General features: G+C 41.4%; 1 protein-coding gene and 1 pseudogene across 12 annotated transcripts in view; both read right to left on the bottom strand.

Annotated features, from left to right (window-relative positions):
- Positions 1-30,310: 30,310 nt before the first annotated feature.
- Positions 30,311-45,874, bottom strand: LOC126512741 (glyceraldehyde-3-phosphate dehydrogenase-like; annotated as a pseudogene).
- Positions 45,875-52,371: 6,497 nt separating this feature from the next.
- Reps2 (RALBP1 associated Eps domain containing 2) overlaps positions 52,372-72,089 on the bottom strand; it is a 321,626-nt gene continuing 301,908 nt past the window's right edge. For all 12 annotated transcript variants that reach the window (XM_050160594.1, XM_050160589.1, XM_050160591.1 and 9 more), the window contains 2 exons: positions 67,598-67,703; positions 52,372-58,000 (listed from right to left, as the gene is read on the bottom strand). In XM_050160594.1, the coding sequence (XP_050016551.1) occupies positions 57,932-58,000; positions 67,598-67,703 (175 nt within the window). In that variant the 3' untranslated portion in view covers positions 52,372-57,931. The remainder of the gene's footprint in view (positions 58,001-67,597; positions 67,704-72,089) is intronic.

Raw genomic sequence — 72,089 nt, forward strand, 5'->3', positions numbered from 1 at the left:
TGGGAGAACTCAGATGAGGCTCCAGGAGACAGGAACTCTTGACACTAGACCTTTGAAGGTAGTGCCATCTGGACAGCCAAATACTGTCTTGAAATATCTCATTTCAATACATCATATAATAGCTAATATCAAAGTCCTGGAGTCAAACTATTGGAGTTCAAAATCAATCTCTGCTGAGAACTAACTGTGTGACTTTCAACCAACAAATTTTTCTTCTGTTGGTATTCATAAAACATAGCCACTAAGTATCTGCTCTACAGGTTGGTGACATGATTAGTCAATAGTAGTAAAATTCTAAAATTGTGCCTGACACATTAGTACTATGACACACAAACACACACACAGGCACACACATACATGTGCATATACACTCATGTGCACTCACTCAAACAAGACATTTCCTTGACATTTTTAAAGACTTTTTATTTATTGATTTATGTGTATATGTGAATTCACAGATGAGTGGGGGAGGAGTACATATAAGTTCAGGTTCTTATAGAAGTCAGAAGAGGGTTGGGGTCCCCTGGATTTAAAGCTGTAGGTGGTTTTGAACCACCCATCCATGCTAGGAACTAAATTTCAGTCCTCTGAAAGAGGGTATGCATTCTCTTAACCGATGAGTTGTCTCTCCAACCTCTCCTTGAGATATTTAAATGTGGAGAGTAGATAAAGGGGAAAAACAGAAAAGGAGTTATATATAGCAAAAATGTATTCCTGACTCATGTAAGCAAGATCTGCAAACTAACAAAGCTATCCATTTAATACTTCCCTGGCCTTAAAGGCAAGCATGTGAAAATAGGGCATTTTATCAGAGACACTATGTCAGGAAAGGAGTTCAAGCAATACCCAGGAGATCTCTAATTCTCTCAGAAGATGAGCAACTGAAGAAATATTTTCTCTGAGCATGAGACTATAATAATACTCATAAGGGAGCAATAATAATGAGCATAGCTTGGCTTAGCTTGTTTGAATGAATAAGCTCTTTCAAGTATAGCCCTATGGTTAGTTCTTCTGACAACCCTATAAGGAATGCAGGGGTGTGGGGTTCACTTCCATTTCATACATGACATCACAGTTGGTAAGTAACAGAGGAGAAACTTGAACTCAGAGTTTTTTCTCCCCTATATTAGTTACTTTCTTGCCGACAAAAGCAACTCAAGGAAAGAAGGGTTGGTTTTGCCTTACTTTCACTGTGTAGTCTAACATGGTGAGCAAGGCATGGCAGTTGGGCTTTGAGATGTCTGGTGGCATTGCATCCCTAGTCAGGAAGCAGAGAAAGCAAGGAATGTAGGTGGTCAGCTCACTTCTCCTTTTCATTCAGTCTAGAACCTCACCCTGTGGAATGTTTCCACTTGGTGTGGGAGAATTGTATGTATTCTGTCAATCATGTTTTAAATAAACGCTGATTGGCCAGGCAGGAAGTATAGATGGGAAAACCAGACAGGAAGTAGAAATGATGTAATGAGAACAGGAGAATTCTGGGAAAGAGGAAGTTTATTCCTCCCACTCCTGCCCAGACCACCAAAGCAGCAGGATGAGATCTGTCCCACTGAAAAAAGGTACTGAGCCACATGGCTAACATAGATCAGAAAAATGGGTTAATCAAGATGTGAGAGTTAGCCAGTGAGAAGCTAGAGCTAATGGGCCAATCAGCTTATAATTTATGGAGACCTATGTGTGATTTTCTTTGGGACTAAACAGCTGGGGAACCTGGTGGGACAGAAAACCACAACAAGCAGGCCTGGCCCCGTTCATGTTACACCCACTCACCTTTACTGTGGGTCTTCCCACTTCAGTTAACCCCATTTAGAAATTGCCTCACAGATATGCCCAGAAATGTATCTCCTAGATGATTTTAAATACTGTCGGGTTTACAACATTAACCATCACAGACACCCATCGTGGTTTACCTTAAGGCCATGTTTCCTGGAAGGCGGGAAGCATTCATTCTACCAGTGGAGTATAAAATGATATAAGCTTACCTTTTGTTTGTTTATTAGAAAAGTGGAAAACTTGGATGAACTGGTAATTTATGAGACATCCCTTGTCCATCAGTTACAAACATTCATTTATTTCAGGAAACTCTTATGCAATTAATGACACAGAAGGTCATTAATGACCTTCAAGGGACTAAAGGCAGGAGACTCTGCTGTACGTGGGTCAAAAAGGACATTTATATGTTTTAAAATATGCTATTACATACATATATATGTACATATATATTTGTATATAACTGTTGTAGGCCTGAACCTGCCACTAAAGGACAATATGATCTTGGAGCAGTTTCTGGCCAGGCCGAGCTTCAGCTTTATCCTAGGTAGAAAAAGGCTTTGAGTTGAGGTCATCTGTGGAGCCTCTCCAGCTGGAAGCTGCTCAGATAGAAGCTGCATGCTATGTCCAAGAAAGCGTGAAGGTGGGACTTTTTGTCCCCCCCCCCCACCGCCTCTCCTCCTTCTTCAGTCAGCTTTAATTTGTCTGAAACAAAGCTGATTGGAGGCTGCTGGATTCAGGGAGCATTCCTAGGTGTCAGTTGCCCTGGATCTCTTTTCTCAGGAGCCTTGAAGGAAGGTTTCTACAGCAGCTTGGATTCTGAAGTCCCCTTCCCTCTCCTTGGCTCTGCGCCCTGAACCCTGCAGCCTGTTTAGAGGGGGGAGATCGTGTCAGACGAAGAGGCAAGGAAGGGTTTCTGCAGGGTTGTTGTTATCTAAGGAGAGCACAAAAGAGATGACTTGTCAGGATTTCAGCACGGAAGGGCTTTAGGGCAGTAATAGGAATGGAATTCCTGACAGGTCGACTCTGCATGGGGTCAGGGTCAGTGTGGAAAGGTTTGTGGAAACAGCACAGCTCTCATTTGAACGTGTCTTGGATGTACTTTTGGTTGGATGTGTCAAGAGCAAGCCTCCTTCCCCTGAAGCAGGTCAGCAACCCAGAACAAAAGGGGACAAGGTCCATACACACCACAGGCTACTGAAATGATGAAGAAATCTCAGGACACTGCGACCTGCTCTGTAACCTTCAGTAATGCCTTAACTCTTCCCGTGCCTCAGCTTTCCAGTATGTGAATATAAACATAGCTATAGTTGCTTCCTAAGTTTGGAGTAGGGGCTGAATAAGATAGTACATATAAATAATAAGTCCTGGCATGGGATAAAAGCACAGGTAATGCTGATTGCTGTTGAGAATCTTGGGCTGAGACAAACATTTTTCAGAATTCTGCTGTGGTCATGTATGATTCCTATAACTTTGAGCTTCAGTAATAAAAATAGTCCATATTTCAAGAGGGGGCTCACATAAAGATCTCATCACATACTAACACAAGAAGGGTATGGAAGTGCATGCCTGCAATTCCAGGACTCAGGAGACACAGGCAGGGGGATTCTAGAAACTTCCAGGTCAACTTGACCTACTAAATGAAACCCTATCTAAAGAGAAAGAGGGGGGGAAGGGAGGGAGGGTGAGACAGACAGACAGACAGAGAGAAATAGAGAGAGAGAAGTTCCAAATTCAGAGGGCTGTGGAGCTGGTTCAGAGGGTAAAATGCTCTACAGGAATGTGAACCTGACTGTGGCTTCTCAGCACTCATATAAAAGCTGAAGGAAACAGCTTGCATATACAACCCAATGCTAGGGGAGTGGGGCTCTGATACGCAGATTCCAAGAGTTCTCCAGGCAACGGGCCTAGTTCAAGTGGGGTTCAGTGAGAAACCCTGTCTCATAAAACAAGGCAGACAGCAATAGAGTAAGACGCCTGTCATCCACCTCTAGCTTCCATGTATGGGTATACACATATGCACTTAAAATCTCCGTGTCTCTGTCTCTCTGTGTCTCTGTCTGTCTGTCTGTCTCTCTCTCTCTCTCTCTCTCTCTCACACACACACACACACACACACACACACACACACACACACACACTGAGAAAGCACTGAACAGAATGCTTCCATATTTGCCTGGCTCAGTAGTGTCCGTTGTGATAGGCATGAAGTGGTACTCCTCAAATCCTTCCTCTAGAGAAGCGCCATACTGCAGCTGTGGAGGAACACTGCCAGCAGACAGCATTTGCTGTCAGCACCTTGGGGACTGTATGTCCCTTAGTTCTCTGAAAAAGAGCTTTCCTTTTTATTTTTTTATATATCCCTAAGCTGTCTAGCACACAACACAGAAAATATAGCAGATTGGCTCTAAATGCTTGTTGAAGGACAGGCTAATATAGTGACTTGCTTCTGAACCATGGAGCAAATCTCAGTGGAGTAGACTTTGAAGCAGCCTAAGGCCAGGGGAGAGGAGCGCTCCACACAGCCTAATCCAGGTCCACAGAAGGGATGAGGCTGCCCTTGCCAAAATTGCTTGCCATCTTAACAGAGTTTTTCTTTTCTTTTTCTTTCTTTCTTTCTTTTTTTTTTTTTTGGTTTTGGATTCTTTTAAATCTTTTTTTTTTAAGATAGGATGTTGAGCCCCAGCTTTTTGGGATCCAATTTAGTTCTCGTCAAAATCCCTCCACTGTATCCCCAGACCTGGCTGGGAGGGAGAACAAGAGCATTGTGCTGCCCTCATTTCCAGTCAGAACTGCCTGTGAAAATGTAGTCTTGGCAGATGTGCCCTTTCGAGGAGATTTTTATCTTACAGAACTTGACAGATTTTCGGCCTCACTCTTTAATTTGAAGTTTCTCATATTACCCCTTCCCCTGCTGCCATTCCAGCCTGGGTCATTTTTCTCTAAAGCGACAGTTTCTCAGTTGGTGGTTGCATTCCAGAGTAGGTTAATGTGAGAGGCAGAATTACCACATCTTGAATAACTTAAGCCAAAGCGAGGACTGAATATGAGATTGACCAGAATGTAGCCCAGCCCCAGCCTTGGAGTAGTAGTTTCCAAACACGACTCCACAGAGCAGGGCCAAGATCTTGTCCCCCAAGGAGTTACGATCTGGAGAGATAGTGCTCCCATGCCGTGGTGGCCACCAACACTCTAGCTCTTCCACTGGTGAGGTAGAGTCTAGTTCTGCAGCCTTGAAGTTCAGCTGGTGTTGGGACTTTGACCAATGGAATGCAGCAAGTGACACTGTGATTCTTTAGAGCTCAGGAAGCCTTCAGGCTTCTTTACTCAATACATACTCAACACAATAGCTACCATGTGAGTATGAATCTACTAGAGGATGAGAAAACATGCAGAGAGGCCCCAGTGAGCCAACCTATCTCACAGAGACCACTATAAGACAGCCAGTCATAGCTGACCCAGCTGACAGCACAAACATGCACAGACCCTGCCATATCAGTCAAGAATCACTCAGTGGAGCCTGGACCAAAAGGACAACTCACCAAGACATGAATAATTAAGGAAGTGATGGCAAGGGCTCCAGGTTTTAGAGCAGATCATTGCATACTAAAACTAATGCCAGGGAGACTATGCAGTCTAGGAGGAGACACAAAGCAAGAAAGATACCAAATAAACGATCAAGCTAATTTATGCTGTAACATGCTCCATTCAGGTCACAAACAGGCTGAGGTGATAGACAAGGACTATGGGTGGCAAATTGAGAAAACATCTCTGAAGTGGAGCTATTTTTGCTGGGATCCAAAGGAAGGGAAGAAGCTGGTTAGGTGAAGGCTTGAGATGAAAGAAAACTATAAGCCATAGGCTGTAAAAGTGGATACATTTTAAAAAGACAGAGAACGCAGGCTAGAGCTCCGTGAGGAATGATACCATGCAATAGGAAACCCCTGGAGGGTTGCATGTGGAGCATGGGGCTCTATCCAGTGTCGACTTTGTAAGCTCACCCCAGCTGCAGGAAGGAGGAGAGATGGCCAAAGTCTGGAATTATTTTAGAGGAAAAGCCTCCCTACAACACATATGCTGGCTTGAACTCAAATTTTGTTATTTTATCCGTGTGTCTAATGAACTTCGGGTCATGGGCATTGCTTTACTCTTTAAATGCTGATTCTAAAATTTTCATTGAGGTTTTTTTAAAAAAAGTTTTGTTATATTTTCATTGGCAAATTGTAATTATATTTATTTATGGGGTATAATGGGAATGGATGGGATATAATTGCCTCCAATTTTACAAAGGTTTTATTGGTAACTAATAGGTGCACAAGGTTTTTCTCACACTTATAAAATCAGCTAAAGCATCTGATTGCATGTACAATAGAGTATTTGATTCACAATTTTTTTTCTGATTCACAATTCTTTCTTATTCACAATTCTTTTCTTTCATTCATTTTTATTTTAAGACAGGGTTGCTCTGTGTAGCTTTGGCTGTCCTGGAACTCACTATGTAGTGATGTGGGATTCCCCTCTGTATGCTGTGAATATGTTTTATAACCATTAGCTAATAAAGAAGTTGTTTTAGCCCATGGCAGGGCAGAATATAGCTAGGTGAGAAAACTAAACTGAATATAGCAAGAAAGGCAGAGTCAGGTAGATGCCATGTGGCTGTCCAAGAAGCAAGATAAGAGGTAACAAACCTTGAGCCTCGTAGTAAAATATAAAATAACAGAAATGGATTAATTTAAGATGTAAGAGCTAGCTAGGAATATGCCTGAGCCAATGGCCAGTGTTGTAATTAATATAGGTTTTTGTGTGTGATTATTCGGGTCTGGGTGGCTGAAAAAACTAAAGTACAACTTCCATTTACAATGCAGAACAGGCCTGCCTTGAACCCACAGTGACCCACTTGCCTCTGCCCCCGAAGTGCTGGGATGAAAGGCATGCGCTACCATTTCCTGGCTGATTCGCAATTCTTAATCTTACAATTTTGTGAAATTTTCCACAGTACATTTTCTAAAATCAGTCTGTACTTTGAATATTTTAACTCAATTTTTCATAATAGTGTCCCCAGACATTCACATTTGCTTTGAAATCATCTACTACTTGATGGTATTTTTCTTACACTTGAAAATATTTGTTTGGAAATGATCATGAAGGAGCATCCCCAGGCTGATTGCAGCTCAGTGGGATTCCTTGCACACAGGAATCCCTGGGCTCCATCCCCAGCAGCACAAAAGGAAGAAGGGAGGAAGAAAAGAAGGAAGAGAGGGAGGAAAGAAGGGAAAGGGGAAAGGAAGAAGGAAGAAAGGCTGCCATAAGTTCAAGGTCAGCCTGGGTGCGTGAGATCTTTCTATAAAAAAAAAAAAAACACCTGAGTGAGACCCTGCTTTAAAAAAAAAAAACAAAAACAAAAACAAAAACAAACAAACAAAAAAAAAAAAACAGAATAGAACAGGGGCTGGTGACATGGCTCAACTAGTAAAGAATTCTGCTGCCAAGCCTGACAAACTCAATGCAGTTCCCAAGACCCACATGACAGAAAGGGAAATCCTACTTCCCCAAGATGTCCTGTGTCCTTCACACATACATTGTGGCATGCGCGCGTGCGCGCGCACACACACACACACACACACACAAATAAATCATATGTAATAAAAGGAAAATAAATAACCATGCCTAGGGAGGTAGTCTGCTAGGTCTAATTCACTTGCCTGATTTTTGATATGGTATGTCTTTAATGGATAATAACACATTTCCTATATGATAGCACAATAATTAACTTACTCAGTCCAGAGTACCTAGTAGGCGTCCAGCATTAGCTATTATTAACATCTAATATGCTTAGGATGCCTGATAGCCACTGGGCTACAGAGCTCTACTTGTGTAACTGTTTGAAATGTGGAAAATATCATTTCATTTAAAATTTAATTTAAAACTTAGGACCTCAGATTTTTGCTGATACAGAATCTTCTTCCAAATGTTCTGTCTCTTTGAGTTTTGACTAGGCTTTTACTGGTCACCAGTGACTGCCTCTCATGTTCACTGTCCCTTTAGCCAGCACAGCTTTAAGTTTCTCTGTTCAAGGTTTATGTAAGGGGGAAAACGTGCTTGCTTCATGTCCGAGATTGAAGTGGGGAAACTGCCTGGTACTTCCTAAAAGGTTCTGTCCTAGTGACCTGGGTGGCTGAAGTTAGACAGGGGATAGGACTGAAGTCCTCTGTCTGCCTTATTCTTTCACAGGCCCTGTATCCTAGCTGAGAAGATACGAACAGTGTCAGATAAACAACTAGGGCTCCCTGGGCTTTCTCCACGAGTTCTCTCTATGTGGTGTCTCCCACATGGCAGCCATGGGGTAGCCAAACTTCTGACCTGACAGTAGCAGAACCTGTCCATTTGATGGAGGCAAGAAGCTGCAAACCGAAGGTACATTGCCTCTTCCTATCATTGACTGAAGTGACACAGAAGTCACAACTAAAGCTGTGCACTAACAAGACTGTCACAAAGGCTACCCCAACATTCTCAAGGAAACTATGTAAAAGTTCTGAAGGAGCATGTGGAATTAGAAATGGCATAGCCATTTTTGAAAAACATGCTTGGCCACAAACAGAAAGAACCAGTTCGGGCAAAGTGTGAAATGTGTTTGTCAGGAACATAATACATGAAGAAAATAACAGCAGTCTTACTTTAGTTTGTAGCTTTTCCAAATGGCTATGTTTTTATCAGTTTAATAAAGTTTGTGATTGCGAGGCAAAGGAAAGAGGAATACAGAAACTCACATATGCTGAACACCAATTAGGCCTTATCAACTTTATACAAAGCTACTGTCTTAGGGTTTCTATTGCTGTAAAGAGACACCATGACCATGAAAATTCTTATAAAGGAAAACATTTCGTTGGAGTGGCTTATAGTTTCAGGGCTTCAGCCCCTTGTCATCATGGCAGGACATGGTGACACGCAGGCAGACATGGTGCTGGAGAAGGAGCTGAGAGTTCTACATCTTGATCTGCAGGCAGCAGGAGACTATGTATATCATCACATGGGTGTGTATTGAGCATAAGAGACACCAAAGCCCACCTCCACAGTGACACACTTCCACCTACAAGGCCAAACCTACTCCAACAAGGCCACACCTCCTAATAGTGCCACTTCCTATGGGTCAAGCATTCAAACACATGAGTCTATGGGGGCATTCCTGTTCAAACCACCATAGCTGCCTTCCAATCAGCAACTTTATTAGACACCCGATTCTTGGGGATGGCAATCTGACTCGGATTTAGCATTTCAGTCTTTTCTGATGCATGTCTAGCCTAACTGATTAATGGGCTTAACTGTACATCATGAGTAGCAAGCTGATTAGCCAGAGGCTGGCTGGAAGTCCGCTGAAGCAGCTCAATTCTCTTCTACCTGTGTTCTCATCCACCATCAAGCTATCCCAGGCTTCACAGATGGAAGGGGTCCTAGAACACCAAGCCTCCATTATGCGGGCCCTTTTCACATCTTTTCTTAAGTCATGATTGCCATTATCCCACTGACCAAATTAAGTCACGAGGCCATATCAGATATACAAATATTGCAAGAATGTAAATGCAGGGAACGAGAGGAAACTGTGGCCACAGGTTGCCTCACCGTAGCATAAGCTGTCAAGTATTGCTAACCAACTTATCCACAAAAATGTCTTAGAGTCCAAATAGTAGAAGACCATACTGAAAACCATAGATTCCCTATTCTTCTTATAGTGGAGCAAGACACAAGGAATTTGGAGTCTTGGTGTCTTCTAATCATACCAGTGCAGGCCATGTGGTACAAAATGAGGAAGATTTTGTTCAGGAGTCTTATCTTTCCTTTAACGAAGTCAGGAGAGTTTGAAGCAAGGAAGGATTGAATGGGAAAGGGGAAAGGTAAAACCTTGAGATATTGTGGATCTGAGAAGTAGAGAAAGACTGGATTTGAAAGTCAGTGTTCCTGAATCTGGCTTATTTCACCTGCCATCCTAATTAAACCAGGACCTTTGGTGTCATTCCCAGGGCCAGCATATGCCACACTTTGACTGGCTGGCTCTTACCGTTTGTGGTGAGTCACTGATTCAGTTTCTTTGGTGCATGAGTGGAGTCATTTTTTGGGGGGGTATTTGGCTTTGGGGTATTCAAATCAACTCAAGGAACTACTGAACAGGAAGGCAACTGTGCACTAAACCACATGGGATTCAACATATCAGGCAGTGAGTTGCCTCTCTGGCTTTAAGGACAAGGGGACTGAGGAGTCTGAAACTTTTTGATGGCCTTGGCAACCAGTCCCCTTCCAGAGGAAGTCCATCAGATTCTTCTGCTCTCATTTATCACATATCCCCTACCACCAGAGCCCCAGAACTATGGTGGGGAGCGACAGCATTTCAGTTTTGCCTTGTATTCTACGCTTTGCCTCTTTTTGCCTTTTTGTTTTGACAGAATGGGACAGTTCAATATGGAGCCTGGAAGAATGATAGGTCTTGGCAGGAAAGCCATCAGTCATATAAATGAACAAGGTTCTATGGTCATACGAAGCCTCGGAGTTAAGTATGTTACCATGCAAAATAGGCACATTCGCCATTTCAGAATGTTACATTTTTAGAATTTGTCCTTGGGTTTCTTTCCTTGCTTATTTCTTCCACTTAGATCACTGACTCTGAACCTTCCTAACACTTCAACCTTTTAATACAGTTCCTCATGTTGTGGTGACCCCCCAACCATAAAATTATTTTTGTCGCTACTTCGTAACTATCATTTTGCTACTGTTATGAATGGTAATGTAAACATTTTTGGAGATAGAGGTTTGCCCAAGGGATCACAACGCACAGGTTGAGAACTGATAACTTAGATGCTTAGTGTATATACCGACACAAGCCCTGACAGTTCTTCTGTGGATGTATCTATTTTAAGGTTAATGCTTAGCTAAGGTGTGCACAATCTATCTCTAAAGAATAATTCCCATCGCCACCTTCCATCCTGTGGTCCACCCATCGCCACAGCAGGCAGTGCATTCCTGAGTGGAATTCCAGGTCCCCATTCCTCATCAGCCAACAAAATTGTGCTCATGGAGCCAGGGAAAAGGAATTCTGACTAAAAAGAAGAAGAAAGAAAGCCCAGCCCATTTTTGCCCAACAATGTGTGGGTGGAAGAAGGAGAGGATCGGGTGGAGAAGCAAACAGTCACCAATAGTACTCATGTGTTCCATCTCTCCTTTCTGGGCTGAATGCAAGCCATGCGGAGAAACAAGAGGGACCCCACAGACCTGAAGCAGCCAGCTTGACCTCAACGGGGCAGCACAGCGGGACCAAGCAGAGCAGTCTCTGGCCTTTCCAGGCTGCCTTTGGTCCCTGTGGGGACATGAATTAAGGGCTAGAGGGACAGCTACAAGTACACTTCAGAACGATATTAGCACTTTCGGTAGGCCATAACAGTCACCAAGAGGTGTCAGACACATCGGGAGCCCGAGAAAGGTGTGCTCATCCTGAGATGGCCACAGGGGCCTTGTCCAGACGCATAGAAAGGCCTCACCCCAGGTGACACCAGCCAGAGATATCAGTGTGGCACCCACAGGAGGCTGGGAAATCTGAGTCCTTTTCACCACGGAACTCAGGAAGTGCTAGAAGACAAGTGTTCATCAAAGGAGGGTCTGAATATCTTCTAAAATACTCCTTTTTATCATCACAGATGACAGTTCATTCCATTTTCCTCCAGCCATATACAGGTAGAGGCTGAGCAGACTCATTAGCAGAGCTGGCGGGTGTGAAAACTCTCAGCACCCATCACTGTAAAACCCAGCACCTCCACGGGACCTGACACAGAGCTGAGGGAAAAAAAAATACACCGAGGAGGAGAGGCGACACACAAAACCGCCTGGTCTTTCAGACTCCGAGACACGGACATTCATCATTAACCAAATAACGAGCCTAGCAAAAGTCAGTCACCTCTGCATTACTGACTCCCTGTTTTAAAGGGCTGGCATAAGATGAGACGGATACCTTTTGAGAGGCTCACCATGTGTGACCCCCAGTACTCTGCTGCACAACACTGAAGCCCTAGAAGGTGCAACCTTGGATAGAAAGACCCTAGGCCCCCGCATGATGAAATTCTCATCTCTACACAGATGTGGACTTTATGTGAACAAGAAGTAAATGTCTATTGTGTTAGGTTTCTGAGAGTCAGGGGTCTTTTAGAGCTTTAATATTACTAAATTAAGTTAGTGGAAGGAAGATGGTCCATTACAAAAGCAACCTTCAGTGTTTCGCAATTGTGCCAAAGATAGGCCCCGATGGCACCAATCCTAAGGAGAGGAAAGGGAACTAACATAAATTAGTTACTGGGATCACACCTTCCCTTTCCAATGTAAGAAGCAAGAACACAAGTACTCTTGCGGGCTGAACAGCCACGACAGGTGTTCTGGGGTTGCCATTGTTGGGTATGTGACCTCACAAGGATACTTTCTCAGTTTCTTCATCTGTCAAGAGGAAATATCCACTCATAATTCTTGAGGTATTGTCATGCTCCGAGTCAGTGAGATGATATCTACATGGAGCATGAACTCAACCTTTGGTGCATTTTTTTCTCTGCCTTTACTAGGATCTTTGCTCATCACCATTTTCCCCATGATCCCTAAGTAGTGTCTGACCTCAGGAAAATGGCAGACATACATACTTTTCCCAGTTTCCCAGTTGCCACAGAAAGGCTGAAGTTGGTGTTGGCTTTTTCTGTCACTCTGGGGCAAGCTGACTGACACTTTCATTCCATTGAGTGATCACATTCATTTTGAGCCACATTTAGCTGCTTAGAGAAATTCATCCCCAGCCTTCATGGTGAGCTGGAAGGCTGGACTGGCCCCAAAGACGCCTCAGCAAATCTGTTACACAGCTCCAGTGGCAGGCGGCCAGGCATCTGGTCCCTCTGTCTCGGTGAAGCTGACTGACAGGCAGCAGGATGCTGAAGCTGTGATGTGAGGGGAACAGGCAGCAGCAGCAGCCCTGCTTTCCAAAGGGACCTGTTGCTGCTGCTGCCGCTGCCGCCACTGCCACCACTGCCGCCGCCGCCACCACCAGAGTCACCACTGCTCTGCTGCTGGGGACCCACACAGAAGGGAAAAACAGCAGGTAATTTATGGTTTTCCGAACTAACTTTGCAGGCTGAGTTGACCCAGGAGTTGAAGGCAGGGGTTTGACTTCAGCTTGAGCCCCACAGGCCACTTCCGGCATCTCAGAGAAGACAGCAGCAACCAAATGCTGCTTCCTCAGCTCTATGCAGAAATAATTTCTCACACATGTGGGTAGTTTGGGTTGTGGGCATTCCTGGTTGTGGGCAGTTCTGATTGTAGGGATTGCCTTAGCTGTTTATTAGACTCCCCTTGGGAGCTTTAAAACTTTCTGATGCCCATCCCACAGCACAAAGCAATTATATCACAAATATCCAGAGCTAGAATCCGGGCATCTCTCATTTCGAAAGCTCCCAGACTGATTCCACTGCACAGCCAAAGGTGAGAATCACTGCTCCATCATTCCCAAGACCTTGCCCCAGTGCTGACTCCTTTGATGTGAGCAAAGCAGTGAAAGAGAAGGCACTACACTCAGATAGGAACCAGAACTTGCTTGTAGTCGTTTGCTTGATGAGAAGAGGAGCTAGTACATGGCCCAGGTCTTTCTCTGGTCAGTTGGAGAATCTTTCTCTTTACTCTCTGGCCTCAGTTTTTATAGACTGGAAAGAATGTTTGCACCTCCCTCACAGGTTTGTTGGAAGCAGAAAACAGCTTACTTTTAAACTCCATTTTTATTTTACATGTATGAGTGTTTTGCCTGCATGTATGTGTGTATACCATGTGTGTGCCTCGTGCCCAAGAAAGCCAGAAGAGGGCGTAATATTCAGTGGGACTGGAGTTACAGGCATTTGTGAGCTGCCACATGGGTGCTGGGAACTGAACCTGGGACCTCTGCAAGAGCTATTAACCACCAAGCCTCTCCCTAGCTTCCAACCTACTTTTATTTTCATTCACTTTACCTACTATATACTATATAATTACATTATATATAAGTATAGAATACATTATTGTAATGATTATAAATACATAATGTGCTGTATATAATAACCATACATTAATATACTATTATGTTAATAATTCTATATTACATTATTATATACTACTACTAATACATATATCCGTTAGCACTTGGCAAATATTAAACTGAGTTCAGTTTATTAAAAAATCTTCCTGTGTCCCACATACCATTGCTGCTACTTGCCTTTAAAATGCCTGAACTTTTGACCCAGCAACTGTTTCTTATCATTCAGGAAAGTGAATCAAGGGCCTGTAAGAAGATGAAAGCACAAGGGTAACAGCTATGGTCCTGATGCTGACTGCCCACCACATGCTCATCTGATTGTAAGGCCCTCATCCCTGGGGTAGCACTGCGGGCAGTGGGATAAGCCTTCAGGAAGTGGGGCTTAGTGGAACTCCGCAAGTTACTATTGAGCTCACCTGCAAGAGATTGTGGGATCCTAGCCCCTTCCTCTCTTTCTGTTTCCTGAGCATGAAGAAAGGGGGCTTGCTCTGGCAGAATTTCTTGCCTTACCGAAGGCCTAACCCAACATGGCCAAGTGATCATGGAAAAGCTCTGAAAAGTTAACCAAAATACGTGTAATATTCTTAAGGTTTTCTTAAGTATTTTATTATATTGGCAGACTGCTTACTAATACAGTGATCACTGCTATTTTATTAGTAAATACAAAAACATGGGAAGGTTAAGGTTTCTTTAGAGAGGTAATAGTATGAGTTTTTAAAGTCAAAAAGGCATATTTCAGTTTAAAATAGTATATGGAAATTAGACCTTTGACTTACCTACCTGTATAATGAATGATCTCCTTTTCTTGAGCGTGAGTGGGACCTGGCACTTGATTCTAGCAAACAGAATATAACAAAGGTATTAGAGCTTTGTTCCTATACCAGATGGAACTAGAGAAAGAATGCTTTAATTGAGCACACTATCATGCTGGGAATCATACATGGAGAGGGGCTCATGACAGTGAACTGTAAGTAACCTCTACAGCAATGGTTATCACTTCCTAATGCTGCAATCCTTTGATACAGTTTCTCGTGTTGTGATGACCCCAACCATAAAATTATTTTCGTTACAACTTCTTAACTGTAATTTTACTACCGTTAATATTTTTAAAGACAGAGGTTTTTCAAAGGGGTACTGACGCACAGGTTGAGAACCGCTGCTCTAGGGTCTCATGATAACTCTCAGCCCCTAGTCAGTCTATATTTTGTCAATAACCTGGATGAACTTAAACATGGCTTAAACCTTCAGAGAGAACAGACCCTAGTTGACATCATGATGGCATCCTTGTGAGACCCTGGGCAGAGAATTAAGCTAAAGTGGTTGTGAACCCTCCTGACCTATGGGAACTGTAAGATAATGAATATGTGTTATTTTAAGCCACTATTTTTTTTTAGCAATTTGATACACTGAAATGGAAAACTAACAGACACATCATGGAAGGCTATGCTTTTAGATGAAAGGCATTTATAAAACATTATCAAATAACAAAAGCTCAGATTAGAAAGCAGTATGACATACACACAAACACACATGAAGAGACTATTGGAAATTCAACAATGAGTAGAATTGAGAATGACAGTCATTTCTTCTTTTCATTTTCTGTACTTTCTAAAATTAGTTTTAGTGTTAATGAAATGTTCGGTGTGGAAAATGCTAAATAAAATATTCAGGTGTTAACAATGGTTATCCCTGGGTGGTAAAATTATGGCTGGATTTGTATTCTAGAAGTCTAGGAGGTTATTTTAATTATTCCTTTTTGAAGAGTTGACACAGACTGTTATAATTAAGAAGAATAAATAAATTGATCCCTGTGGTACTTTTCAATTATCAAAGAAAATTCTACCACCGTTTCTCCCAGACTGGATTAAGGTAGGGGGAGGAAGCCCCGTCTTCCACACACTGAGATATAAAGTGATAACAGCACAAACCCATGCTTGGGACTCTAAAGTGCTCCACCTAGTGTTGTATTTTCTGAAATTTAGCAAATTATCTCACCTTTGGAACTCTGGATCCTTGCATATAAAATGGGATGATATAATATCTTCCAGGGCTGAAGTATGATAGGGACTCAGTAAGCTCCTGCATCATGTATTTTTTAATGAGCCCAAACATATAAGAAGTACTCGCTCAATAAATGTTGCTTAGTGTTACTCTCCTTATCACTATCATTACCATCACCGCCACCATTATCAACCAAGCTCCCATTATAAGAGTGGCCAATAGTTCAGACTTGGTGTTGTTCTTAGATTCAGCTCTTTAAGAAAGTACTTAAGAAAAAAAAATGTAAGAATTTTAAAATATACCACATTAATTCAGATATTAGAAGGAATCTCACATCCCTTGAAAGATCTCATGTGAATGCTGTGGGACACTGAAGACACATTTCTCCCTTTTACATGCTAAAAAGATGCTCTTAAAATTAACACTAGGCTTGCTAGGGACTTGTGGATTGGTTAGAACTGGCCCTTTAAGAATCTGAGTCAAGCTGGTTTGAGGTTTATTGCATGCTATAATAAGCGTGTTAGTTATGGTGTGAGGTGAGCCAGGTCTAGGTCAAAGCTCGCTTGCTCTTTCTCTCTCTCTCTCTCTCTCTCTCTCTCTCTCTCTCTCTCTCTCTCTCTCCATTCCAGGGCCTCCGGGAGCTGGGTGAGAGATGGAAGCACTCCAAGGCCACCATGAAGCACTGCTGAAGAAGTACAGCTGCCCTTAATCTGGGCTTCAGGGTCAAGGGCACTTGAAAAAAAAAACAGGCTGTAGCAAGGGAGGAGCCAATACTAGAAGAACTGTTGACTGAGTGTTTTCTGGTGTGGCCACAGGCAATAAGCAAATACCCAGACAGGCAGGCAGCTGGAGTCAGAGACGTTTCAGAAAGCTTTCATTGTCTTGGACTGAAATAGTCTTGGACCCTGTCATCATGGTGGGAAGAGATATGGCTAAAACAATTAAGATACAAAGAAGCCAAGGTCCTGGTAGCAGTATGACAACTGTGAGATGCCACGGATGGCTCATCACCCCGTGAGTCAATTCTAAGTTTCTTGTCTCTTTCAGGAGCATGTACATTCAAAAAAATGCCATAGACATCTTTAGAATTACTCCCAGAGTAAAAACAACTGAAATCTATCTAAACCATCCCTAAGAAAAGTCCCTAAAAGATCTCCCTGGTTTCCGCAGGAGTATCTATGTCCACACAAAGGAGAATGAAACAGAGGGATGACAGCAACTATTTTGTTTCATTTAGGGTCTCAGCACTGCATGGGAGAAAGAAACAAGTGTCCCAGTTTCAAAGAAGGGTCAATATCTATCTCGTTGATCAGATATTCTTATCATTATTGTTGTTATTATCATCATTACTCATTAAAAATCTAACTGTTTGGGGGCTGACGAGACAACCCAGCAAGTAAAAGCATTTGCTACCAAGCCTGACAACTTGAGTTCAATCCCCAAGTTCCACATGATGGAAGGAGGGAATGATTCCTGCAAGTGGGCAAGGCATGTGTTTGCCCACATATATGCATGCACACACACAATGAAATAAGTGCAATAATTCTTAAAATGAAATGATTACTTGAAGATGTGCTTAAAGAACTAACTATGTTTTTAATATTCAAATCCCGATGGGGACAAGAGGATAGAGAAAAGGAGGGGCAAGAGGAAAAACAACCAAAACTAAGAATGTCTGAAGAAGGTTTATGAAACTCCACTGGCTTGTAAACCAATTAAACATATTAAGGTGGGGCAGTGGTGGCACACACTTTTAATCAGAGGCAGAGGCAGGCAGATCTCTGAGTTTGAAGCCAGCCTGATCTACAGAACAACAGCCAGCCAGAGCTACACAGAGAGACCCTGTATCAAAAACAAAACAACAACAAAACACCCACAATTGAAAGAAAGGGAAGTTTGAACAGAAGTACCCGTGAATGGGTAAATAATGCTGCTTCCTGAAGACATGGGTCATTAAACAAGAATCTCAGTGGAAGGCAGGGGTTACCTCCCTACTGGTCAGGGAGGTCCCAGAGGCACCTAAAACAATATAGGTTATTGCTATTGGTGGCCCACTGTAGATACTACACACTTCAGTTACATAAAGCACTCTTGCGATGACCAGGAACCCCTATTCCTGCTAGCTAACTTCCATCGTGCTTTCAGGTGCTTTGAAGGCTGATGAGGGAGAAAAACCATCAAAAGTTGTACTCAGCACTGCAACTTGCATGCTACAATAGTAACCAGCAGGCAACACATGCCCACTAATGCAATAATGGCAAAACAGATTCTGAGAGAAACCAACCACTCTGTTCATTGAATCTAAGGTCCGATCCACAGAAGGGAATTCATGACTGGTATTGTAAACATGGTCCTAGGCACAAGAGGAGAACTTATTGACCCCCTTCTGCTAAAATGTTAAGTTGCCAAGCTGCTTCCTAAATGTCCATTCTTACATTCACAGATTTGTGCTATTTTCCATCTTGATCACTGAAGCTACTTACTGCAGTGGGTAGAGGTTAATGCGGAGATTCATCACTGTTCAAAGTGATAAGAATAAGTTACTGAGAGTGTTCAGCTCTAGGTCTGACACATACATCAACTCTCCCCTCCCTCGAGGCTCAGGGAACATTGCAGAAGATGGGACAGGAAGAATATAAGAACCAAAAAATGAGGAATGCTGTGAAATACTGTCTATCCTCTGGACATTACATGGCTGTTACATACATTAACTGACAACAGCTGTGGTTACTTGCACAAGACACATACAAGACCAAGCCAGTGAAAATTCTAGCATGGGACATGGAACAGATGGGGATGGAAAGCCACAAATGAGTATCTTCCTAGCCTGGGATCCCAATCATGGTATACCAGATGTCTCTGAGGATAGTATGATTTAAAAACATTAAAGATGCTCTAATGTTTTACTCTGACTTTTAAGATTGTAGTTGGCAATGGGGAAAAAAATCACGAAGCTTTTTTTTTTCAGATTAAATGTGTCTGTTTGCACATTTGCTGCCTTGAAAATGGGTTGCAGAAAAAGAGAGGATTGTTGACCAATCATGATTCCTAGATAGTAAGATAGAACTATATCATTAACAGGAAAATAACCAAAGTTTTATGGCAATTATCATACTGACAATGGTGAAAATAGTAATAATTGCATGAAACTTAAATGTGTTTGGCTATATAGGGTCTAGAAATCTAGACACTACATATAATATAATTAACTGTTGAATACAGTTTATTATATTAGATCAAACTGGAAATCTATGGTAAACTTTTATATCTTGTGTTTCCTTTCCCTGATAATTTATAATAGCTTATCACAATTCTTTTATGGAGTTTTAGAATGTAACCAGAATTCTCTTATAGCCTTTTGGAAGGCCAAGATGACTGAATCAGTGATAAATATTGCCTTATACTTTAAAATGAAACCTTTCATTCAAGAATTTGCTTTTTTCATTTCATTAGCAAACTATTTGGAAGAAAGAGAAATAAGAACATGGGTAGCCTTTGCTTTGAATAATGCTATATTAGCTTTGAATTTACAACTATGCTCTTATCTTTCATGATGGACACCTGCATGTGTTTCAGCTAATCCAGCACTAGCAATATTGAAACTCAGTACACCTTGTTCCATGATGTTAGACTTCTTTCTCCCCTGTTGCCTTCTAGTTCATATCTTATGTTTGATTTGATAATCTTACAAGTCTAATATTTAATAATGGTACAATATTTCCTTGCAACTGCTATTATTAGCACCATCATTAATCAGTGTGCCATCCTCATTGTATTGAAAGTAAGAGTTAAAATAATTATACTAAACCATAAAAAAAGCTAGCATAGGTAGGGGAGGGGCTCCTGAAACCCTCCCCTACCTATGCTAACTGATGAACTTTTGGAAGTAGATGGCTGCTGGGGGAAAGAGGACCAATCTTTGAGGGGTGAATACTGGTAGGTTGCCCATGACTCAGTGGGCAGCTCCACACTCATGGGCATATGGACAGCAGCACTGGACTAGATGGGTTATTGTTTTAAAATGAGGACATGAAGTTGGGAGGGAGATATATTAGGAGGGCCCAGGGGAGTTGGAAAGGGGAAGTAGGGAATGCATCACATATATGATTAGTATACATTGTATACACGTATGAAATTCTCAAAGAATAAAATAAATCAAATCCTGTAGGTTTGGAGGTGGTTTTCTAACTCAAAAATCAAACAGGTGTAAGGGAATAAACTCAGGACTAAATATGTTCTTCATTAATATTCTAAGTTAGCAGGCCAAGTAATGAGAGCCACTGTGACATTTTTCATACATATTTGTCATTAGACTTTGCTCTTATTAGTTGCCCTCCCCTCCATCCTGCCTGTCTTAGGGTTTCTGTTGCTGTGATGAAACACAGTGGCCAAAGCAATGTGGAGAGAAAGGGGGCTGTCTATCCAGCTTTTACTTCCACATCACAGTTCATCAATGAAGGAAATCAGGAAAAAAATTCAAGCAGGATGGGAACCTGGAGTCAAGAGCTGATGCAGAGGCCATGGAGGAGTGCTGTTTACTGGCCTACTCTCCATGGCTTGTTGACCCTGCTTTCTTATAGAACACAGGACACGGGACTACTACCCCAGGGGTGGCACCACCCACAATGGCTTGCCTCCTATCAATCACTAATTAAGAAAACGCTCAACAGGCTTGTCTACAACCTGATCTTTTAATTTTTTTTTACTTATTGCACTTTGAGCTTTTATATATTTTTATTAGATTAAAAAATACCAATCTAAATTCCCACTCCCTCATCTCCTCCCATTCCCTCCACACACCCTCCTACACCACCCCCTCCAATTCTAAGAGAGGGCAAGACACCTTGCTCTGTGGAAGGTCCAAGGCCTTCCCCACTACATCCAGGCTGAGCAAGGTATCCATCCAAAGAGAAAAGGATCTAAAAAAGCCAGTACATTCAGCAGAGACAAATCCCAGTGCCACAGCCAGTGGCCCCTCAGTCTGCCCCAGCCACACAACTGTCAACCATATTCAGAGGGACTAGTTTGGTCCTATGCTTGTTCCTTCCCAGTCCCACTGGAGTTGGTGAGCTCCCATTAGCTCAGGTAGACTGATTCAGTGGATGAACCCTTCATGGTCATATTCTCATTTCTTCTACACTTCAACTGGACCTTGGGAGCTCAGTCCAGTGCTCCAATGTGGGACTCTGCCTCTGTTTCCATCTGTTGTTGGATGAAGGTTCTATGGTGATATTTAAGATAACAATCAGTCTGAATACAGGGCAAGGCCAGTTTGGGCATCCTCTCCTCTATTGCCTAGGGTCTTAGCTGGGGCCATCCTTGTGGATTCCTGGGAATTTCTCTAGAGCCAGGCTTCTTGCCAACCCCATAATGGCTCCCCCAATCAAGGTATTTCTCTCCTTGCTCTCATATCTATCCTTCCTCCATCCCATTCCCTCAAGTGCTTCACAACCCTCCCCTTCTCCCCTTCTCTTTCCCCTTTCCCCCTCTGTCTACCCCCCAACTCCCATGCTCCCAATCCTATCAGGTGACCCTGTCTGTCTCCAACCCCCAGGTGAGTCCATATATGTTTTTCTTTGGGTTCACTTTATTACTTAGCTTCTCTAGGATCATGAACTATAGGCTCAATGTCCTTTGTTTATGGCTAGAATCCACTTATGAGTGAGTCCATACCATATTCATCTTTTTGGGTCTGAGTTACCTCACTCAGGATGGTGTTTTCTAATTCCATCCATTTGCATGCAAAATTCAAAATGTCATTGGTTTTTATACCGCTGAGTAGTACTCTAAGGTGTAAATGTTCCATATTTGCTTTATCCATTCTTCAGCTGAAGGCCATCTAGGTACAACCCGATATTATGGTTGCATTTTCTTAATTGATGTTCCCTCCTCTCAGATGACTCTAGCTTAAGTCCAGTTGACAAAACCAGCCAATACACAGATCCCTCTTTCTGGCCATCCCTCCCCCACAAAAAGCACCCCCTTCTACTTTCACATCGCATATATTCCATTACCTTCTCCGCGTGTCTGTCTCTGTCTCTCTCACACACACATCACTAAAATGGAAGTGTCTACTTTGGAAGGACTACCTACTTTGGTGTTTTCCTGGTCTGTTGTTGTTAATGACCTATCCAGATCATTGTCTCCTTAGTTAAGTTTCCCACTTACTTACTCTCTGAGGAGAAACTCATGAAACCAAGTAGTATCCAACTTGAGGCCCCCATCCTGTGTGTTCAGGGTTGCCTGGATAGTATGGATATACTAGAAGGGGCAGAAGAAAAACATGAGGAATTCAATACCTAATATCTAATCATCTCAGCCTCAAGTTTACACACAACTCCGCGCACGCATCCCCTTGGAGAGAAGTTGGCAAGTTCAAGTAGCGCTGTGAAATCGTTTGTGGCTAGGGATTGAGTCCAGGTCCTCCGCAAAGGGCAGTAAGTGCTCTTAATAATGGAGCCATCTTTCTAGCTCCAGTCCCACATCTTGAAAAAATATTTTTAAAGTCTTCACACACGTATCTGTTGTACTTTGAGCATGTTTCCCATGTACTTCCACTCTTATTTTAATCTCCCTTTTGTTAGCCCCCTCTGTTCCTCAAGACAGTTTCACCTTTACTTCCATGTCATCCATATAAATATGATTTTATGTATCTATAAAAATCTAGGAGCCACAAATCGGTTAAAACATACATTACATTTATATATCTGGGACTGTCATTTAATTTGCTTAATATGATGACCTTCAGTTGCATCCATTTTTCTACAAATGATGCAACATCATTTTCTACACATGATGTTAACTCTTCAGGATGAAAAAGTTCCGTTGTGTTTATGCAGTACATTTTCTTTAGCTGTGTTTCTGATGTTGGTCACCTGAGCTGCTTCCCTACCTTAGAGATTGTGAATCAGTAAACATGATTGTGCAAGTATCTGTGAGCTGGAGAGATCGCTCGGTGGTTAAGAGCACAGAATGATCTTGCAGAGGACCCAAGTTCAGCTCTCGGTACCCATGTCAGGCAGCTCACAAGCATCCATAACTCCGGCACCAAGGAAGCTGACTCCATCTTCAGGCCTCGGAGGGTATCTGCACACACATGCACATACATACCCACACACAGTTATATATGTAATTTAAAATAAAATAAAATTTTTTAAGAAAGAAAGTGTCTCTGTGAGAGGTTGAGTTAGAATTTTTTTGAGGTCCCACATCTTGATAGGAGGAATTCAATACTATCACACACTCCATGCCTTCCTTACAATATGCCCCTATCTAAACCTGCCCCTTTCTTCTATGGCCATGGACAAAGCCTAGTTTGACTATCTTTTAATTAATAATGGCTTCTGCCTTCATTTAGTTTCTCACAAAAACAGAGTCTAGGTACATGATTACAGACACTGACTAAAGGGGCGAAACCACAGAGGAAAAGCTAAGATAAGGGAGCTTTCCTGAGAATATTGTCATAGACAAGAAGAACCCAAACCATGAGGATGCCAAAGAAGCTAAAGGATAGCTACCAGAACTGTCAGTCCATCAAAGAACTGTAGGCCAGAGCTCTGAGCCACCAGTTCCCACCTCCATTGCTTGGCAGTTGTTCCCAGGGGCAGTATGCTCTCCACACTTTCAGACTGCTGTTGTGTGTTACTGAAGCCACTTCCCACAGCACTAGAGAACTCTCTGAGGTGGAAAGACACATGTGCTGACTTGAGGTGGGATTCTGGAACTATCTACGGCAGCTGGATCTGAAATCAGGAGACTAGGGGATGTTTCGTGAAGTACCAAAAATGTCATCTATAATTTCCCTGATTTGTTATTGGAAGCAAATGCTCCTTCCTCAGGGATCCTGGGCTCTGAAGTTCCCATCATCCTTACAAACCCATCATACATTTCCTTGCAGACATTCATATATGTGTATAACACCACCAACCCCCGCCAGACTACAAGATCTTGGAAGACAATGGTTACACTGACCAAACTTTTAGACTTCTTTCTTGGCCTCTAATGCAAAGCCTGATCAGATTTTTTTTGGCTGAATAAGGGAAGAAACTTGTAGAGCTAAGACATTAGCAATATGATCTTCTACATATCCACTACATACAGAACTAACTATAACTGTCTACAGTGTGCAGTGTCATAAGAGTTGTGCCTTAGCCATTATTCTATTGCTGGAAAAGGCACCATGGCCAAGGCAACTCCTATGAAGGGAGCACTTAGTTGGGGGCTGGCTTATAGTTTCAGAGGGTTAGCCTATTAACATCCCGGTGGGAAGCAAGGCAGCAGGCAGGCAGGCACCATGCTGGAGTTGGAGCTGAGAGCTTTACTTCCTGATCCTTAGGCAGCAGACAGAGCAAAATCTTCATTATTCCTCATCCTTTATATAGGCTGCCATCAGAAGGTGTAGCCCAGATTAAAAGTGGGTCTTGTGACTTCAAGTGATATGAGTTTAAGGTGGGGTCAAATATATGAGCGTATGGGGGCTATTCTCATTCAAACCACCCCAAGTTGTTAAAAAAAAAAAAAGCAGATCCATACTTGTCAATCTTGAGACTTTTTAATCCACTTGTAATTATAAACTACACATGCGCGCACACACGCAGACTCATGCACATCAGAATGTTTCAAGAGATCCAATGTAAGTAAGCATATCTAAAGCAGTTTCACAGACCTCACAGTGGTCAGAAGAGTCAGTAGTCAAATAGAGAACATTTCATAGAGATTTGTTATGTTAGTCTGGCTACCATATGGGTCTACCTGAATAAAGAGACAATGTGGGGCTGGGGGAATAGTTCATGTCTTAGTTTTATTTCTGTTGCTATGACAAAATGCCATGGGAAGAAGAATCCCCAAAAGAAAGCAAATACTGTATAAGAACCTCAGAGCTGAGACCACAATGAAGGTCTCCTACCCTCAAGCCAGTCTATGATGTTGTTGCCTCTATTTACCGTATTTACATCTCCTCTCACTCCATGGATAGTTGTGAACCCAGACTTCAGAAACTTATATTTGGTGCTAAAAGCTTCCTACTTGAGTAGGTACACATGAACCTGTCTGTCTCCCTATGGCCCCTCACAGGCTCACATATTTAAACGCTTGGCCCCTCGTTGGTGGAACTGCATGGGCGAATGATTAGAAGATGTGACTTTGTTGGATAAGATATGTCATCGGAGATGGATTTTGAGCTTTCAAAACACCAAACTCAGTCTCCTGCTTCTACCTCTACCTTTAGGATCGGTCATAAGCTCTCACTATTGCTCCAGCAACATGCCTGCCAAGCTTCCCACAGTGATGGTCCTGGACTCACCCTCTGAAACAATAAGCAAGCCCCAATTAAATGCTTTCCTTTAGAAGTTGCCTTTCACAATGGGCTTTTGATCCTACTGTACCTATTGGTTTTGTGGGAGCCTAGGCAGTTTGGATGCCCACCTTACTAGACCTGGATGGAGGTGGGTGGTCCTTGGACTTCCCACAGGGCAGGGAACCCTGATTGCTCTTTGGGCTGACGAGGGAGGGGGACTTGATTGGGGGAGGGGGAGGGAAAGGGGAGGCGGAGGAGGGGAAGAGACAGAAATCTTTAATTAATAAAGAAATAAATAAATTAAAGAAGTTGCCTTTCAGAGCAATAGAAGAGTAACTAAGACACGACCTGTGTAGTTAATGACTACCAGTGAGAGAATTAAAGAAGGCAACAGAAATGAGATTCCCCACACAGGACTAGAGTGTACATTTATGTGTGGAGAGGGTCAAAGGAGAAATCTTAGCATGGCTTCCATATGTCCTCAAGTATAGCAGCTCATGCTGAAACAGAAAACTAACTTTTTAGCCAGGACAGTGATTCTGCCAGGTTGCCTCTGTGTCTGGGTGTGTTCCTTTTTCTATAAACTTTATGGTCCTTTGCAAGAAACGACTACAAAAATACTGCAGATGTTGAAGGCTCTAGCTCTAAGCAGATGTTGATGGCTGTAAAAATCTCAGGGAAATTATACCTCAGCATTTTAAGTCAATGAGCTAAAACCTAACGTAACATTCTGGGCTCGTTTATGATTTTCACCTATACCTACAGGCTGTGGGTTAGGAGAAATGAAGCAACCGTGCTTCCTGGGAAACACTGGAGTCAGAGATGCAGCCAACCTTCCCCTGTGTTAACCATGATGATGAGATTTCTTCTAGGCTTGACTGACAACACAGCCTTCCCACCACTGCCTGAGAAGAGAGGTCTGACTTGGGGACTCTGTAGATAGCAACAAAAGCAACATTTCTCCCATCTTCTTCCCACAGCAACTTCCAACCCCTGTACCACCATCTTCACCCATGTTAGAGAAGGAGAATCAGAGCATCGAAAGAGAGGTTTATTCACTCTCCCCTTTGTATTAATCCCAAGAACGTTTTATACTAAGTATGCATGGGAACCATGAAGGCCTAAAAGAATTTTAGACATAGTGCTTTTGAAAGAGCCACAACTTGCTCCTCTTTCCCCACTTTTCCCCTCTACACCCCCTTTCTTTTCTCCCTTTCTTTTTCAGTTCTCCCTCTTATTTGAGTCTCTTTCTTCTGTCCCTCTCCTACTTCCCTCTTCCCTGCTCTTCTTTCCTCAACTCTTCTCGCCCCTCCTTTTCTCCTCCTCTCTGTTCTTGTAAATGCAAGAATATCTTATGTTCACATATATCTCAGCACCAAATACACTTTTGGGGATGGGGTCAGGTTATTTGCATAAATATATATATATAAAATACACACAGGGAGAGAGGGAGAGAGAGAGAGAGAGAGAGAGAGAGAGAGAGAGAGAGAGAGAGAGAGAGAGAGAGGAGAGAGAGAGAGAGAGCTACTCTTTAAGAATAAGGACAGGAGAGGAAAGAAAGAAGAGGATAAAGTGCTTCCTGCATAAGCATGGGGACCTGAATTAGCATCCCCAGAAACTATGGAAAAGCCAGGTGTCTGTAATCCCACCACAGGGGACAGAAACAGGGGGACCTCTGGGACTTACTGCCCAGGGAGCTCCAGCTTCAGTGAGTTCTTGTCTCAAAACCACAAGGTGGAACGATAGAGAAAGACATCTGATGCTGACCTCTGACCTCCTCTGCATGTGCATGCACATGAATATAGACAGTGAGAGGTAGAAGGAGGGAGGGGGAGGGAGATGAGGAGGAGAAGGGAGGGGGACGAGAAAGGGGGGAGGGAAAGAATATGAAGATATGAAGATGGGACACAACAATTATGGTGGGCTGACCGGGCTGTCATTTTATTGTCCTTCCTTCAATCTCTCCTTCCGTAATGCTTCTCATATGTCTCATGGGTGGAAATAAGTGAGTAATGAGTAACAGTGTGCCTGCCATGGGACTTCAACATTAGGCTAGGGCAGTCCCCAAACCAGACTCCAAGTCACTTCCAAAAGCAGTCTGCTCAGCATCACCCTGGTCCTCCCTCGGACAGCTAATTACAATGCGGACTACTTCACAATCAGACTCCTCATAAGTGCCTCTGAAACCAGAACCAGGGGACACCACATGAAAATGCTGGATCCCGGGTACTTGAGGAGTCCTGGGGGAAGGAAGGGAAGGAGAGAAATAATGCCATTCTATTTTAGTTAAAATGTATTAAAAGAAAAAAATACTTTTTTTTCCCTTTAAAATGGTATTTCTTTAAATACCAGTTTAAATGCCCAAGGGAAGAACAAGGCTCTGGGAAAATCCAGCATTGACAGGAATCTCTTTCCAGTCAACAGATAGGTGCTTTATCACCAAGTGCACACTAAAAATACCCTGGTTCTGCCTGGTGATGGAGAAAGGTCCATGTTCCCTTATTTTATCCAAAAAGGTTTGCCTATCACTCATTCAAATGTGCAGTCTGCTTCTAAAACTTAGATCTCACAGACTCGCTCCTCAGATATGGAATGAACTGCAACTGTTTTGTTCAGTGTGGTGGCCTTAGGTTGAAGAATTTCCTGTATGACGGGTTCTGCTTTCTCTATGAAGACAACATGCCCATTTTCTATGCATTCAGAGCAGAGGGGTTTGTGTGAGAGAGGACTAACAGGGGTGGTCTCATTTAGACACATCCTTGTGTATGGGATAAAGTAGGGGGCAACGTTAAAGAGAATTGAGGTTAGAAATACTCCCTCTAGAAGAAGATATCTTAATTTAATGGAGCCATTTTGGGGTTGGCAAGAGGTTTGGCTCTAGAGGAGTTCTCAGGTATCCACGGGGATGTCCCCAGCTAGGACCCTGGGCAGTGGAGGAGAGGGTGCCTGAACTGGCCTTGTCCCATAGTCAGACTGATAACTATCTTGAATATCACCATGAAACCTTTCTCCAGCAACTGATGGAGATAGAGACAGAGACCCACATCAGAGTACTGGACTGAGCTCCCAAAGTCCAGTTAAAGAGTGGAAGGAGGGAGAATATGAGCAAGGAAGTCAGGACCGCAAGGGGTTGGTCCACCCACTGAGACAGTGTTCCTGATCTAATGGGAGCTCACCAAAGCCAGCTGGACCAGGACTGAGCGAGTATGGGATCAAACCAGACTCTCTGAATGTGGCTGACAATTGGGGCAGACTGAGAAGCCAGTATGATAATGGCACTGGGATTTATCTCTACTGCATGTACTGGCTTTATGAGATCCTAGTCTATTTGGATGCTCACCTTCCTAGGCCTGGATGGAGGAGGGAGGGCCTTGGACTTCCCGCAGGGCAGGGTACCCTGCCCTCTCTTAGGACTGGATGGGGAGGGGGAGGGAGGGAGCAGGAGGGAAATGGGAGGAGGGGAGGAAGTGGAAATTTTGAATAGTATTATTTATAAAGCAATAAAAAAAAATACTCCCTCTAGAAAAATGGAGAAAGTAAGCTAAGGATGTAAAAAGTAACCAATTGTTTATAACACACCACAGAATTGGTTCAATAATGGCTGATCAAATTTTTGAAATCTTTTCTAAGACTTGGATGTTGATTTCATTGATATTTGTTTGTTTTCTATTTCCTTCATTACCATTCTTGTCTTTACATCTTTGCTACTTTCCTAGCTCCTCTTACCTTACTGTAGTTAGTTTGGTGGTTTGTTTTTTTTCACATTGTGACTTTTTATTTTTAAAATGTTTTTAATTGAAATAGAATTACATCACTTTCCCTGCCTTCTTTCTTCCCTTCAGTCCTTTCCAGTTACCCTTTCTTTAATCCTCCCATGTCCCCCCATTTTCTTTGATATTCTTTTTCATTATTGTTACATATGTATGTATACATGAATATGCATATATGCTTATATGTTTACATGTATATATGCAAATACATTATACACAAACAACCTGCTGCCTCTGTTTTTCTTGTTTGTGAGTATACGGTTTCAAGGCTGATCACTCTACATTGGGCAATCAATAAAGGGGCTCATCCCTGGGAGAGGCTAATTTTCCTTCTCTAAACTGTCATTCATTGCCTGTCGTTTGTTGACTTGGGTGGAACCCTGAAAAAAATCCCCCTTCTATGTTAATGCACCCATTGATAGCGCCACCATTCCTAAGGAGCCGTTTCTAGGAGAGAGACTGCTTCGTAGGAGATTTCCTCGTATTCTTGCCCTTAAAATCGTTGTGGCCCCTCTTCTGTGATCTTCCCTGCCCCAGAGATGCACGAGCTGTGATACAGATGTATCTGTTGAGGATGAGCCCCTGGCAATCTGTTGATCTCTGCATCATAGCCAGCTGTGGCTTTCTGTGATTGTCTCCGTTTGCTGAAAATAGAGGCTTCTTTGATGAGAGATGGTAGCTACAGTTATCTGTGGGTATAAGTATAGATTTGGAATATTGGAATAAAGAACTATGCTGGTCTAAAAAAACAGTGGTAGTAGATTCTTTTCTGAGGTTCATGTCCTCCTTAAGCTCAGAAAGCTGACTAGGTTTCCAGTAGCAGGCAAGCTTTCCCTCCTGTGGAGGGGGCCTTAAGTCTAAGAGGACAGCTGCTGGTTATGGAAATGAGAACAACCTAAATTTCTCTCAATGGATGGATGTATAGTGTAACTTAGTACATATCCACTATGGAATACTATAAAGCTGTAAAGAAAAGTGAAATCATGAAATTTTCAGGTCAATGGATGGACCTAGAAAAGGTTATATTGAGTGAAGTAACCCAGACCCAGAAAGGCAAACATGGTATGTTCTCTCTTATCTGTGGTTCCTAGTTCCACATCCTCAAATATGGGCATACAACGATGGAATTTTTTGTTTTAGTTTGGCTTAGTGTTTTCTTTTTGTCTTAGGACAAGGTTTCCTTATGTATCATATACTGCTCTCAAACTCTTGATTCTCCTACTTCAGCCTCCAGGGTCCTTGAGATTTCAGATGTGTGTCACCATACCTGGCTCTGTTACTTCCTAACTTCTCTCTGTAATTTAGTTTCCTCTTGCTTTCCTAAGTTGATGAAGGTGGAAATTTAGACTATGAATGAGAAAGCTTTCTTTGTAATGAAAGCACTTGCAGCTATAATTTGCACTATAAGCACTGCTTTAACTGTGTTCTATAAATGTTACCCATGCCTTCCTTCAATTCTGTTAGCTTTTGCTTTATATATTTTGGCATTATTTTGTTAAGTGAACATATTATATGGTTATATTTTCCTAAGGAAATGATTGGTTTTTTTGAGGGGTGCAATGAATTTTATTGATGGTATTCAAGAGAGTAGGGCTCCCTAAGCCCCCTCCTGCTATTCTGGGAGTCTGGGATGGAAACTGTGAGGGAGATGCTCAGTGTCAAGGGTTAGTTAGGACAGGGACTGCTCAGCAGCTGAGGGCCTCTCTCTTGCTGTGTCCTTGCTGGGATGGGTAGTCCAGGGTGGGCTTCTTACTCCTTGGAGGTCATGTAGGCCATGAGGTCCACCACTCTGTTGCTGTAGCCGAATTCATTGTCATACCAGGAAATGAGCTTTACAAAGTTGTCACTGAGAGCAATGCCAGCCCCAGCATCGAAGGTGGAAGAGTGGGAGTCACTGTTAAAGTCACAGGAGACAACCTGGTCCTCAGTGTCGCCCAGGATGCCCTTTAGTGGGCCCTCGGATGCCTGTTTCACCACCTTCTTGATGTCGTCATACTTGGCAGCTTTCTCCAGGTGGCATGTCAGATCGACGACGGACACATTGGTGGTAGGAACACGGAAGGCCATGCCCGTGAGCTTCCTGTTCAGCTTTGGGATGACTTTACCCACAGCCTTGGCAGCGCCAGTGGACGCAGGGATGATGTTCTGGGCAGTGCCACGGCCATCTCGCCACAGCTTCCCAGAGGGGCCATCCACAGTCTTCTGGGTGGCCGTGATGGCATGGACTGTGGTCATGAGTCCTTCCAAGATGCCAAAGTTGTCATGGATGACCTTGGCCAAGGGGGCTAAGCAGTTGGTGGTGCAGGAAGCGTTGCTGACAATCTTGAGGGAATTGTCATAATTGTCATGGTTCACACCCATCACAAACATGGGGGCATCGGCAGAAGGGGCGGAGATGATGACCCTATTGGCCCCACCCTTCAAGTGGGCCCCAGCCTTCTCCATGGTGGTGAAGACACCGGTCGACTCCACAACATACTCGGTGCCAGCATCTCCCCCATTTGATGTTGGTGGGATCTCGCTCCTGGAAGATGGTGATGGCCTTCCCGTTGATGACAAGCTTCCCATTCTCAGCCTTAACTGTGCCTTTGAACTTGCCATGGGTGGAGTCATACTGGAACATGTAGACCATGTAGTTGAGGTCGATGAAAGGGTCATTGATGGCAACAACATCCACTTTGCCAGAAGTGAAGGCAGCCCTGGTAACCAGGCGTCCAATACGGCCAAATTCGTTCACTCTGACCTTCACCATTGTGTCTCTGGAATGAGGCTGGCACTGCACAAAAAGAAGCAGCTGTCTCTAGAAGAGGGAGGAGCAGAGAGCCAGGAAATGATTGTTTTAACACTGTAAAATGCCCTTTTGTCTCTAGTAATAATTTCTGTTTTAGAGTCTTTATTGTTAAATATTAGTAGCATAATCACACTCAAGTTCCCTTTGCATGTATGAGTACCTGTGTGTATGTGTGCATGTTATATGTTCACACGTGTGTATGTGGGTGTTGGAGGCCGCAGAAGGGTGCCAAGTGTCCTCTGTCACTCTCCTCTCATTCCTTTGGGGGCAAACTCTCTCCCAAGACCTGGAGTGCATGTGGGTTTTGTTTCTCTCCAGTTAGGCTGTAGACCAACAAACCCTAGAGATCTTTTTGTCTCTCCACCCCTCGGTGCTAGAGTTACTTACAGAATTGTGAGGGATGCTCCACTTGATGTGTGGCTATTCCATTCCTCAGTCCTCCCTCATTTTTGAGACAGGTTCCTACAAGGCAGCCCATTCTGGCCTCAAACACTCATTATTACCATTTTCTATGTGATGACACACAGTCTCCTTTGGTCTCGAAGATATGGCTTCTTTTAGCTCTTTGTGTGTAAAATAGCTCATTTAAAGTATTTGTGCAGTAACTCTGCCATCTTGGTTTCCTTGAGAACTGTTTCTATTTATCACTTTTGCTCTTAGATCCGTGTGCCATACATTTGTGGCTTTGCATTGAAAGACCACCATACTTGAAAGACCCCCGTGCCCACCTACTATGTTAAACTCTGCTGAAAATTTAGCTGGGCCCCCAGACTCAGCCAATGCAAAAACTGGATATCTATGGGTTGCAGACTCACTGACTAGGCTAAGGAGAGAGATATTCCACCACCACCCCCCCAAGACAGCTATCTAAATTGTCAACTTGCTGCAGGGTGTTTTATCTGTCTTTATGGTTTTTCAGGGAAATTCGAGAATAGACATGGGGCCATTCCCAGAATGAGCTAAGCCCACCAATTTGAGAGCCAATGAAATGCTTGTACTATACTACCCTCTTATGTAATCATTTTCCCCTATAAATATGGCTGTTTGAATTTGCCCGGTGTGGGCAGTTGGCATAAGCTGCTGTTGTACCCTCAGGCGCCTGTGTAATCAATAAAGACACCTCTTGCTGATTGCATCTGTTGGCCTGAATTATTGAGACTGGGGGATTTCTCCCACCGCCCTTGAAAACGAGGGTTTTTCAGCATATCTTGTAGGTTTTCTTTTCACTAGACATTTCTGTGGTGCTGGGATTGAACCCAAAGCCTCCTATTACCCAGGCAGGTTCTTTACCACCAAGCTACACTCCTTACTTAGCCCTTGAACTGAACACTTTATGTAACACACTCTGCAAGTCTGGAAACTGAAGTCCTCCTTGTGGACTTTTTTGCCTTTGTTATTATAGCTCATTGCCTTAATGGCATTCCTAAACTAATGGGGTAAAGTCAGTATTCCTTGTAGCCACTGGCCTCTACTTAGTAAAATTAGTAGTCAGCTAATGATCTAACAGACATTTCCTTCCATGACTGGAACCAATAAGCTTCCGAGTCTTGCTGAGGGCTTCCACGTGCATGTGGGAATATCCATTAACAGTCAATTGGAATTGCCTCGCTGGTTGCTCATCTATAGCCAGCCCTTTGTCTTTTATGTAATTTTTCTTCTTTTTCTTTTTTTAAAATTAAATTTATTCATTTGTTTTACATCCTGATCTCAGTTTTCCCTCCCTCTTCTTCCATCTCTCCACACACCTCTCCCACCCCAATCCACTCCTCTGCTTCTGTTCAGAAAGGGGCAGGCCTGCCATGGGTGTCAACAAAACATGGCCTATCAAGTTGAGGTAGGACTTGATAAGGCAACCCAGTAGGAGGACTAGGTTCCCAAAAGCCTGCCAAAGTATCAGGGACAGGCCCCATTCCCACTGCTATGAGTCCCGCAAGTAGACCAAGCTATAATACTGTCTCATATATGTATAGGCCTAGGTCAGTCCCATGCAGGCTTCTCAGCTGTCAGTCCAGTGTCTGTGAGCACCTATGAGCCCAGGTTAGTGGTCTCTGTGGGTCCCCTTGTGATGCCCTTGATCTCCCCTCAGTCATTTCTTTAGAGCTGTTATAAACTGTTGATTAATTTACAGAACAAGATTAGAATTCTGCCCCAGCTTTCCCTTTACGCTTGTACAGAAACCTAAAGCTGGCCAGAAGAGCGAGCTTAGGGCATTGGTTCTCTTTCGGTATATACGCACCCCTGAGGATGAACTCAGCCCTTCTTGGATAGCCTTCTAGAACTCTAAAAATAGGCCACATCCTTTCAAAACACCTACGAACATCTCATACTCGTGTTTTTTCCATTCAAGTTTTGTACTTCGCTTGTTGTTTGTCCCAGCCTTTGGGCTGCCTCGGGCAGCTGGGCTATTAAACAATTGCTCCTGATTGTTTTTGACAAATGCCCTTGAGGAGAAGGCTTTTCACATGGGTGAGCTCCCAGTCAAGTCAAATAAAGACAAGTCTTGTGACTGGGATTTCTAAGGAACTGTAAAATAGGTCAGATAATGACAATTCTCTGAAAATGGGGTCTGGAAAGAGCCCCAACTCTCGTCTGACCCATTCTGCAGCTGCTAGGCTGCTGGCTGTCCCCACAATTGCAAGCACTTTTCAAGGCTACCACAGAATTGAAAAAGAGGAAGATGCGACCAAGGGAAGATAAAAGACTTTAAAAGGCTGTTATTACTAATATTTAGTCATTTTAAAAAATCCCTCCAGATTGTTGTAAGCTTTTGGTTGACTTCTGGAGCTCAAAACAGTCTGTTTGGACCACAGTTGCCAAGGCTTTTTCAGTTTTTTTGAAAAGAGGATTTTTGGCACTCCCAATGACATTACTCCCATATAGTTGTATCTTGTCTTGGGCAGGAATAAGATGGATTAGCTACTAGTGAAGGCATATGGCATTTGCTCCTCAGTAGGTATTGACCTATTGTTTCCTCTTAATCACCCATCCTGTTAGCCATGTCTTTTGTCTTGTGGCGCTGGAGCTCTTTCATACAGAAGTTCACTGAAGAGGTTTCTTGGCCAAGTGACTTTCCTTGACCAAGTAGAGTATGGAAAAATTGGTGTGTCAGTTCTGAACTTGGGCCTTAAAATAGTTGGTATTTCTGCAAGTCTCTTTGTCTTGATGCCACTGACATGAGAACATGGCTAGTCAGTCTACAGTTCCAGAAGGGGAGAGAGTCACAAGGGGCCTATCTAATTCCAACCTATGGTCTACAGCTAAGTTTAGCTGACTTCAAGTAGTAGCATCCAAATGTCAGCCAAATCATGGGTATAGAAGGTGTATAAAAATGATTTAAGCAACTGGGCTTTGAGGTTGCTTCTCACAGGCTATACTGTGCTTATGAACGATACAACACATGCTATTTGATTGCTCTTACAGAGTCTGCCTTTTCTAGAGCCCAACCCTCAAATGATTGTACCAGGCATTCGTGTTACAGCTACTTCCTTCTCTGCCTCTTAACACATGAAAGATTCGGTCTTTCTATCGCTGCACTTTAGAATGTCACTTTAGAATTTCATCAGTAATAGGACAAATAACTGATATCCGAAGCAACCAATATACTATTAACTGAACACACCCAAGCCAGTAGCTCCCAGTTGAGGAAGTATCGAGCAAATTATAAATCAGACAGCAAAAATTCAAGGTCAAATGACCAGGTGTTTTTTCTTTAAAAGACAAATGATCTGTCTTCTCCTGAAGGAACCAGCTTACAACATGGAAAGCTATAGTGGAAATTGTGATTTTCATTTTAAGGATTCTCCTCCAGAAAACCAAGTGTTTCTTCCCAGGCAGTTTAAGATCTCACTCTTGTGATTTTATGACTCGATTTGTAGAAAATATTCATACCTCAATATCTTTTTGGTCAAAATTCTCTCAACTGTTTGTCAGTTATTGGAATTCAAAACTGGTAAACTATGGGTGTGCTAAGTGAGAGAGAAGGTGTGGAGTTATATGAGAGCCAAAGTTATGTTTTAAGTTTTAATTACCATGCCTAAGAGATCCGTGAAACAAAAATGTCTCTAACCTATAAGCCCCTTGCCCAAGGACAGATACTCACTGCAATGCTGGAGGCTGTTGTTCATATAAGACAACATGTTTCCACTCACCTAAACAAGTTTGCTTGACTCAACTGCACCAGACATATTGATCACATATGGGCAGGAGGTATGTGAGCAGAAAGTATGTCATGATATATATGCTTGCCCCTGATTGGATCTGATGGAAAATATTGTGCCTTATGGCTTACCTCAGCAAACAAATCACCATTTCCTGAAAACCCCAGAATGGACCCGACCAGAGCCCATCACACCTGGCCAGTATTTAATTAAACCTTGCTTCAAATTTGGCTCAAAATTGTGGTAGTGGTCTTATTTCCAATCAGTAGGATTCATAGTCACTTGGTAAACTTTACAAATATTTTAAAGTATTCCTAGCTCTTATTCACCATGTTTGCATGCCCATGCTTCAACCCCAACTTTTGGTTACCACTGAGGCTTTGGAGTGCACCAAGACTTTGGGGCCCAAGCCAGATTGCCCTACAAGGTCAGAGAGTCAGTCAGGAGCCTAACCCCACACCCAGTCTCCACCCAGCTCTCAGTTTTCCTCTATAACTTCTCCTTATTTATATAAGACCCAGGGTCAAGTAACAGGTCAACTCCATCCCTCACTGCTCAGCTCTTTTGTTTCCTCTTTGTTTTTGTTTGCTTGCTTGTTGAGACAGGGTTTCTCTGTTCCACCTGGCTATCGTGGATCTCATTCCATAGATCAGACTGACCTGGGAGTCAGAGATTTGCTTGCCTCTGTCTCCTGAGTACTGGGACTAAATTCATGCACTACCACCTCCTGGCTCTTTTCCCCCTCTTATATACATATCCTATGTATATCCTCTTACCTCTTTGAGAGCTCGCAGGCTGCTCTAGTTTAGAGTCTCTGTACTCACCGTCCCGAAAGAAGAGACTGCCCTATATTGTGTCAGTGTGTGCCTTACTTCTCAATCCACTATTAACTAAAACCCTTTATCCCCCCAAATTTTTCCTATGTGTAATCACCCTCTTCTGCTTACTATCTAGCAACCTAATACTAGTCACTAATCACCAGTGTGATTTCTTCTTTCTTTTTATTTTCTCTACTCATATGCACCATAACTAACACACTACTACATACAGTAATATTACTATTCCTTTATCCCCTCCCCCCAAACAATTGGTTTTTAAGTTATGACTATTTTGTAGTAAACTGGTATTCTATTTTCCGAGAGGGTTTACTGCTGGGCAATGGCTATAGTTGCAGACAGTATTTTATTTGCAGTGGAGGCCTGAAGATAGAAGCTGCCCTGAACAACAGTCTAAAAGAGGAAAACTGCACCCGAACCCTAGTGCAAGCTAGTCTTTCTTGAACACCACAGATACTTCCACTAAAAGTAGAAAGGTGACCTGAATTCTAAAAGCGACAAAAATCTTCACCAACAATCTAATCCCAATTAAGTGGTCCCCAGTACAAAACCATCAGGAGCATGAAAAACGAAGACAATTTATTTCCTCCAAAAATTACCAATTCTACAGTAATGGCTCCCAATGAAGATTACCCAAACAAAATTCCAGGCACACAACTAAAAAAATTATAAATATACTTAACCAACTCGAAGAGGACACAAATACATTTAAAGGGAAGCACAAAAAAACTGGAGGAAATAAGGAAGTCGGTTTCAAGTATGAAAATCGAATTCAACAAGAAGAAATACTGAAGAAAAATCCAACTGAAATGATGATGGTAATGAGAAACCTAATGAGTCAAATAAAAAGTTTCATGCAAAGTCCCACCCAGAAGAATGGACTGTATGGAAGGGAAGTCATTTTCTTCAGTGGTGTAACTGCCAATAAGTTGCTCTTGCTTCAAAAATAACCTCCAACTTATACCTGGGCAAGGAATTCTAAATTTATGGGGCCATACACAAAAAGAAGATATGAAATTGTGAGAGGAATTTATTGAGGTTTCCAGTAGAAGATGGAGGAGAGTGACAAAGAAAAATGGGGGCTGAAGACATGACAATTCATTCTCCAAATATATGAAACTGTCAAAATGTTTTTAACTGTACTTTATTGCTGACTCTGGTTTTGCTAATTTACTGGCGACGTTAATCATGCTTTATCATAATTCACTGATCATTGGACTAAAGTCAGCATTTTAGGATTATTTCATTCTTTTCTAGGCATAGGGTTGTGCTGTGAGTTGTTGAAGAAACACACATGTGTAAAAGTACAAACCCACAACTTCTCCATCTGATGCCCAGGTCCTCAATCTTGAAACATGTGTTACTTATACAACCCCCTTCGAATGAGGCTTATGCATATCAAAGAGTTGCTGATTCTAGTGAAAGAGAAGCATACCTTTCTGAGTACTAAAGAGTAAAGCAAGCACAAATGTTTGCTTGGCAGACAGAAGTAGACGGCCCAACTTCACTCAGATGCCAACTGTATTTGCCTGAAGGATTTCTCTAATTGCTAAAGCCCACGTTGCATATTTATTTTTCAAGGAACAAGGGCCAGAGGATTGATGCCCCCCGGAAGAACTGCTATCAACCAACAAGCAGCTGCTGGAAGTCGACTGGTGAATAAATACCCCAGGTTCTTCCCACCTTTATTCAGGTAACTATGAAACATGCGGTCTCTACTCTTTCCAGTGGGATTGTGCCCTTCAGTTGTCCTCTGAGCTAAATAGGCCAATAATGTGCTCATTGCTGGCTTCTTTTACATCCACTTCTCACAGCTTTGCTGGTATTTCTGTTATTTCAAAAATACACTACTTGTACTTGACTCCTTGGCCCAGAGTTGGCTTCTAGGGAAGCCTAAGACAAAGCTATAGTGGGCACCTTCAGTGAGGAAAATGAGCATCTCTTAGAAAACCTGTTGCTAAGAAACATACTCCCCTCAGGTAGAAAATGACCAAAGATTTCAAGAACTTAATCATTTGTTTTTTAATCATCTGTTCGGTTACACTACTGTCTATAAAACCAGTAACACAAACAAGCAAAAAGGGCTGGGGAGCATGCTCAGCGGCTAAGAGCACTTCCTTCTCGTCCAAGTAACCCACATCCTGAGGCTCACAAGTGCTCTAACTCCAGATCTAAGGGATCTGATGTGCTTTCTGGCCTCTGCAGGCACCTGCATTCACTTGGCACAGATGCAGAGACACCCACACATACACGTAAATAAAAATAAATATGGGCTGAGGATATGGCTCAGCAGTTAAGAGCACTTGTTGCTCTTGCAGAGAACCTGGGTTTGGCTCCCAGTGCTAACAACCATCAGAGACTCCAGTTCCAGGGGATCTAATGCCTTCTGACCTTCAGGGAAACAAGGCACAAAAATGGTGTACAGACATACACGTAGATCAAACATTGATACACATTTTAAATATAAAGAAATGTAAAAGTAAATAAAAGTAAACAACAATCACTTGACTGACTTGGAACTTATTTGTATTTAATTTCTGATGGGGAATCCAGACAACTGACTCCCTGTAGTCTCAGCCTAACAGTAGGTGTCTATTTGTCAGTGTACAGCAACTCCCCATCCCTGGAGTTTTGGGTTTTGCTACCCCTTCTTTGTTTTCACATCTGACAAGAAGGGAGAATGGCAAGCTCATTGCACAAAATTGCAGCTTTATTAGGTAATTATTTGTCTTAATGAGAGGGGATGCTGAGCTCAAGAATTGAACACAATAAGTTGACAATGAACGATTTGGGTCACATAAACATAGCAATTAAAACCTATAAGAAATCTAGATATTGGGAATAAAATGACTCTGAAAATAGCATCAGTTGACACGGCTACTTATCACCTCCATGAAAAGTGCTACTGTGATAGATTGCAAAAACTGCCCCAATTCTTTACTTCTCCCTGTAACCACAACCCACTCACCGTGTACCTTTGCAGTGTCCCTCTGCCCCCCTGGACTCAGCCATGTGGCTTGTTTTAGCACAGAAAGTGACAGACGAAAACAAACGCAGAGGTTTGAAAGGTGCTTCTATGCTTACACTGGATCATTCTCGCCTTCTGCCATCCCCATAACAACAGGTTTAAAATGGTCTGATAAAGGGAAAAACAAAACAACAACAACAAAAAAGACTGGTGAGGCAGAGCCAAGTCACCGCACTCAGTTTAGGCCACAATACCCTAGGCCAGCTGCCATGGAGAGCCACTACCACATGTGTGAATGAACCTGGGAGAGTGGGGACAACTTACGTTACTGTCCAGCTGAGCTCAGCTTAAATCATCACCTCACAGGCACATTCGCTAAATTCATACTGACCATCGCAAGCCACTGGGTTTTGTAGTTGTTGGTTACACAGCATTCCAGTGGGGTCAAATAGAATCATCGGGAATGTTGCAGAATAGAGCGTTGCTATAGCTACGGATTTAACCTCCAGAAAGGACAGAGACTGTAAATACAGTTGTTCAGTCTTGGTTTGGTCATTTCTTCAGTGTCCAGTGCCAAGCCTGAGGTCAGAGAGGCATGAAATGGATGAGAACTAGGGACAACTACAACCTGGTACAAGTTGGAACTTGAGTTGCCCTCCCATCTCCCGGCCTCCAACTCTGCTGCTTTTGTCCTAAAGCCACACTCACACTCAGTCTAGGATTCGGAGGTAAAGAAACAAATCTTGTATGAACTCAAACTCTAAGCCTGACTGGTGGTTTACCAAAAGAATTAACAGCAGTCCCTTAAACTGTGCATAAGCTATAACAAAGACTGGTCTACCCTGATCTCCTGAGAGTAACTTGACTCCTGACTGCTTTACTCCTAACTCAACCCTCTGGTCATCTCTCCTGTGACGAGTCTAAAGTAAAACATAGACGGGAACCGTGGCAAACATACCAGCCGAAACATTACACATCGCCTTTTCTTGGCGCTTATTTGAATGCCTGAAAACAGATAGGAATTGGAGAGTAGCTCTCATATACTAAACTTTACCTTTCTGGATGAAGACTCTAGAAGACAGCAGTGCCAAAAGGTGGAAGTCGCCTAGATTCGAAACAGGTTGTTGAGCCATTTTGTTAAATTGAATACAAGCCAAGCTTCGTAAGTTTCATTGTATTAAGGATTAAGCCCAGGGCCTTGCACGTGTTAAGCCACATATTATGCCCCACCTCCAGCCGTGTTTGTTTTGTGGGATAAGAAATATCTTATTAAGAAGTCTTAGAGAAGGATGGTTCATCAAATGCTTTTTTTATTTTCTTTTTATCTATTTTTACTTCTTGGAACCTTTCAGGCTTTTTCGAATTTCTCTCAGTGATTCCAGGTAGTCTTCTAAAAAATTTCAAGCACCATAACCTTTAAAATAAATTCCTACCAGTCAGAGGGGATGGAGGACACCAGGAGAACATGATCCACCAAATCAACTAAGCAGGTCACATAGGGTCTCACAGAGACTGAAATGGATATCAGTCATGGAGCCTGCATGGGTCTGACCTATCTCCTCTGCATATTATGTTATGGCTGTTTGCTTGGTGTTTTGGGGAAACTCCTAACAGTGAGATGAGGGGTGTCTCTGATTCTTTTGCCTGGTCTTGGTACTCTTTCCCTCTTATTGGGTTGCCTTGTCCAGCTTCAGCTGTGAGGGCTTTTGCCTTGTCTTATCTATCTTGTTTTGCCCTGTTTGGTTGACATCTCTTGGAGGCCTGCTCTTTTCTGAAGAGGAAATGGAGGGGGAGTGGATCTGGGGGAGATAGAAAGTGTGGGAGCTAGGAGGAGTAGAGTGCGGGGTAATTGGTTGGGGTATGTTATATGAGAGAAGAATCTATTTTCAATAAAAATATGAATAATTTAAAAACATTAAAATACAACACAAAGCTAAAAACCTACCTACTTAGCAGAGAAAAGACGAGTATCACTCTTGATGTTATCAAAGCTGGGCTCTGTGAATCTTTGTGTTTGCAGGGACTAAATTTTCCAGGTCTTCCATAAATGAACAAGAGAAAAAAAAGCTACATTCTCTCCACATCTTATTTATGATCCATATGTCCTTGAGATCCCACAATCAGAAGGGACCTGACTCTCAATGGAATGGAGCTCTGTAGTTGATGTTTCTCTGCATGTTTTTGGAAGTCTTTTCTCACCCGACCACCACATGTAGGGCATGTGAAGATGCATACTCATAAGCATGCACACACATATGCACCTGTATGCCTTGCAACATGTTCTTAAACGGCCTGTTTCTTTTCATGGTAAAAATCATTCTGACATCTTAATGCCCTAAATTACTCAACATAATCATACCCCAGCCTTCTCTGATGCATCTTCCAGAAAAACTACCTTGAAGGACATGGGAAGGAGGCAGGAAAGCAGTGAACCACATCCAGCTCCTCCTGAATGCTACAGCTATGAAGGTGGTGGAAATCCCTGGGAACACTTGATCCATGGTTGAGACCAGGGGATCCATGTGAGCAACCACACATGCTGTCCAGCAAGAGCCAAGACAAGGTCTCTCCTTTGCATTCTTGAAGGTATTCTGTATGAAGAATTCAGTAACTATTGGCTGATTTCATGTGTACTAGGCATAACAAATTCCAGCTACGACTTAAGGGATGCTGCACAGTCGGCGAGATGCCTCGATGTATAGCCTATTATTGAATTAGAGTTGTAATTCCTCAATATGGGTCTTCTCCTTATCCACCCTTAACGATAGGATGCCAAGGAGAAGAGGAGTGATGTTCACAGAGCCACAGCTGAGAAAGCAGCACCCAGGACTGGAGTCCAGGCCTTCTCAACCCAGATCAATTGCTCTTATCTTTCTGGTCTGTTGTGGCCATCTGGGGCCCAGCTGACAGCACTTAGCCTTCCTGCTCCTCCTCTAAAGAACTCTCTACTCCACCCCCACACTCACAAGCCAGGCTGGCTCTCTCCTTTTCCTAACCTCATCAGTATAGCATCTCGCTGTAAGTGTTCTACAAAGGTGGCTTTCATGACTAGGCTCATAAACTGGGAAGGAAAGAATTGCCTTGCGGGATGGATAGAGCAAAGGACAGAATGTCCTCTACAAACCCACCAGAAGCACTCATTGTACCTCTTTGACGGTTCCATTTTCCAAAAGACAATCTTTCATGAAAGTGAGGCATGCTCACAGAGGTCAGAAAAGGCCTTTCTTCTGGCCTTTCCCCCGCCCCTTCCTACTCCAGCCCCAGCAAATTTTTGGTAGACACAATGTTGGAAACTGAAACTTTCTATTAGTTGATTAATTTTCTATTGCTGTTATAACAAACTACACCAACAGAGAGACTTATTAAACAATAGAAATTTCATCTTAAAAGTTTCAGATGTGAAACAATTGCCTTCCTTCTTCAGGTTTTCTCAAAAAGAAAAACAAGCAAACAAACAACAGCGAAGATCAAGATGTTGACAAGGACACAACCCCTTCTGGAGGCTTCAGGGTGAACCCGCTTGCATGCAGTTAACAATGAGGTGATCGACAGAACTCAGTTGTTTGTGGCCACTGGGCTCAGGTCCCCCTTTCCTTTCTTGCTGTCAGCTAGATTCTCTCCATGCTTTACGGCTGCTCTGCAGCCCTCATCACATCGCCTTCCTATCTTCTCAGGCTCCCATCCTTCCCATCTCTCTCTTTTAAAGGCTTATGCAATGCGATTATACTAATAACCCAGGATAATCGGCCAATTTTAAGTCATCACTAACTTCAATTGCATCTCTGAAGTCCCTTTGCCACAATATAAGATTTATGATTCCAGTCCATCCCACAGTACAGCATATTTACCCCATCCTAAGGTTCACAGAGACCTCATTCCCTTTATACAAAAAAAAAAAAAAAAAAAAATCCAGGAGTCTCTTTTGAATCTCATTGTACCACGTCTTCTCATTTGTATCATCTAAATCAGGTAGGGCTAAGGTTCAACTTCAGGATGTAATTCTTCTCCATCTGCGGATCTGGAGAACCTAAAGAATCACATCCCCTGTTTTCAATACACGATGGAAGGACAGGCAAAGCATGAAGTCTGTGGACAATTATGCTTCAAAAAAATAGAGGAGTGAACAGTCAAAAGTGAATCATCATTCCAAAACATTTTAAAACTCAGCCAAATTCCATTATGTTTCAAGGTTTTGAAGGAGGCCTCAGCTGGCTTTCAACTTACCTTCCGGGCTCTCTCTGGATTCTTGGGTCCCTTATGTCATCCTTCCTTTTTCAGGAACACTGGCCCATGCTTGGGCCATCAGCTTGGTTCCTGCCCATGGAACTTGAAGAATCTAACAGCCTTTTTCTTTTCAGTGTCTGTGCTGATGTTAGAGGCCAAGTACACAAACATTTTCATCTAGGCTCTTTTCCATGTTCGGCCTCTGCTAATGGCTGAGGAACAGTGCCCTTCCTCTTTCTGAAAGGTCCCTGTGAATCACGCCCTTCATCTCTTCAGAGCCTTTGAGTGAGGGCACTGACCTCGGCAGTCTAGAAGAGGTTAGAATTTCCCATGTCATTGAGTTCCTTTTTCATTACTGATTCTTCCCTCAATTTCCACCGGCCCCCTCACATTTTACTATTAAGGAAGAAGAAAGCAAGCTGTACTTTCAACTTTGTATTTGGAAATCTCCTCGACTAAATATCCAAGTTGATCTCCCAGAAGTCCGGCTTTCCACATCGTCCACCACAGTTCTTCCAGGTTGTCTACCACCCCTTTACTCATTGCTAAAAATAGCAGAAACTCCCGAGAAGAGATCTCTTCTGCTTCTTCATGTATTCAGACTTTTTTCCGAGGTGATTTATAATTCTCCCCGATCTTTATGAGCCCTAATTTAATGAGTTTTTTTAATCATACAGCCATGGCATGAGTAAATTAGTTCACTTCTTGGGTATCACGGTTTCCTCATCAACACTGTAACCCTAGGTTCAACTTTTAAGAGAATATACTCTCCCCAAATGATTTTAATCTTCTGAGTGGCTTGGATTTTAGCCATGACCATGTTCTATAAGAAGGCCATCAATCCAGCCAGCAGCCCCACGTTAGCCAGTTCAAAGAAAGAGAAGGGTTATTTTGGTAAAGTTGTTTGCCTCTCTTGAAATCAAGAGTGGGCTGGTGGTCTCTGAGACAAGGGCCGCTTTGTATCCTGTTTCCCAAGGCTTGGCACCAAAACAAGACCTGACAGACTACGAGCCAACAGTCAATTTTCACTTTAGTGAACAAGTTTAGCAATTGCTTGGCACTATTGCAACCGGTACACATACACTATTATTAGTGACTTATAGATGAGGGATTGTGGCAGAGAGAAGAACTTGCCCAAGACTGCAAGAGATTAAAAGCAGGATTTAAATCCATGAATTCGAAATCGAGCTCCTACACTTTTACTAATGTGCAATGCTAAGAACATGCCATCCATCCATCAAGCCAACTCCTGGTACTCAAAGGTGTTGGAAGATGACAAGAGGAAAGCATCCCCTACCTCTCTAACCTCTGGTAGAATTAAGGGAGAGTAGTGCTGGAAAGAAGGAAGGAGAATGGAAATCATGGTTGAGAGTAGAAAGTAAAGAAGTTGGACACTAATGGGCTCAGAACGCTCAAAGTTTAACCTCAGTCTCTTCCATCTTTTCTGTCTCACTGTAGCATCAAGCTGACTTTCCAGTTCCCAAACTTACCATGCATGGATGCTGAGAATTCGAGAGTCCCAGAAAATAAGGAGACAAGGAAACCAGCTGTAGTTTCCATAAAGCTAATGAAGAAACGGTGATTCATGTCATGTTTTCTTTCTTTGCTGTGTCTATCGGCTGCAAGCTGCTGTTTATTTAACCCCTAAATCTAGCACAGCTCTTCTGCCATCCAATGGGAAAGAAACTCTTACTGCTGAGAACTAGATGTCTTCATTGTTTCTTCCCCTTCCGAGAGGCTCCTCAAGGAAAGAATACGAAAAGATGGAAAAGGGAAAGCATCTTCCTTCTCCAGCGCTGCTGACGGTGAGGCGGCAAACGAGCAATGTGTGTGCCAGAGCTGCCTCCCAGGCTTATTTTGTTTGGCCTGCATAATGTCAGCTGCACAGAGCTTTCTCTCCCCTCAATGTTTTAAATTAGGATGAGTTGCCAACACAGAAAAAAATAAGCAAGTATCCTTTGACAGAAGTATTGCAAAGAAGTTCTACTGTTTCGCAGCTTGCCAAAACTCTCTTAGTCATGGATTCTGATAAACAAAAGTCCTTAGCTTGAATGAAGTCTAATTTATCAATCTTTTCCTTCGTGGGCAGTACACTTTGTGAACTATTTTTATTAAGTCCCTTTATAAATTCATGAAGATATTATCTTATACTTTCTTCTAGAGATTTGTTTGGCTGTCTATATTTAGACCCATTCTACATATTGAATTAAATTGTGGGCATGGCACAGGGGCTGCACCAGGGTGCACCAGGCTGCACCAGGTCCTGGGAGCTTCAATTATGACTCCAGTTTAGTGTTTTTCTGGGACTCCTGAGTGTGTAAATGAGTGGTCTCTGATTCTTGTTCCTTCTCTTGGGATCTTTCCCTCTGCTTGTCTTGTCCAACTTTGATGTGATAGTTTTATTTTATCTTATTATATTTATTTTGTTAGTTTTAAAAAAAATGAATGAATGAATGAATGAATGAATGAAAACCTAGCCACTAGAGTAAAGGTTAAAAATTGAACTGTCATTTATACCTTCTGGGAGAATGTAAATTAGATTTCTCCAATCTCTGGAGTGGTGCTGAGTATATATATCAACCACTCCAGGGCAGGCCTCATGTTCAGGAGTGGTTGTCCAACATATAATGAACTCCACAGCTCTGTGTGCGCGTGTGTGTGTGTGTGCGCGTGCGCGCACACGCGCACGCGCTTTAATTTGGTTATAGTTTGGTGGGGTTTTTGTTGTTGTTTCTTTTCTTTTTCTGGTGGGGTGTTTCATTTTGGCTTCTTGGTTTGGGGGTTGATGTTATACTGGGATTTTGTTTGTTGAAAAGAAAAAAAGCTGGGTAGGTATGGCAGGGAGAGAATCCATCTGAATTATCTTGGGGAAGGGTAAGAATATGTTCAAAATATATTTAAATTTAAAAGTATTCTAAATAATAAAAATATAATTAAGTTGTGTATATGATAGGGATTCTTTTTTCTCATCTGCATATTCAATTGTTCTACCACCATTTATTGAAAAGAATTTTTTTTACATCACTGAATTATGATGGCTGGAGGTCTGTATTCTTTCCATTAATCTGCTTATCATTCCAACCATGTGTGTATCACTACCTTATTTGCTGTAGTTTATAGGAAATATTAAAGTCAGATAATCTAAATTCTCCAACATCTAGTCTTCACGATTACCCTGATTCACTGGGCTCAACACTTAAAATGTGTGCATATAAGTTACAACTCATCAAAAAAAATAAATTAACACAAAAAGGGCTTGCTAGGGGCTAAAGGAGATGCAGTATTGAATCTCTTCAGAAATCAGAAATGTAGTGACATGGCCACCTGTATGGCAATAAATAACATTGGTGCTGTCTGCAGAGTAGACAGCTGTGCCACCTCTGTCCCCACCACTTCCTGTTGTTTGCCGACACTGAAACAGATGGACCAGCGCTGCTTTTCATTTCATCTGAAGCATTTTATTCCTTTATGTTTGCATTAATGAGCTAAATGAACATAGCCTTTTGATGTAACTTTGGCGGTCTGAGGGAGTATCCATGGCAGTGGTGAGGAAGGGGTGAATTTGTTCTAGGTAATAGTGTGAAACCGAGAGAAGCCCAGTGGGCTCCTCTGATCATGACTGCCCTGTTTCAGCAATGCTGATATTCGAGACCAGGTCATTCTTTTTTTTGTTGGTGGCGGGTATCTTGTACATTGCAGGATGTTTACCAATCCTCACAGTATATCCACTACATGTCAGTAGCACCCCTCAGTTATGACAACTAAAACCATCCCTATACACATTGCCAAATGTTCTCCAGGTGGGAGCCAGAGGCAGAATTACATCCCATTGAGAACTATTAGACTAGACAGAGAAACAGGGCGGTGAAGAAGACCTGTTCAGGGGTAGAGGTACTGGTTCAGAAGCGCTGGCAAGACAACAAAGTTGTCACCTCCCCACCTCCCCTCAACCAGCAGTATCAAAACAGCAAATCTACAGAAAGGGAAATGGGGCACAGTTTGGTAAGGGTGAGAGTGGCCTATGCAGCATGGAGGTGTGTAGAAGCCTGTAGGAACCTTGAAGTCAGCACAAGACACCCCAGGACCATGTTCTCAGCACAAAGGAGATTTATTTGCCCCAGAGGGACAAAGGACAGGGAATAAGAGACAAAGGCTGGTGATAGAAGATGAGGGAGAAGGAGGAAGGAGCAGGGGAGATATTAGTCGCTGCCCTGCTTCTATGTCTATTCTAATAGTTCTCAATGGGGTGCATTTCTGCCTCTGGCTCCCCCTGGGAACATCTGGCAATGTCTAGAGATAGTTTTAGTTGTTAGAACCAATGGAGGCTACCAGCATATAATGTGAGAATTTGTTAAACATCCTACAAAGGACTAAAGAGGGACAAAGGACTGCCTTTGGATAAACAAGAGATAGATGTGGCCCATAGGCAAATGTCAGTTTATATATGTAAAAGGGGAAATCCTGTGTAAGGATGTGGTGGCATATTGTAATTGAACAGGCTAATTAGGTGAGCCAAAAGGGAGCTTCTGTTTGCTGGACTTCAATACTTTGATAGTTGGACCTTGGTAGTCAGCCTCAGGAGGAGGAAGTAGTCAAGTAAGTGAACAGATCTTGGTGAATAGCTTTAGGAATTTAATGTATAGTTTTTAGCAAGGCAGAGTGAATAGGGGAGAAGGGCGAGATCTTCCAGAGCCATGTTTGCCAAACTCAGGCCTACTAGAGTCTCTTCAAAGCCCAGTGCACACGAACTCTAAGGGGTATCTTTCATATAGACTAAAGCATGAGCAATGTCTGCTGGAGTTGGACAGTATGATGAGCCTGCACGTGAGCTAGTTCCAAGTTCTTATGACCCAAAATAGTCTAATGCTGCCTCTTTTCTCCTTTGCCTCATCCTCCATGTGCTTACTAATTCCTGGTGTATGTCGTGTGCGGGCTGAAGGTAGATGCTCAATCTATGAAACTAATTTCTAGGATGCCACTAAGAGCCAGAAGCAACAAGGATAAAAACAGTAAAAACAGTAATCTCTCCACCATCACCTGGGTCTCAGAAACTCCAGGGAGACCAGCACACAGGCTCTCAACACACGTGGCATGTAGTTCAAGCCAATTTCATTTGAATATCAAAGGCTCTGAGTCACAGTTCTCTGTGTCTGCATTTAATTTGTTTGCTTTCTTTTATTCCATTCCATGAGCATTATCTTTCTTCCCCTTGGCTGTCCTTCAGCCTTGTAGTTTTGATTAAGTCCAATACAAGAGTGAAGGCATATAGTCTGTTTCATAATGCCGTACCAAAGATGGAAGTAGTCAGCCCAAGATATGGGAATAAGAGTGACATTTTCTCTAGAAAACTTAAAAGCAATGAAACGGACTTAAAAGCCAGCTGTTGTTATCAACATGAAGTCTTTAATGCTTCCAAACATCAATGATCACACACTCCTCTCCCAAACATTCTTGCTGGCCTAGGCTGTAAACAACTTCTCTGGCAGCCTCTGCACATGTGTATATATAATTTGTAACTTCTACTGATTATGCCACATAATCCTCGCAGCTGAGTATGCAACAGTTTCCAGTTTCTGTGCCAATTCCTTCTGCCCAATCTGCTAAGAGAACTTCAGGGAAGGCAAAGGAAGGTCTGCATGGGGTATAATTTCATACTGATCCTTCTGGGTCTAAAAGGAAAATGCTATGAGGGAAACATCCCTCAGCTGCCTGAAAATCCCACCGTCCCCACTCCTAGACCATCCCACAGTTGGAAAACAATATGACTGTGCTCTTGGATCATGGAGACGACCTAGGGGCAGCAGTTTCTGGGACAGGCTTGGGGATTTCTTCCAATTGTGAAATAAACTCACTAAGCACTCCTATTCAAATTTCAACAATATTTCAACCCAATACTTTATTTCTGCAGGTTAATAATCTTTTTGACAAAAAGAGAGCTCTACAGTCCTCAATCATCACAGGCCCTCATACCACCACCTTCTTAAAGGGGTTGGGGATGAACCAAAATAAACCTTGCATTGCCCCATACGATTTCTGCCTAAAATTCTCTTGTGTCTTAGACTATGGTACTTTTCCTGAACACACACTAGAATGTATATAATGAATTAAACTGTCAGGTTTAGGTCATGTTAGAAACACTAGTTTGCAGTCATTGAGTAAAGTCTTTATAGAGAGCAGGAAATGGGGGAATCACAAATCACTGCAGTGATGAGGCGAGCAGGCCTGCTTTTTGTCCTGCTCAGCTCCCACACAGCTAGCTTTACACCCAAAATAACAACACACAATTGTATTCATTTAAACACTGCCTGGCCCATTATATCTAGCCTCTTCTTGACTAATTCTCACATATTGATTAACCCATTTCTAATAATGTGTGTAGCACCATGAGGTGGTGACTTACCATGAGAGATTCAGCATGCCTGACCTGGCAGCTGGCTCCATTGCATCTGCCCAGAGAGGAGAGGCATGGCGATTGCCTCACTTCCCTCTTCCTCCAGCATTGTGTTCTGTCTACTCCACCCACCTAAGGGCTGGCCTATCAAATGGCCAAGGCAGTTTCTTTATTAACCAATGAAATCAACACAAAACTGAAGACCCTCCCACATCAAATCACTCCCTGAATCCTAGCTCTCCTTAACTATAGTTCTCTATTCTAATGATCTGCAAGCTTCTTAAACAACAGGTTTGTAATATTGGTCTTATTTGCAGCCCCTGAGCCAGTACTTGGTTGTACAATAAGGGCATAGTAAATGGTCTAGAGGAGGTAGGTCAGCCCACAGAACAAATTCATGGACATTGTCGTAGAGCTTTGTCACTATGACAAAAATCACATTACAGCAACAGAAGAAAGATTTGGACCAACGGTTATAGACATTTCAGAGCTTCGTGGAAAGGAGAATGTGATAAATCAGTTCACATTATGACAAGTAGAAAACAGGGAGAAAGAGAATTGTCTGGAACTGGTTACAGTCCTGTGGTGGTTTGAATGAAAATGTTCTCATAGGTTCATAGGGACTGGCACTATTGGGAGGCGTGGCCTTGGATTAGGTGTGGAGTTGTTGGAGGAAGTGTGTCACTGAGGGTAGGCTTTGAGGTCTCAGTTTCTTCCTGCTGCATGTAGATCCACATGTAGAACTCTCAGCTCCTTCTCCAGCATCATGTCTGCCTGTATGCCGCCATGCTTCCCATTATGACGATAATGGACTACACCTCTGAACTGTAAGTCAGCTCCAATTAAACATTTTCTTTTATAAGAATTGCCATGGTCATGGTACCTCTTCACATAACAGAAACCCTAAGACAAGCTCTAAGGGACATGCCCTTCCTAAAGTCCTCTGAATCTTCCAAAATGATACCAATGGCCTTGGATCGAGCCTTTAATACATGCTCAAACCATAACAGATGGATACTATAACACAGCAGAAAATCCAGTCAATGGGAAACTTGCATCTCCTAAAATTATATACATTTTTAAAGTAAGAAGTTGCAACTGAGAAGTTGGTCAGGATTTGGGGACAACTGTTTCTCATTATTCTCCATCACTCCTGTGATAGTATTGCTAACTTGACAAAACCTAGATTCACCTGGGAGATGGGCCTCTAAGCATATTTAGGGAATTATCTTGATTACATCAGTTGCGGTGGGAAGACTCCTCCACTGTGGATGGCAGCACTCCCTGGATGCCATCCTGTACGTGTGGATGGAGAAAGGGACCTGAGCATGCATTCACCTGTGGATGCAATGTGACCAAGAGCCAGAACAAACCCTTTCTCTCTTAAATTGCTTTTGTCAAGGTATTTTATCACAGTAAAACAGAAAAGTCATTAAGGACACCATGATGGGAACACTCCTGGTTGTCATTGATTTTTTTTTTGTTTTTTTTTTTATATCCTTCAACATGTTTTTATTTTTATTTAATTTTTTTTACTTTACATATCAATCCCAGTTCCTTTTCCCTCCCCCACCTCCCCGATCCCAACCCCCATTTATTCCTTAGAGGGGGCAAGGCCTCCTTTGGGGCATCAACAAAGTCTGGCATACTGGTTTTGTTTTTGAGACATGGTTTCACTATATAGCCTACACTGTCCTTTAACTCACTATGTATCTCAGCCTGGTCAATAATGTGTGATCTTCCTGCCTCAGCCTCTAAAGTGGTGGCATTACAGGAATAACCCAGTTTAGGAATATTTGCCAACTAAAAGAAAACTGAGGAGATAAAGCAAGTAACCTGGCCCCAGATTGAGTCCACTTTCCAGTCAGTAGATCTTCAAAGTTCACATGGAGTCTGCCCTGATGTCCCATGACTGCTAAGTGTTTACTGTTTACAGATATTAAAGAACCTATTGCAAATCACCAGGAAGTAAAACAACTAAACCTCAAACTTTGATTTCAAAGGAAAGACCCTCCCACTCGTTTCACATTGCCTGATTTAAGTGCACACAAGACCAAATAGAAACCAGAAAATACTGACATTAGGACGCCATAAAAACCATTTAGTTATCATATTTATTTTTAACATAGCACCCCAGTTTCACATCGTGTACATTTTCCAAGTTGGAAATCCTTAACTTACTATGTTCTTCACAGATTTTTCAACAAGTGTGAAAAAGAGGCAGTAAAGTTAGCATGAGTCTACAAATCACAATCCAAATATAGGGCACTCTCGGGGATTTATTTATGCTTAAGGTAAATACACAGAATGTTCCCAATGCTTAGCAAATAAACAAGACTCTGGCTGAGTTAAATATTAGCACAACTTGTTAGCACAAGATCATGAAAAGACAGAAAGCATCAAATATATACTTTTCTGTTACACTGTTTACTGTTACATGTACCTGCAGTGAAAAAATATAATATACATTTTTACCTTCAAGGTTAAAATAGACAGTCAGCTCATTATCTCTCTTAGCCAATAACTATGAAGGCTAAAATGGCTCTTTTTGCCTCTGGCTCACTTACATACCTTACTTGTGTTGAAGATGAAAAGAATGGCAATTCTAGTTCTAAAGAAGAGGGTATTCTTGCTTCCCAAGATAGGCTCAGTGGAAGCTGATACATAAGTTAACTTGAAACAAAAACTACAACTTAGTTGATCAAAGTGGCATATGATAGGTTCTGTGTTCAGTCTCATGACAGAGCTCCCTGAAAGAACTTTAGGATCTAGCCCTATTAGCCCAGACTGCTATGAACCTGGTACCTGAGGGTTTTCTTACTCTAGTCCTCAAACCCCTTTAAGCCCTCTTAAAGCCTGCTGTCCTCTGGTCTTCAGAGTCATAAACCTAGTGTCACTAACTTCCCACAGCCATGATATCAACTAGGAGCAAGACAGGACAAATCACAAGACATGCAAACTAAGCATTCTCCAATAGTCGCCAGGAAAGTTAGGCTTCTGCAGACAGAGCGGGTACCAGCAATGGCAACAGGCAAAGATGTCCATGTGTCCTTTACCACCATGTGTGTTTAGTCAAAGTAGACAGTAATCCCACAAGCCTAAAACTAACTACCCGAGCTGCCCAGCTCATAAGCACACAGTGGCTGCTTCAAACATATTAATAAGATGTCCTCTGAAAGCCTGTTTGGGGCTGAGCATCAGCTCTCAGAATCTGCATGCTTTGTTTTTAAAGTCTGGTCCTCCTTGTCTGCTACTCTTGAGAGATTCGTATAATTAGATGCATTTCTCTTCAGAAACAAGTGAAGCAGAATGGTCCACTGTAATATTCATTCAAATTGCCATCAGTGACCAACCTGTCTATGCTAGTGGGCTGTCTCCATAAGCCCATGATGAAAGAGAAGCAAGATGTGCAAGCTGAAAATTGCACACATCCAGATCATCACTTCTTCCTAGGAACTTCAATCACACTGAGTCATGACACAAAAAACTATAACACTCATAACTGGAGTGGAAAGTCAACTGATCTGTTGAAGCCTGAGTTTTAAGGGAACACTTGAAATAGAATTAATCAGCTGGAAAGAGAAAAGAAAGCCACTCGTGTTGTATTTAGTGAGAGGGGGAGATTTCTTTAGCCACTACTTCTTTTTCTTCACACCCACAATGCTCAAACCACAACCCAATGAGCCTCTTTGTCAGTCATACAGGACAATCTATTTATGATAAGATGGTAAATTGTTTTTACATTTGTAAGACCTCATTTCCTTGGTGACATCTAGTCAGAGGTGTGACTGTAGTTTATGTTGAACAAATGTTTTAGCTTTAAGGTGTTAATACTATAATTGAGCTTAAAAAAGACATTTTCAAATGTCTTTCTTGATTGCAAGAATCACATCAATTCCAGATATTTTCTAAGTGATATTCCAATTATGTATCTATTATGTCCACGGCTATGTGACCATTCAGGATACAGACAAATGTTCAGAAATACTATACAATTAAACACAGCAAAAAAAACTATTTTACAATAGTTAAGACATCAGTAGGAAGTCAAAAGAAAAGTTCATGGTTTTTGATTACTTATCTCTAAAATGTGCTAAAATGGAACATTTGTGACCCAAGCGACCAAAGATATACTGGAGAAAACTAGAAGCTACTACATATCGAGTTCACTTTTACCATAGTAGTATATTTTAGAAAGTAAATGCCCACAGAAATATGGGACTGGAATCTATTCAAAGCAATAGCTGTCGGAAGTTCTGCCAAGATTTAAAGCAACGTACTACATCATCAAAGGTGAGGCATTAGAGTAGTTTCATAATATTATTTTCCCTCAAATTTTAATTTTATTTAACTTTGAGAGAAATGTCTAGACCTAAAACTCCCTAGAAGACACGTTTATACTTAAAGACTAATTTTAAGTCAATAAAATTCAACATGATAAATAGAAAAGGCTTCCTAATCTACTTTTAGGATAGCGGACTAAGTTGGAATCTATAAAATCAGGCTAGCATCCCAACTCTACCACTAGCTAAATATTTCTGTGAATTCCTGGGCCAAAAGCTCCCAGTTCTTAGGGCTGTAATTTTCAAATGCTAGCTATAGGAGAGAAACACTGGCCCTGCCTAGCTCTAACAGTCACACGGGCACAGCTTCCACTTAGCGGACTCCTTTCTCAATTAGTACCAAACATTTGTTTGATACGTATAAAGTGCTTAGATCTTTTCAACTAGAACAAATATCTGCCTTGATTATCACATTACACATCCATTTTTGCTATTTACCATTTGGTTTTTGCTTTAGGTCTATGGATAGAAAGGTGGCCACATGCTGTTCACCACTGACAAGAGATGCTAAAGACCCCAATAAGCCCACAATCAGTTACTACTGTCTTTCATCTGTAGAACTGGAGAATCCCCATGCAGTAAGACCATTGAGCAACAAGGCAATTAAACCCCCATGAATGGAGACAGTGTTAGCCTTCATTCTGTAGAATCTGCATCTCTCATCCCTCATCAGAGAAGCTTCTTTTTGTAACAGATGGCAACTAATTCCAGAGCAGTTTTATAGGTGATTTCAATGTATTTGCCTTCCTATATCATGTTAAAGACTCTAAAGAGCAGTATCAGGTATGGTAACCCTAAAAGTGCACATTCTAAGAAAACACAGAAAAAGGGATGAATACTAGTCATATAATAATATGTATTTAGATAGAAACAAAATATTTCATTATAAAAATCTATTTCTAAGCAACTAATAAACTGATGATGAAAGTTAAGTCCAGCTAAGAATACTCTGTGGGGTGTGTGTGTGTGTGTGTGTGTGTGTGTGTTATTTATTGGTGAGTGTTTTAGTGCAATGCCAAAATTGAAATATTGGTGATGGGCTGAATTTGTCCAGAATGGATGCTGTTCGGGTTTGATCCCCAGAGTCACAGCATTACTGGTGAGGCTGTGAAACTCAGAGGGCCTTGATTGTCCAATGCAAGTTTTATCCTTTAAGGAAAACAATGCCAACTAAATAAAATTCCAATCTCTTCACCCAGTGTCATTTACTTCATGGGGAAACAGCAAGTCAGCGTTTTTAAATTCACAGTATAGACTAGCATCCCTTAGATTGCATCTGGTTGGTAGCTATGAAGTGCTATCCCGATGAGGGCATATGCACCGGAAGATTCTGAGATAAGGTGCATGTTAGTCTTTCCTGTATTGAATGCACCAAATGGCAAACGTGCTGTGGAACATCTGCAGTCAGAACCCTGTTGGAAATCTGTCACAGCCCCCACGTCCCAGCACATAAAAAAAAAAGAAGTCACCTAGGAATTTGCACTGACCCATTCATAATCTTAGAGGGGGTTAAACTCAATCCCAAGCCCTCCCCACAAGAACAACAACAAAAAAGGCAGCCAAAGGAGAAAAGGAAATGCAGAAATAGTTCAAGTTTTAAGACTTCCCAAATCAAATCAGTTTCAAATCCTTAAATATGCATGGAAGAGATTCAACAATTTTTCCTTGTAAAAACATCATCTGTTTGAATCCTTCTCTTCTGTTGTTAAGCTACTGATAAAGCTTGCCAAAGGAACAGGGAAGTATTAAATAAATTTCTATTTTTACTAAACACTCTCAGTTCTATTGAAATTAATAGCTTAATCTTACATATTGTAAATTTATCCAAAACCATTTCAAAAAGTACCCTGTGCACACCACATCCCACTATCCAAAGAACGAGTAAGTTGGCAAAATGCACAAGAGACAGCAGGCCATGCTATCAAAGTGATGCTAACATTGGAGTGCCCTGTTGACTGGTGAACCAGGAACCCTGTGACCCTAAATGTCAGTCACTTCCTACTTTCAGTTGGGCTATACTACTAAATTTCTACAGGATACTGACTTTCAACAATTTTAACTTGCTTTATAACACTTCCATTAGAGTCAGCTGAGATCTTCTGAACTGTGTATAAAACCAATACTTCCCACGGGCACACTTTACAGAGAACAAATAGTCATGAAGCCAGTGGGAAGATTACATTCCTTCATGATGTCTCCAGGTCCAACACATTTGAAATCCAGGTTAACATAAAGACAACAAACAATCAGGGATTGTTGGAGAGTTGGTAGCCATTACCCTTCCCTTCTCAGCCTGGATACCTGGGTACAACAACAAATAGGTAGCAATCTGCTACTCATATTCGATGGGTAGTTTCCAAGCTCAGGCATTTATAGAAATGTTATCCCATGCAGGATAAAAGTAGTGATCTGGAAACTAATTTGATCAGGCAAGGCAATTAAAGTAAACTGTGCTTGCCCCAAAATTTACATGAAAAGGATTGAATTATCTAAGTTGATGGCCTAGATTGGCCAAGTTGAATAGTTCATTATCAAAATCTCCACTCCACAGAGGTATAAAGACCCATTCTGATATTTAATAAAAAGCAATAGTCATGTATTATTTATAGCTGATATATCAAAATGGCACTAGAGAAGTGTTTTTTGACATACAGTGGTAGAGGGTACAGTGTCAGTATAAATCTGATGCTTTAATTGCATTTCAGCTTTTGTTTTTATTATTATCATTCCTAAGACTATCCAGTTGGAGCCAACCTACTGTATATAACATACATCCAAGAATAAAATGAACAGCCTGGTAGTATATTATTAAGTTCTGTAAAAATTATAAATTCTTTAAATAATTCTCTGAACTATCTGATAGAAGACCAATTTTAATAAGGAGAAATATTTAAAAGTGGTTAAATGGGAGATAAACTCTACTGATAATTATAGCTTTTAAATGATACTTAGGATTAAACTGGGGGTTTTCTGTACTCTACCACTGAACTATATCCCTAGCTCTCTTTTTATATTTTATTTAAGACAGTGTCTCAATAAGCTTTTCAATATGGCCTTGAACTTGTGACCCTCCTGCTTCAGCCTCCTATGTAGCTGATAATTAAGATTTTAATTGCAATAATCAGTTGATGACATTTTTACTAGCACTGTAAAATATATAAGAGAAGTGCAAAAGAGAAAATCATACAGATTATATTGTGCTGCTCACAGCTTTTGACATTCAGACATCTATGACAAGTAGCTGGGCTCAAACACTCAAAAGAAAGATCTTGGCAGACAAGGTCACCCACTGTCACTCAAGCCTTGAGGATGTCACAACACTGTAACTGGACGAAGTTGTTCCAATTGGTTTTCCAATGCGATCCGTTCTTGATGGACCTCCTAAAATGTAAGAAACAGAGGAAAGAAAAAGAAAACACATTTCTTAGGTTCATCTCTATTTCTTTATACAGTCAAAAGAAATGCAGAACTGGACCCACAAACACTCAGGGATGTGGCCTGGAAGGCACCATTTTCAATGCTGGTGATTAGACAAAGAGATTCACAATCACTAACCTATCAATGCCTTTCTGAAGATGATGAATGCAATGGATCAACTTTTCTTTGCAAGCCTGCCTTAGCCTCACTCTGTTTTGATGGGCTCAGAAGGCAGCAGAGAAAGACATTGAACAGTAAAAAGCCAATGGGGGAGAACTAAAAGTAAAACAGACTCCCAATGAGCCACCTCAACTAAATTTCTAGTTGCGATCTCTGGCTTCTTTTCTGGCACAATAATACTTAAGTAGGGATGAAAGATAAGAAGAGACACTGGTCATCCTTCCACCAAAGTCTTTTGTCCGGGCTCTTGCACATAATACAGACAGCTTAAAGTTATTTCTGGGAAAGAGGAAGAAGAGAGGGATAGTAATCTATTTGGAAATTCAAATTGTATCTTTTTCCTTTTACTAAATTTATTTATTTATTTTACATTCTGACTGAGGTGTCCCCTCCCTCCTCTCCTCTCTTTCCCTCTGTCCCCCACCCCATTTCTGTCCTCCTGTTTCTGTTCATAAAGGAAAGGCCTCCCTCCCATGGGTGTCAACAAAACATGGTCTATCAAGTTGATGTAGGACTAAGCTCCTCCCCTCATATTAAGACTGGGCAAGGTAACCCAATATGAGAAATAGGTTCCCACAGCCAGTCAGAGTGTTAGGATTAGATCCTGCTCACAACAAACTTTGAGGCTTAAAACAGAGTTTTCAGAGGGAAAAAAAGGATACATAAAGGCACTCAAATAGAATTGGCCAAGGTGGAAAAGAATTCTTTTTTTTGTTTTGTTTTGTTTTTTCGAGACAGGGTTTCTCTGTGGCTTTGGAGCCTGTCCTAGAACTAGCTCTGTAGACCAGGCTGGTCTCGAACTCACAGAGATCCGCCTGCCTCTGCCTCCCGAGTGCTGGGATTAAAGGCGTGCGCCACCATCACCTGGCTTGGAAAAGAATTCTTATGTAAAGGCTCAATTCTCAGATGTTTCAGAAAGCCAGCATACACTGGAAACCCAATGTACAGAACTCAATGAGTGTTCATTCAGTCACACTCCTGGCAACCCATCTGATATATCATATGCTACTCTCGCTATGATGGTATCAGCAAAACCCAAGGAAGAGCAGGCCAGTGCCCTTATAGGGCTTCTATTCCAATGGATGGCATTTAATTGAAGAAGACAGATTTCAGTGCATTATTTAAGATAATTCACTGGAGAGCAACAGAGTGGGTTTGGGGAGAAGAAAGTATGACTAAGGAAGGTTGCTTAGAGGCATTGTAACTTGAGCAGAGACATGAATGAAGCTGGAAGGAATCTACTTAAACACGTGGGGTGAAGATATATATGGGTGACTAAATGACAACAACAGAGGCTCCAAAGAGGCAACTGAGTTTTGTCAATGTGATACACAAAAAGGATGGAGTTCAGTTGGTAGAATGCTTGCCTTAAAGGGTTCCATCCCCAGCACACAAACAGGCCATGGTGCCATGTGCTTGGAATGCCAGCACTCAAGTGGTAAAAGAAGGATAATTAAAAGGAATACATTAGTGAATCTAATGTCAGCCAGAGCTACATAAAATCCTGTCTCAATAAAACAAAACTGAAAAGAAACGAAAAAACAATGAATGAATGTTTTTGATCTGCCCAAAAAACAGAAGGAGCAATGAGGGGATAAAGCCAACTAAAATAAAAAATGAAGCAAAATGATATAAAAATGCTTATCAGTTCCAAAGATTACTGAATGTCTTTCCAGGGTGAGGGTACCATTTTGTAGTCGTACCATCCATGCATGATGCTCCAGCTGCCTTCCATTGACGGTGTCATTTTCTGTTTCAGCAGTTCTATAAGTGTACAGCAGTCTGTAATCCTAGCTTATATTGTCATTTTCCAAGTAGCTAATAATGCAGAATCCCATGTTATATGTATATATGTCATCCTTATACCCTCCTTGGTGAAATATCTGTTCTAGTCCTTTGCCAATTTTTAAATTGAGATATTTGGGGTTTTATAGTTCTTATTTTTAAAAATTTTATTTAAATTTTTCATACAATATATTTTGATCATATTCCTTACACTCCCCAAACTCATTCCAGATCCTCCCCCACTTCCCAACTCACCCAACTTCATGTTCTTTCTCACTCTCTCAAAAAGAAAACAACAGAAAAAAGAACAAAAAGCGAAAGTCAAAACAGATAAACATGTGGAAAGAAAGAAAATCAATAAGACAAAAATACCAAAAGCAAACAAAAGGAACGCACGCACACACAAGTCGTTTGTATTGGCTAAGTACTCCATGGGACCTTCCCTGGAGTGTGGTTAATATACCCACTGAGGCTCCATTAGAGAAAGCTCATTTTCACTTTCCCAGCAGGAATCAATTGCAAATAGCTTCTTAATTAGAGGTGAAAGTTTGTGACCATTTCCCCTTCTCCATGTTGGGATTTTTGTCTGGCTTGGACTTGTACAGTCCCTGTGCATGCTGTCAAAGTGTCTGTGAGTTCAGGTGTGCATCAGTCTTGTTACATCTGGAAAATGCTGTTTCTATGGCGTTATCCTCCACCACTAGCTCTTATAATTTTCCCACCTCTTCTACATGGATTCCAGAGTCCTGGAGGGGAGGAGCATGATGAAGACATTCTATTTAAGATTGAGTGCTCCAAAGTCTCGCACTTTCTGTATATTGTCTACTTGTGGGTCTCTGTTAGTTCCCATCCACTGCAAGAAGCTTCTCTGACGAGGGCTGAGCGAGACCTTGATCTATGGGGTATAGCAGTATGTCATTATTAGTCATTTTCTTGCTGAGTTCCTTTAGTAGAATGATAGTTGTAGGTTTTCCCCCAGACTTATTTTTGAGTTTTAAAAGTAATTTTTTTTAAATTAGAGCACAAGTTCTCTTTCAAATTTGTAGTTCTGGAATATCTCCTCCCCGTCTGTAATTTGTCTGTTAATTCTCTAGAGTCTTTGGAAAGCTACTATACTAAGTAATTTTCTTATAGATTATGTTTTTAGTCATTCCTAAAATACTAAGATCACATCTAACTTCAAATCATGAGGGCTTTTCCCCTGCTTCCTCCTAAAACTTTTATAGCTTTGTGTTTTCTATTTACATGGACAAGCCATTTTTAGTTGATCTTTGAAGAAGGGGTGAGACTTAGATCAAAACTCCCTATTTGTTACATATAGATGATCAACTGTTAACCACGTTGTTGGGAGACTAACTTTTGATTAGGTTGTCTTTTAGCAAATGGCTTTATCTGTGTGACCTATTTCAGGATTCTGATCTATGCACTCACAGCACCATACTGTCTTGATTACAGCAACCTGACAATCATTTCTTCATTTGTTCTTCCTTTTCACATTGGTTTAGCAATTCCAAGTTCCTCAGCCCTCACGTACAAATTTTTGGATCAGCTTGTTTGTATTCATAAAAAATTCCTGCTGGGATTTTAATTAGTATTGTCATGAATCTAAAGATCACTGGGGAGAAAAATGACAACTCTATTTTATTGAATCTTCCAAAATATACAAAGAAAGCATATCTGTACCTTTAGGTCTCCCTGGATTCCTCTCAACAGCATTTTTTAGTTTCCAGCATACAAATCTTATGTGTGTTCTGATAGATTTTTACCAAAGAATTCATTTGGAGGAGGAGGCCAGCTACCATAAAGTGGCACTTTAAGAAAATTCCATTACCGATTATTTATGACTTATACGTAGAAATATTGGTTGTATATCCTGGGACTGTCACAAATTCAACTGAACAACAGAATTGTTTTAAATCCAATTTGCAATAGTGTCACAAAAATTTTGGACAATTTGTCAAAAGATATACAAAACTTATATACTCAAATCTCAAAACCACTCAGGAGAAATTTAGAAGAGAAATAGTTGTAGAAACTCCTATACTTTCAGATTACCAAAATCAACATGGTAAACATGTCAGCTCTCCTTAAATTGGTTGACAGATTCAACGCAAATATAATCGTAATCCTAACAAGTTTGTATTTTATGATACCTTCCTACCAATTCTCAATTTTGCATGAGACAATGCAAATATTCAAAGGAATCATGAAAATGAACATGTTGAAATCTTTATATTACCACATTTCAAGACAGTATAAGGCAGCAGCAATCAGGACAGTGTGAGAGTAGCAGAAGGATCCACAGAAAGACTAATGAAACAGAGTAAGAAGTCAGAATGGAACCCACAATTATAAGCCATTAGATTTAGGATAATGGCACCAAAGTGACCCAAGGGAGGAAAAGCCTTTTCATCAAATGGTACTGGATTAAGGAAATACTAAAAGGGGGGAAATGAACCTTAATCCTAATGTCACATCATGTACAAATTTAATTTTAAAATTTAAAAGAAGGAACAATAAAGCTGTTAGAAGAAAATATGTGAGAAGTATTTTATAACCTAGAGGTGTATATATATATATACACATACACATATATATATAGAGAGAGAGTTTCTGTACATAAAGTAATAAGCTTAAGAAAAAATTGACAAATTTGAATTCTATCAAAATTTGAAGTATTTGCACATAAAAATATATAGTTATTACATAAACAGGTGATATAAACACTAGAAGGAAATACTGACAAACATTATCTAACAAATTATTAACAACCAAAATGTGCACAAAGTTATCTGCCCACGGCTCAACGGCAGTCAGGGTAGATGAAATCTCAATTTAAAAACTCGCCCCAAAAAAGACAGATGTAGGGGCACATACATGAAATCCCAACACTCAAGAGGATGAGATAGGAGGATTCTGAGTTCAAGGCCAGCCTAGATTACACATGGAGACCTTCTCAAAAACAAATAACAAAAATAACAAAAAGTCCTCTAGTTTGAAAATATACTTTACATATAAAGTAAATGACATACTTAGTCATCAAGGAAAAAAATTACCTTATCCTAGTCCAGGTTAAAATCAACAAAAATAAAACCAATTGTTGGAAAAGATTTAAAATTCTCACACATTAATGAGTAGAGTATAAAATGTGATAACCACATGTTTTAAAGGTACATCTATTTCTAATAAAGTCAGTCACACATACTTACTCTGGTAGTCTGAATAGGAATGCCCCCCTATAGGCTCATATATTTGAGTCTCCAGTTGGTAGGGACTACTTGGGAAGGAACAGGTGTGGCCTTGTTGGAGGAAGTGTGTCACTGGGAGGCAGGCTTTGAGCTTTCAAAAGTCCACCCAAACCCAATCCCTCTCTCTGCCTGAAACTTGCAGATGAGATGTAGGCTCTCAGCTACCATTCCAGCACTCTGCCTCTCTGCCTGCCGCCATGCTCCCCACCATAATGTTCATGGATTCACACTCTGAAGCTGCAAATAAACCCATGCTATTCACGGCTTTCTTTTCTAAGTTGCCTGGGTCATGGTATCTCTTCACAGCAATATAAAAGTAACGAAGACACCATATTTTCAACTAATCCTGTTTCTAGGATAAATGAGAATATATTTCTATTCAAAAACATGTCTAAAGTTTCTAGGGAGCACTCTGTCAGAAATGGAACAAATACATAAAGTCTCCCTGCATAGCTCATGAAACATTTTTTGGAGAGGAAGCAAAAAGAATATAAGAGCCACAGGTTATAAGGAGGACTAGGGCAAAATAGTGTTTTCTGAACATGATAGAGGCATTGCACTCACGAACCCGCAGAAGTTACAATCGCCTGCACAAGATCAAGTCAGTGAAACCCAATTATAAAATGGGGCACTGAGCTGAACAGAGAAATCTCAACAGAAGAAGTTCAAATGGCCAAAAGACACTTAAGGTCATGCTCAACTTCCTTAGCAATCAGGGAAATGCAAATCAAGGCAACTTTAAGATATCATCTTACACCTGTCAGAATGGCTAAAATAAAAAACATCAATGATAGCCTTTGCAGGAGAGGTTGTGGAGAAAGGGGTACACTCATCCATTGCTGGTGGGAATGCAAACTTGTGCAACCACTTTGGAAAGTAGTGTGGCGGTTTCTCAGGAAATTCGGGATCAAACTACCCCTGGACCCAGCAATACCACTCTTGGGAATATACCCAAGAGAAGCCATATCATACAACAAAAGTATATGCTCAACTATGTTCATAGCAGCATTGTTTGTAATAGCCAGATCCTGGAAACAACCTAGATGCCCTTCAATTGAAGAATGGATGAAGAAAGTATGGAATATATACATATTAGAGTACTACTCAGCAGTAAAAAACAGGGACTTCTTGAATTTTGCATGCAAATGGACGAAATAGAAAACACTATCCTGAGTGAGGTACGCTAGACCCAAAAAGAGGAACACGGGATGTACTCACTCATATTTGGTTTCTAGCCATAAATAAAGGACATTGAGCCTATAATTTGTGATCCTAGAGAACCTAAATAAGAAGGTGGACCCAAAGAAAAACATATAGGCACCCTCCTGAATATTAACCTTCATCAGGAGATGAAAGGAGACAGAGACAGAGACCCACATTGGAACACCGGACTGAAATCTCAAGGTCCAAATCAGGAGCACCAGGAGAGAGAGCACAAGCAAGGAACTCAGGACCACGAGGGGTGCACCCACACACTGAGACAATGGGGATTTTCTATCGGGAACTCACCAAGGCCAGCTGGCCTGGATCTGAAAAAGCCTGGAATAAAACCGGACTCGCTGATCATAGCGGACAATGAGGACTACTGAGAACTCAAGAACAATGGCAATGGGTTTCTGATCCTACTGCACGTACTGGCTTTGGGGGAGCCTAGGCAGTTTGGATGCTCACTTTACTAGACCTGGATGGAGGTGGGTGGTCCTTAGACTTCCCACAGGGCAGGGAACCCTGATTGCGCTTCAGGCTGATGAGGGAGGGGGACTTGACCAGGGGAGGGGGAGGGAAATGGGAGGTGGTGGCAGGGAGGAGGCAGAAATCTTTAATAAATAAATAAATAAATAAATAAATAAATAAATAAATAAATAGAGTGTGTAATATCAAAAAAAGAGATCAAGTCAGTGAACATTCAAACATGGATGACAAGGGCCCAGAAGCCCCACCAGCAGGCAGAAAAACTATTGGCAAATGATGGTTGCTACCCAAGGGAAAGTCAGTTTTCTTTAGGGGTGTGGTGCCTTGTAGGTTGACCAGCTAACTGCAGTAGATGGTCCCACACCCACAAATATAGAGGCATCACAAGTTTGACTCAGTGGGGTATTAAAAAAAGATATGAGGGAGAAGGGTGAAAGGATCAAAACACATAGCATGAAATTCTCAGAGTAAGTACAAATATGTTATTAAAGAAACATGTTCGATGATGCAGCTTTATTCACAATGTTCTAAAACTGTCAACAGCTCAAGTTTTCATCAAGAGACCTGATAATGAAACCGCGGCATATTCACTCAGTGGGGTATTAAGCAGTAACGAAAGGAGCAAATTCTTCATGCATACAAAAAAAATAAATGAATCTCAAAGACTTTATACAAAAGTATTTGTTGTAGGATACCATCATATACAGTTGCAGAACAGACAATACTGTGGTAGAAAATAATCAGAATGGTGGCTGCCCAGTAGCAGGGGAGAAGTAAAATGGGAGGGAAAGTGAGGAAACTTCTTATCGTGATGGCACTGGCCCCTTGATCCATAGATCTGGCTTCTAAAGAATATACATTTGCCAGAAGATCCGAAAGTGTACAGTTAAGATTTGTGTGTGTTAAATTTCACATCATAAGAAAAATCTGTAAAAGAAATGAACTCTATGAATCTAGTCTGTTCTGCATACATAGTGAATTCCAGGACAGAAGGGACTATTTAAAGAGACCCAGTCTCAAAGAAAAACTTGAACTCCAGTTAACAATATGCATGCTGAAGTATTTAGAGAATGTTTAGAGATGTTGGTAATTTATTTAAATAAACTGGTGACTAGAGGAGATAGACAAACTGACATGCATATAATAAAATAAGTATAATAAAATTTTAGCAACAGAACTGAAGAAGTGGTTGTACAAATATTCACTGTACAATGCTTCCAAATTTCCTATGTTTTTAAAAGTTCTGTAATAAAATGTCTTGTCAGAGGTGTGAGGCACAGAAAAGAAAGTCATGGATGAAAGGAACTAAAGAATTCTAAAGCAGCACCCATAGAGGAGAAGACAAAGGAGAAAAGCACAGTATCTCAATCACAAACACTCTTTTCAGATGGGCACAGTGATACAGACCTGTCATCCCAGAGCTCGGGAAGATGAGGCAGGAGGATTTTGAGTTCTAGAACAGCCTGAGCCACACATCAAGGCCCCATCTTTAAAAAAAAAAGTAATTTATAGGAAAGGATGGCCATTTATGTAGATTCCTCTAAGACGTTGGTTAATTAATTAACTAACTAATTAAACAAATGGAAGCTCATTGTATTTGGTCATAAGAAGAATGTTGAAAGGCAGCAAGACCACACTAAGATGGGAGAGAGAGAAAACCGTGAGAAAGTAAAAACAGTGAGTGAGAATAATTTCTAAAAAAATGCATATGAAGGAGACCAGAGAAATGAAGCAGTAATTAGGGAAGCACTAATGCTGGAGCTGTGTAAGTATACGGTGAGAATGACCCTATAAGATCATACATCCCACCAAAACATGTTCAAGCCCTAAGTCCCAGGACCTGTAAACATGGATTTACACGCAAACAGAATCATGTGAGGATGACATCATGCTATATTATATTGGGCCCTAATCTGGCGGCTGGTGCCCTTAATCAGAAAGATACAATAAGAACAGATAACAGACAAGACACCAGAAGAATGCCATGTGACAATAGATACAGATAGTGAAGCTTTTTATGTACAGGTCAAGGAATGGCAAGGATTACCAGGAATTCCCTGGAGTTGGGAAGTTGTTAAAAAAAAAAAAAAAAAAGGTATCATCTCTAAAGCCTTCAAAGACAGCAGAGCTCTGATGACACCTTGATTTCAAACTCCAGAGCCATGAGAAAATAAAGCACTATTGTCTTAAAGTCACTGCATTTGTGGTACATAGTTAGAGCAGCCTGAGAAACTGATAGAGAAAAACAAGAGAGAAAAACAGGGCTAATGTCCTTGAGAAAGTGAAATGGACCTATTTCCAAGATACCAGAAAAGGGGTTAACCCAGGCTTCCTATTTCCACAAAAGTGTAGCATCATTCATAGAAGTTCTAAACAATTATGATGTATGATGTTACTCAGAAGTTTGGGGCAACAAAGAATACAGAGTTTGTCAGTGGCTTTGTTTCCTACATGGCATACAGCCTCCATATTGAAGTTACTAATCTTAGTCTAAGCATTCAAGAACCAACCATTGAAACTTAAATATGCTCATTCTCCACCAACTAAGAGAGCATTAAGGACAAAGGTGGATCTTAGTAAAAGGAATGGAGATTTATGATCAAAACACAAAGTCATGGTAAAGTGAGGGAATCCAAATGTGGGAACCAGTCCTTACCTTCAGCTGCTGCTGAAGCTCACTGTTCAAGCGGGCCAGTACTGCGTTGGCCTCTTTATTTTTGCGGATGGCAGTCTGAATTGCCTTCTTCTGTTTGGAAGACTGCCTGTAAAATAGTACAAACATTTTGATGAAAAGAGACTTAGAGCTCTGGACCCTTCCTCACAAGTCAGAACTCAGATTCATGAGAGGTGCTAAACTGACAAAGGTTAACATCCCAGGGGTCCAAAAATAACATCTCTGCTGGGAGACAACAGTCTTGTACTTTGTAAAGATTTGTCATTTGTATTTTAATAAAATGTTGATTGGACAGTAGACAGGCAGGAAGTATAGGCGGGGAAACCAGGTAGGAAGTAAAGGCAGGGCAATGAGAACAGGAGAATTCTGGAAAGAGGAAAGCTCAGTCTGCAGCCGTCACCCAGATGCAGAGGAAGCAAGATGAGAATGCCTCACTGATAAAGGTACCAAGCCACATAGCTAACATAGACAAGAATAATGGGCCAATTTAAGAAGTAAGAATTAAAGCCGGGCAGTGGTGGCGCACGCCTTTAATCCCAGCACTCGGGAGGCAGAGGCAGGCAGATCTCTGAGTTCGAGACCAGCCTGGTCTACAGAGCTAGTTCCAGGACAGGCTCCAAAGCCACAGAGAAACCCTGTCTCNAAAAAAAAAAAAAAAAAAAAAAAAAAGAAGTAAAAATTAGTTAATAAGAAAAGACCTGAGCTACTAGGCCAACTTGTTTATAATTAATATAAGTCTCTGTGTGTTTCATTGGTGCTGAATGGCTGTGGGATCAAGCAGGACAGAATCCTCGGTCAACACATTTCATATTCCCAAGCCAGCAAGCCAGCTGGAGGTAGGCAGGCCCACACCAAAATGAAACAAATTTGTCAGGATGAATTATTTACACCTTAAGCTACTCCCCATTTTACAACTTGAATAAAGGCTGTAAATTGGGCCTTTTCAAACATTTGTGTTCCAGTTATTCCAAGACATTTTTAATAATCATTTTTTCTGATAATTTCTATTAGCTGAATGATCTTTGTTGAAGCATTAATGGAATCTACTTCAGTGGACAAGACTGGTGCAGAAGAACATAATATTTTCTTAAGAAAAAATTCTACATTGGTTTAGCAAAACTGCCTAATTCTCTTTTATTTTGTTATAAGGAAGGGAAGAAAGTAGAGGGAGGGAGAAGGAGGGACAGGGAGCGAGAGAGAATGTGAATTTTAATATGTACCAAAATGTATGAGAGGCACTTGAGGAAAACAGAGAATACTTTTGTACCAGCATACTTTAGCTAAGTCAGTACTAAATTCAAAGAACATGTATAACTAGGACAATTATGTGCAACTGGGGAGATCACATGCAACCAGGACGATCATGTGTAACTAGGGATATCACATGTAGCTGGGGAGATCATGTGTAACTAGGACAATCATGTGTAACAAGGGTGATCATGTGTAATTGGGGAGATGGCATGTAACTAGAGAAATCAAGTGTAACTAGGGCAATCATGTGTAACTAGGGTGATCATGTGTGACTAAGGCAATCATGTGTAGCTGGGGAGATCATGTGTAACTAGGGTGATTATGTGTAACTAGGGCAATCATGTGTAACTAGGGTGATCATGTGTGACTAGGGCAATCATGTGTAGCTGGGGAATCATGTGTAACTGGGGTGATCATGTGTAACTGAGGAATCATGTGTAACTGGGGAGATCATATGTAACTAGGATAATCATGTGTGACTAGAGTGATCGTGTGTAACTAGGGTGATCATGTGTAACTGGGGAATCATGTGTAACTGGGGTGATCATGTGTGACTAGGGCAATCATGTATAGCTGGGTAATCATGTGTAACTGGGGAATCATGTGTAATTGGGGAATCATGTGTAACTGGGGAGATTTGTGTAACTAGAGAAATCGCGTGTAACTAGAAAGATCATGTGTTGCACTTGGGCCTATTAAAGACTCTGCTTACCCTGCTCGGCCATAATTATTCTTAGTACCCTTTTAATCTTCTAAAACTGTCCATGCTGGGACTGATAAATCAACATGGGCACCACAAGTATAACTTACAAACTATTATTACCAAAGCAAGAAACACAATAAAAAGGTGATTCATACACTCCAAAAAAAAAAAAAAAAACAACAAAACTATATTTTCAATCACTGGTAAATGGGTTCTAGTCCAGATCAACCATACACATATGATGACTATTTCCTGGAGGGGTACATTATGCTAGTCACCCTGGTAATCTGTAGAAAACGCAGTCCCTTCTGCAATAAGTTTAAAGGCTATTTGTTTCAGCCATATAGAAGCAAAAATGAAGCTTCAGAGGTCTGCTCTTTTTAACAAACAGAGATTGCATTTACAGTTGTAATTATGGGATTCAAACTCTGGTAAAGCCAAGTGCTTTACCTACTGAGCCATCTCCTCTACTTCTTAAAAAAAATTCATTAGCATGTATTCATTGTGCAAAGTGAAAGATTTCTTTCATAATGACATTTTCATTCAAATGCATCAAGCACTTTGGCCAATGGTCACTATTCAACATCCTTTCTCGTCCTGCTTCCTCTCCCACTGGGTCCCATCCTCTTCACAAATACCCCCTTTTTTATTCTAAGGTTGCACTTACATGTGTGTGTGTGAGCATGTGCTGGGTGTGTGTGTGTGTGTGTGTGTGTGTGTGTGTATGTGTAAAAAAGAGAGGGAGGGAGAGTTATCTAGCTTCCACGTATAAAGTTCTTAATTCATAACTCCTTTGATGAAGGAATAATATATGCAAGAATATAATAAAAGTAAACTAATAATACAAAGTACAATTTTGAAAATAAACCAATATAACATATATACATAGCATGAGAATGCCTGAATTTTGATACATGATGCATTCCTTTGCTTTATAACAAATTTAAATGTCTGTTAGATAAAAACTGTACCGCTACCCAATTTTAGTGCTTTTTTCCAAAAGCAGTAACAGTCTAGAAGACTTTCTATTTTATTTTGAGATATGTGATATTCAGACATTTGTTAAAGTACATAGATTCAGTTTCAATGGCACATCTATAGATTTTGCTATTCTGGTAACATCTTGAATAGCATCTACTTCTAAGCAAGTACTATCTAAGGTTCTAAAACTGCTGAAGCTTGAAATCAAATTTATTTCAGTTGTGGGTTTTTAATAAATTGAGATGAAATAAAACTCACTCCTTCCTCCCTGCAGGAACACAGAGCTATTGTTGAAGTATAGAAACTCAAGACTGTCTTTCTACTTGAAAGAACATTAATTACTAACACTTCTGGTAAGACAATAAATGTTCCAGGATAATATTAAATATATGTACAAAGATTACAACAACCAAAAGAACACAACAAAAAAGTAGAAATAGAAAAACACAATGGCCTGTAAAGAGGACACGTTTCAGAGTGGGACAAGATCTGCAAAAACAACAAATCTAACAATGGATTTCTATTCAGAACACAGAAAGTTCTCCAAACTCAGAGCACTAGGATTTGTCTCTCTGCTTCGTGACTGCATAGCTGCCAATGCCAACACCAGCAGCAGCCTTATGTGCTTGCCACCATGCCTCCCCTACCATGTTACACTGTAGCTCTTCAAACCATGAGCCAACATGAACCAGTCTTTCCTTTAAAAAAGAAGAAAATCAAAAGTCAGCAGTTCTAAAAAAGAATTAGAACATCACCAAAGGATAGGAAGAGACTTATCACCAAAGAGGATATGTGGGGCCAAATATACAAAGGAAAAGCTTTCAACATCACTAGCCCTTAGAGAAATACAAACTAAGATCACAATGACACAGTTACATACCCACTAAAATTAGAATGCTTGCAAGGACATGGAGAAACTCAGTGTCTCATACATTGCTTGTGGGACTATGACATAGCACTGCATTCTGAAAGATAACTTAGTTTCTTTTCAAACTACACATATGCTTATCAGACAACTCAAAAATCACAGTTCAGGATGCTCATCCCAAAGAAAGAAAAATAGATATACAAATAAAAACCTGCGCAGAGATGCTTATAGCAACTTTATTTGTGATCTTTAACAACTATATACAGTCAAAATATTACTTACTAAGAGAATGTCTAAACAAATTGTTATATCCATACCACAGGATGCTGCTTTGTAGTGTTGGATGATATACACATCTGTCCACTTAGATGGATGTTAAGGGATGCAAGCTTTCCTTTTTTAGAATAAGTGTCCTGGACTGTGATTTTTTTTGTATTATATGCTAAATATATGCTGAGAGAAAAAAAACCATCAAATCCAGAAGGTCATGTGCTACATGATTCCATTTATGTAGCATGCTTGAAATGACAAAATTATAGGAATGGAAAATTAGACAAGTGTTTGCTAGGGGCTATGAATGTCAGAGAGTAGAAGATAGTTGTGACACCAGCATGTTGATTATAGTGATCACTACACAATATGACAACACATAATAAAATGGTATAGAATTA

This window comes from Alexandromys fortis, unplaced genomic scaffold (assembly GCF_014885135.2).
Source record: "Alexandromys fortis isolate MF-2015 unplaced genomic scaffold, M_Fortis_MF-2015_v1.1 scaffold_120, whole genome shotgun sequence".
In the NCBI taxonomy this organism is placed as follows: Eukaryota; Metazoa; Chordata; class Mammalia; order Rodentia; family Cricetidae; genus Alexandromys; species Alexandromys fortis.